A 70,629-nucleotide genomic window follows, 5' to 3' on the forward strand; every position below is an offset into this window, starting at 1 on the left:
TGATAATCTGTGTCTAATTAGTGGGGGCACGGGGTATGAAGAGGTCTGGAGTGAGGAGTACTACCCTGGCTAGGCCCTCTGTGTGGACTTCTCAGGTCCACAAAGACAGGTCCTGGGAGGCTTGGAGGCTGGGGATTGCCAAAAATGAGAATGGACTCTTCATTGATCCCTTAGGGTAGTATTTGGTGCTATAACAAAAACCAACCCATAAAACAAGTTATTTCTTGCTAACATAAAATCCAAAAAAGTGTCCCTGATTGACATGTGACCTTCTTTTTAGCAGTGATTCAATAACCCAGGCTCCTGCCATCTCATGTCTCTGTCCATCTTCACTGCATGGCTCCCAAAGTGGCCAAACTGTCAAACCACAGGAAGAAGAAAGGGCATGGGGAGGAGGATCTGATGGACAGAGTATGTCTTTCACATCCCATTGGCTAGAACTCTGTCACATGGCCACACCTAACAGCAAGGGAATTTGGGAAATGTAGTCTGGCTGCCTGCTCAGAAAGAGGAGGAAATAGACTCAGAAGGGACATTGCCCACAGCAATTAAAAAATAAAATAATGACCACTGATTGAACATCTGCTTTGTTCCAAACATGGTGCTGGCACCTCATTTAATTTACTTAATTAACTCAGTCCTCTGAAACACCTCTGCAAAGTAGGTATAATATATAGGGAGGGGATGACAGAGGAAAAAAAACCAAGGTTTGGAAAAGTTGGATAATTTGCCCAAAGTCACATAGCTAGTGCGTGGTGGAGTCAAGGTTTTGAACCTGTATTTGTCTGATTCAAGAGCCCAATCTATTTGTAAGAGTGAGATTCCTTTGTATCTGTGTTTCTTATTTATATTTATATCTAATCTCCTTTCTTTTTTTTTCTTTTTTTTAAGATTTTATTTATTTATTTGACAGAGAGAGACAGTGAGAGAGGGAACACAAGCAGGGGGAGTGGGAGAGGAGAAGCAGGTTTCCTGCTGAGCAGGGAGCCCGATGCGGGGCTTGATCCCAGGACCCCAGGATCATGACCTGAGCCGAAGGCAGACACTTAATGACTGAGCCACTCAAGTGCCCCTCATCTCCTTTCTATAAGGCGCTCTGTAGTGGCAACAAGTTATTTATGCCTCCTCCCAGTACCTCCAATATATGCCTTGCACATAATTGGTGATCAACAGTGTTTTTTGATTGAATAATAATACATGTACACAGTGCTTTAGAGGTACACAAAGCCCTTTTATGCCTTTAAAACAATCCTGAGAGGCTCCTGCGTGGCTCAGTTGGTTGAGCATCTGCCTTTGGCTCAGGTCATGATCCCAGGTTCCCGGAATCAAGCCCTGAGTCAGGCTCCCTGCTCAGCAGGGAAACTGCTTCTCTCTCTGCCCATCCCTCCCTGCTCTGCTCTCTCTTGCTATCTCTCAAATAAATAAATAAAATCTTAAAAAAATAAAATAAAAACAAAACTTGAACACAAGTCTTCCAATGCCAAGTCCAGCGCTGATACCAGCATTAGCACTTTCCAATAGGATGACCTTGAGTTGGTAATTTAACCTCACAAATAATTTAACCTCATACTCCTAAGTAAAATGAGTATAATCAAAGACTTCATTCCATAGGCAAGTAAGTAAAGGCACTAATACTTATAAAGCATTTGGTACAGTGGTTGGCGCTGGGTAAGCACTCAATAAAAATGAATTATTGATTAAGAGATTTAAGTTCTTTTTTTTAGACCATGCATGAAGCTTTATTAGTTGTTTATAAGACACATATCACTCTCAGAGATGTTTAAAAAACATGCATTTTTTAAAAAGCAAGATTTAAGTTCTTTAATAGATCATTTGATTTACGTTCTCTAACATTCCAGTTTGTCATATGTACATGGAAATACTCATATCTCCTTTGCTTTTTTTTTAAGATTTTATTTATTTATTTGACGCAGAGAGAGAGAGCACAAATAGGGGAAGCGGCAGACAGAGGGAGAGGGAGAAGCAGGCTCTCCGCTGAGCAAGGACCCCAATCCCAGGACCCTGAGATCATGACCTGAGTCGAAGGCAGATGCTTAACAACTGAGCCACCCAGGACCCCTCCTTTGCTGTTTTTTTTTAAATATTTTATTTTTAAGTAATCTCTATACCCAGTGTGGGGCTTGAACTTATAACCCTAAGATCAAGAGTCACATGCTCTACTGACTGAGCCAGCCAGGCGCCCCTGTTTTTTTTTTTTTTAATAATTAAATGAGCAAAAGCCTTTAAAGCCCCTAGTAAAGTGCTTAGCATGTGGTAAATGGGAAGAAGGAACAAAGAGATTGCTTTTTAAGAAACACCAAACTAAAATCATAATTTTTTCCTTCAAAAAAGTAGATGCTGGGTAGATGCAACAGGAAATGTTTGTTGACTGACAAATGAGCAGATGCCAACATCACTGCAATGTACAGCATAATAAATAAATTTCATTTTTCTAAAACATGCTTTATAGGCACTTAGAACACTTGCCTGTCCCTACTCAGGCTTTCTAGTTTCTAGGTTGGAGATCAGTAAATCATTTTCTTTTTGCCATAGTGTCCCTATAAAGGCCCTAGGGATTACTCAAGACTCTCCTTTGAGATACTGAAGGAAGTAAGGTGGCTCTATAGGGCTATGGTCATAGGAATAGTCAGCCACTTCTGGATCTCCTTACCCCTTTCATTCCTAGCACACATGTTTCGGGCACAACTGGGCTCTGAAAACCACACACACAATTCTTTTTACTTAGGAATTTGTGGCTTTTCTTTTTTCTTTTCTAGAATCATAGCTTCATTTTAGAAAGTTTGTCAAGTATTCAAAAAATACAAAGCAGGCTCCCTGCTCAGTAGGCTGGCTGCTTGTCCCTCTCCCTCTTCTTCTGCCCCCGCTTGGGCTCTCTCAGTCTGTCTCTCAAATAAATAAATAAAACCTTTAAAAAAATTTAAAATATACAAAGAAGAATCATTGTTAATATTTTGTTTATCATTTGGGTTTGTTTCTATACATGTAAAATTTTTTTAAAAATTGATCTTATTTACACTTGATTCCTAAGACATTATATCATAAATATTTCCCTATGTTCTCAATAGTTTTCCCAAAAAGATTTTATTCATGTCTGTATAAAATATCATCATATAGCTATACCATAATGCATTTTTTGCCTCACTGGTGTATATTTAAGTTTGACCAATGTCCCACCAATAAAATAACACTGTGGGATACACTTGTACATAATATCTTATATTTATTCCTAATTTTTTCTTTAATGTAAATTCAGTGGTATTCTGGAGCCTATTTGTACTGGCTCCTGAGAGCCAACTGTGGACATCTCTTCCCAGCTACACATGTATGTTAGTAGCTTGAAAATGGCCATTGTGGGAACATTTATATCACAAAATTAGTAAAGGCTACAAATCAAGAGCTGTTCTCCCCGCCCCTGTCAGTTGTTAAATATTTTTCAGTATACCACTATATAAGTTCCTCAAAGTAGTATTTAAGAAGCAAAGAGTATGTGCATTTTATACACATTTTAAACATTTTGTTATTGCCTTGTCTTCAGAAAGGTCAGGCACTTTTACTAGCAACTTATGAGAATGAGGCAGTGTTGGCATTTTAGTCAGCTTCCAGTGGAGGAAGCAGGATAAACCTTGCAGATTTTAAAAGCAAAAATCAATGAAATAAACAACAGAAAAACAATACAAAAAGTTGATTAAGCCAAAAACTACTTCTTTGAGAGTATCAGTAAAGCTGATAAAATCTCTAGCCGATTGATCAGGAAAAAAAGAGAAAAGACATAAATTACTAACATCTGGAATGAGAGACATTCCAGGGACATTACTATACATACCACAGACATTAAAATAATAAGGGAATATTAGGAAAAACTTTATGCCAGTAAATTAGATGCCAACAACCTAGATGAAATGGACAAATTCCTTGAAAGACACAAATGACCAAAGTTCATTCGAGAAGAAATAGATAACCTGAATAGCTGTGTATCTCAATAATGCAAAGTTAAACATCTGAAATCAATCTATATAATCACTGCATCAACAGACTAAAACAACAACAAAAATGATCATCTCAATAGGTACAGAAAAAGCATTTGACAAACTCCAAAATTCATTCATGATAAAAACTCTCAGCAAACTAGAAAGAGAAGGGACTTCTTTAGCTTGATAAAGGACATCCAGGAAAAACTCACAGATAATATCATACATTGTGGTGAAAGACTGAGTGCTTTCCTGCTAAGACTGAGAACAAGACAAAATATTTTTAAATTTAATATTGTACCAAAGATTCTAGTCAATGCAATAAGCAAGAAAAAGAAATGAAACACATACAAATCAGAAAGGAATAGAAAAAACTATCTTTATTTGCAGAGGACAAGTTGTCTATGTGGAAAATCCTAAGGAATCAACAAAAACAGCTATCAGAACAGATAAGTAAGTTAAGCAAAATAGCAGAGTATACGGTCAATATATAAAAACCAATTGGGGGTGCCTGGGTGGTTCAGTCAGTTAAGTGTCTGCCTTTTGGCTCAGGTCATAATCCTGGGGTCCTGGGATCAAACCCCATGTCTGGCTCCCTGCTCAGCGGGGAGCCTGCTTCTCCCTCACCCTCTGCCACTCCCCTGCTTGTACTCTTTCTCTCAATCTCTCTCTCTCAAATAAGTAATAAAAATCTTTTAAAAAAATCAATTGTATTCGGGGCACCTGGGTGGCTCAGTCGTTAAGCGTCTGCCTTCGCCTCAGGTCGTGATCCCAGGGTCCTGGGATCGAGCCCCGCATCGGGCTCCCTGCTCAGCGGGAAGCCTGCTTCTCCCTCTCCTACTCCCCCTGCTTGTGTTCCCTCTCTCGCTGTGTCTCTCTCTGTCAAATAAATAAATAAAATCTTAAAAAAAAAATCAATTGTATTCTTATATACGAGCAACACATGACTGGAAATTGAAATTTAAGAAGCAATGCCATTGACATTATTCAAAATATTAAATTCTTAAGAATAAAGTCAACAAGAGATATGCAAGACCTGAACACTGACGTCTACAAAATTAAATAAAACCTCAACAGATGGGAGTGCCTGGCTGGCTCAGTCGGTGGAGCGTGTGACTCTTGATCTCGGGGTTGTGAGTTCCAGTTCCACATTGAGTGTAGAGTACTTAAAAATAAAATCTTAAAATAAGCAAATAAAAATAAAACCTCAAGAGATGAAGATACACTGTCTTCATGAATTGGAAGACTCAATATTGTTAAAATGTTAATTCTCCTCAAATTAAGTTACAGACCTAATGCAATTCCAATAAAAACCTTACAGATCTTTATAATTCCCAGATTAACCATCACCTGGGTTTGAAATATGGAGGTAGGAAAGCAGTAAAGATTAGGAGCAAGGAATTCCAGCTTAGACAGTCCTGAATTCAATCCCAAATTCTGTTCCTTCCTAGCTCTGGGCCCTTGAGTAAATTATTTAATTTCCCATTGCTTAGGTTTCCTCATCTTTTGAGTGGAGATGATAATTTACCTCATAGTGGTCACTCTGATGATTTGGCATAGTGCTTGGTGCCAAGGGCTCAGTGGTTGTTAGTATAATTTTCATTACAATTATGGGTTTTCCTTAAAAGAAAATATTTGTGGGGCGCCTGGGTGGCTCAATTGATTAAGCGACTGCCTTCGGCTCAGGTCATGATCCCGGGGTCCTGGGATCGAGCCCCACATCGGGCTCCCTGCTCGGCGGGAAGCCTGCTTCTCCCTCTCCCACTCCCCCTGCTTGTGTTCCCTCTCTCGCTGTCTCTTTCTCTCTCTCTGTCAATTAAATAAATAAAATTAAAAAAAAAAAAGAAAATATTTGTGACAATCAGATAGGAAAAACAAAACAAAACCTCCTTGGATAGGAAAATATCAAACAAAATTAGAATTTGAGAAATAAATTATATTTTACCAAAATTTAGAACTTCTGCTCTTCAAATAAAGTGTCAAGTCTCAGATTGGAATATTCACAATACATGTATCTGACAAAGATATTGTACCAGAATATACAAATCCTTTACAATCTATAACTTAAATTTTAAAATAGGGCAAAAGGTGGGGCGCCTAGGTGGCTCAGTCAGTTAAGCATCTGCCTTCAGGTTGGGTCATGATCCCAGGGTCCTGGGATCGAGCCCCATGGTCGGGCTCCTGGCTCGGCGGGAAGTCTGCTTCTCCCTCTCCTGCTGCCTCTCCCCCTGCTCGTGCTCTCTCTCTCCCTCTCTCTCTGCATCTCAAATGAATAAATAAAATCTTAAAAAAATAAAAAATAAAAAAATAAAATAGGGCAAAAGTTTTGAACAGACGAAAGAATACATTGGAATAACTAGGAAGCACATGAAAAGATATTCAGCATCATTAGTCATTAGAGAAATGCAAATTAAAACCACAAAAGGAAACCTCTTCCCACCCACTAGAATGACTAAAGCTAAAAAGACTAATAATACCAAAGATTGTCAAGGGTATGAAGCAACTGGAACTTTCTTTTTTTTTAAATATTTTATTTATTTATTTGACAGAGAGAGAGAGAGAGTACAAGCAGGCAGAGCGGCAGGCAGAGGGAGAGGGAGAAGCAGGCTGCCTGCTGAGCAGAGAGCCCGATGTGGGGCTCTTGGAGCTCATGGGGCTTGTGGAGCTCGTGGGGCTCGATCCCAGGACCCTGGGACAATGACCTGAACAGAAGGCAGACACTTAACTGACTCAGCCACCCAGGCGTCACAAACTTTCAAACATTGCTGGTCAGAGTGTAAAATGTATTTTGGAAAATAGTAATTTTTATACAGTTAAATGTACACCTAACCTGTGATGTAGCAATGCCACTTCTATATATTTACCCAAGACAAATAAAAACATATGTCCAGACAAAGATCCTACATGAATATTACTTTTAGCCAAAAGCTGGGGGGAAAAGAAATGGCCATCAACAGATGAATGGATTCAACAAATTGTGATATATTCACTCAGTGGAATATGACTCAGCAGCAAAAGGGCATGAACCCCTGATACATGCAACCACACGGATGAATCTTCAGACATTATGTTGAACAAAAGAAGTCAGACACAGAAGAGCACGCACTGTTTCGATTCCATTTATACCAGTCCTAGAACAGGCAACACTAATCTGTGGTGACAAAAATTAGAATTGTGGGGGCGCCTGGGTGGCTCAGTTGGTTAAGCAACTGCCTTCGGCTCAGGTCATGATCCTGGAGTCCTGGGATCAAGTCCCGCATCAGGCTCCCTGCTCAGCGGGAGTCTGCTTCTCCCTCTGACCCTCTTCCCTCTCGTGCTCTCTATCTCTCATTCTCTCTCTCTCAAATAAATAAATAAAATCTTTAAGAAAAAAATCAGAACTGTGGCTGTCTAATATTGGGGGAGATTGAGAAAGGAACACAAGGGAATTCTCTGGGTTATGAAACAGTTCTGTATCTTGAGAGTGTTATGAGTTTCACCAGTGTATGCATTTGTCAAAAGTCATTCAACTGTACAAAGTGTATGCATTTTTATTGTGTGTAAATCAAACCTCAATATGGTTGATAGAAATACATGTGGAATTCCCTCTTGGTCTGTCAGCGTAAGTTGGAGTTTAGGAAGGGAAACCGTCCTTGCCCTCTCTGAGTCACCTCACGAAAGGGCTATTCACAGTCAATGACCTGCCACCCACAGGCAGCTCATCAGCACCACTGGGGAGGATGTGTGCCCATTGCCTAAATCTGGCTCCTTCATGATGACTCCAGGGCCTTCTTATGGAAGCTGATCCTGCTGGTCTTGGGACCAGAGGGAACTTTGGCAAGCCGCAGACCTGAGAGGGTCCCTGAACTGAGACACAGTGGCTGGCTTCGCAGTCAGAGATTTGGGGTTCCAATCCTAACAGTAGGCTTCCTTTAGAAGTATGTGACATTAGGGTGCCTGGGTGGCTCAGTTGGTTAAGCGACTGCCTTCGGCTCAGGTCATGATCCTGGAGTCCTAGGATCGAGTCCCACATCGGGCTCCTTGCTCAGCAGGGAATCTGCTTCTCCCTGACCCTCTTCCCTCTCGTGCTCTCTATCTCTCATTTTCTCTCTCTCTCAAATAAATAAATAAAATCTTAAAAAATAAAAAGAAGTATGTGACCTTGGCTAAATGACTTAACCTCTCTGATGCACAGTGCTCCAGAAAAGCGAGGAGGCTTTTATCTTTGTATCTTCAGTGCCTGAACATACATGTCTTCTGAATGAACTAATGCCCAGAGCTGGGACAGAAAGTCTGTCCTATACACTTTGAAAGGAAAAGTGCTGGTTATCCGCTCTCCTGGAGACAATAGTTCTTAACATTTTAGGGGATCACAAACCCCTTTCAAAATCTGATGACAACCTTGTACCCTCTCCTCCAGAAAAATACACATATATACACTATTTTACATATACATATAATTTCCATATTCTTGGGAAGCCTATGGACCTCGAGTTAAGCTCCTGTGGTTCTGGAGGGTCTCACCTAGCTCTGAAGGTTCTATCAAGCATTCTTGCAATTTAGCTACCCTTTTTCTCTGCACCTAATCTCTGCCAGAGCCTTTGTTCTTATAACCCCGTGAAGATGGTTTGCAGATGAGGAAAATGAGGCTCAGAGGCCAATCGACTTGCCCAAGATCACATAGCTAGTCATGGCTGGGGTTGAGTTTTGACTCCAATCTCGTGCCTTCTGATTCCAACCCCTACTCATTCCTCCAAGCGAGAATTTAGCCCCTTCAGGCGCTCTCTGAAGTCCATGCAAAGGGTCTGATAACTCTAAAGTTCTGTCATGACGGCAGGAATGACTTTGACCAAATCCAGCCCTGGTCAGAAGATTTTGAGGTGGGTGAGTGACTCCAGGCTCATCGCGTACAACCCTCACATCCCATTCAAAGATGTGTCACATGTCTCTCAATTTCAATTTGGCCCACAGTCTGGGCAGTGGGTGTGGAACAAAAGAAGGGAAGAGAAACAGGAAATTATTTATAATAAGAAGTTTCAGACTGAGTCATAAACATGAAGTGTAACTCAGAGAGAGGTTCTGGGGTAGGAGGGGCAAAGAAAGAGTGGTCCTTAAGAGAGGGCTCTCCCTGTGGGGCAAAGATGCTCAGATGCATGGACCTCTCTCCAGGCCTTGGATGTGACTCCCTCTACTTAAAAGGGGGTTGGGGAGAGGGAGAGTGAGGGAATTGAGAGGTTGGAGTCTGTGCTCTGGGAGGAGGGAATGGGTAGTCAAAACGGGCTAAGTGGGTTAAGTACTTCATATGTGTCAGGCCCTGGGCTATATGTCTCTGACGCATTACCTTGTTTCACCTTCACCAAGGAGTAGACACCACTATTAACCCCCATCTTAAAAAAGAGAAAATCAAGGCAGAGAGGTTAAATGACATGTACAACTTTGTGCTGGGCCTGGAGACTGCTTAGGATTCTCTCTCTCCCCTCCCCCACCACTCCACCAACCCCTCCCCCCTCTGCTTACGTGTGCATGTACACGCGCGCTCTCTCTCTCTAGCAATAAAAAAAAAAGTTTTAAATGACTTGCCCAAAGTCACACAGACAAGTGGTCAAAACTGGATTCTAACCCAGGACTGCTCGTATGTCAAGAAAACAGTTAAACAAAACCAGGATAGCCTAACCTCAGAGTCTGCACTTAACCCCAACTCTAGACAGCTTCCTACATCCTGGGTGCTGTTAGCTTGTAACTGAAAAGCTCTGTAGACACTTCACACACACACACCCTCTCTTTTAATGTTCACAATAGCCCTGTTTGACGGTTGAGGGAACCTCAGAGCAGTGCAATGACTTGCCCAATGTCACATAACAGGTCGGTGTTGGGGCTGGAGTGTGATCCCAGGTCTGACTCCACGTCCAGTGCTATTCCCACTACGAACCCACTGCTGCCTTCACAGATGAGCTGGGCAGGAGTCAAGGCAGGAGGGAACAGGTAGGGGGCCCCCTGCATGGGCCTGGGGGCGGAGGTGGTGGCAGGGGAGGGCCACGAGGCAGCACAACCTTAGCACCAAACCTTTGCCTGCCGTGGCAGCTACCTTCCCTGCGGGGGAGGGGAGGGCTCCTTTAGATTTCTCCCTACTACTGTTGTGTGATTTCCCCCTTGAGTCCCTTGGAGTTAGTGGGAACCCCCCAAGAAATACAAGCTGCTCAGAAGACCTCAAAGTGGAGGAACTTTCCAGCTGCGCGGGGACTGCCTTGTGATGTGGTGGAGTCTCCGTCATTGGCGGTATTTGAGCAGAACTCGATAACCATATATGGGCGATTCCTGTAGTGGGTGGAGATTGGCTCTGAGTCTTTTAGAGCCCTTTTGACTGTGAGATTTTTGTGTGTCACTGTGGCATGAAGCCCAGCCTGTGCATACTATGAGCTTTGGGTCCAAATAGACCTGGGTTCAAAATATGACTCACGTCACCAACTTGCTGGGGGACTGTGGGCAGGTTTTCTCTCTAAGCCTCATAAGATGGAAATTATAATACCTACACCATGAGGTTGCTTTGAGTACAGGTTTCCTCCAATGTCTAAAAGCACAGCGTTCCTACGAAAATTTCTATAAGCTGAAATGACATAAAACGAAGAAGCAATTAACATTAATTTATATGGAAATTTTTTTAGCTTTCCTAAGACCCCAAAAATTACCTCTCAGGCTTTTCTGATACCTTAGAACCCATCTTGCTAATGGATGCACAGAATAAACGGAGATAAAGCACAGATGCTCCCAGACACAGTTCAAAGGTCGAGTAGCTGGCTCAGTTGGTAGAGCATGTGACTCTTGAGCTTGGGGTCCTGAGTTCAAGCCCTGGTTGGGTGTAGAGCTTACTTAAAAAAAAAAAAAAAAGGAAAGAAAGAAAAGCTGTGGTGGCTTGATGCTGAATGGGTCTCCCCAGGGAGGAGCTTGGAGGGGCTGCCTGGGGCGAGTGCTGCCTCTATAAGAGCTCACCGCAAAACAGACGCTGAATGCTCTTTATTTTCCCTTTTTGCCTTTTTCGCATAAGTGAAAATCCTCTTTAGATTTCTTTCAGTTAGCAGAAACAGATGCTAGTGTAGGTCTTTCGTAAAAGCGAAATGGCCTATTGCAAACTTTTGAAAAACGGAGGATAACTGCATTAGGGATGATGTGTATATTGCGCTCAGTGTAAAGAAGGAACTCGCCAAATCAGGCCTGCTATTATGGCCATTAAATGAATGGCCAAGACACAGATTGGCAGGTCCTTTGGTGGCCTTTTATTATAGGGTTGGGTGAGAGAAATCCAAGTGTTAACCAAAGTACCAAATGTTTGGATATCTAACATATGTAGGAAACCAGCCTTTTTTCTGAGGTTGCCTGTCTTAGAAACGATCATGGAGAACATGGTACGTAGTAGGTAAAATGCAAGAAATGCTCAGGGACTTTGATGCCTGTGCCAACAATTGAGAATCTGAGTCTCTGACTCAGAGGAGACGTGTAAGACCATTTAAACAGTCCCGGACTGGGGACTTAGAATCTCTTCTAAGATCCGGACAAGGCTCATTAGTTCTGTGTGAGTGCAGCCCAGGCAATGGGGAACTCACTACCTTATGAGACTGTGCATAGGAAACTCCCCACATTTCCCAGCATATTCTCTGTTGTTTGCCAGCTGGGAAATGTAACTGCCTAACAACTACATCCTCTAATGGAGACCAGACCCCAATAGTATAGAAACGTTGATGACCACACGAGACAGATCTGTGGAACATTTAAGTAGATTTGGGGCATTCTCGGAAGCAGAGAGATGGGACAGCACATTCGTTGAGTGAGTTTCAGAATCACACAGACTTCGTTTTGAGTTCTGCTCTGCCACTCACCCATGTCCTTGCGTAAATCAACCTCCAAGCCTCAGTTTTCTCATGTATGAAGTGGAATTAATAATTTCTCCTTCAGGGGCGCCTGGGTGGCTCAGCTGGTTGAGCGACTGCCTTCGGCTCGGGTCATGATCCTGGAGTCCTGGGATAGAGTCCCACATCGGGCTCCCTGCTCAGTGGGGAGTCTGCTTCTCCCTCTGACCCTCCTCCCTCTCGTGCTCTCTATCTCTCATTCTCTCTCTCTCAAATAAATAAATAAAATCTTTAAAAAAATAATTTCTCCTTCACATGAGGATCAAATGAAGTAAAGCAAGGAAAACATTTGGTGCCCAGCACTTCCACATAGTATTCCTTTATTTAGTTATTTTTTATTTTTTATTTTTTATTTTATTTTATTTTATTTTTAGATTTTATTTATTTATTTGAGAGAGAGAGAATGAGAGAGAGAGAGAGAGCATGAGAGTGGGGAGGGTCAGAGGGAGAAGCAGACTCCCTGCCGAACAGGGAGTCTGATGTGGGACTCGATCCCGGGACTCCAGGATCATGACCTGAGCTGAAGGCAGTGGCTTAACCGACTGAGCCACCCAGGCGCCCTATTTAGTTATTTTTTAGAGAGCGAGAGAGGGGAGGAGGGGCAGAGAGAGAGAGAATCTGAGCTCAGAGCCCAACGTGGGGCTCCATCCCACGACCCATGAGATCAAGACCTGAGTTGAAACCAAGGGTCGGATGCCCAACCAACTCAGCCACACAGGCACCCCGGGAGAGAGAGGATCTTAAGCAGGCTGCACACTCAAACAACCCTGAGATCATGACCTGAGCCGATATCCAAGAGTCGGATGCTTAACTGACTAAGCCACCCAGGCACCCCTAGTATTTGTTTAATAGATGGGAGCCAATATCTCATGGGAAGGGGTGTCCTACAGGGTAGGAGCTCAGGGATTTTTATTGAGCATTAAAGGGAAAAGTGACTCTAGAATTTAGGGACACATGGATTGACAATTTGTTTCCCCAAGCCAGGTTATTTCTATTTGTGGGTTTTACTCAGGGAGTCAGCACTCTGAGAAGGAAGTTCCAAGCTGAGATGCTGGCAGCTGGGAACTCTTTCTGGAGACCATTGAGTTCTTGGGGAGTTGTCTTGACTCTGTGAAAATTAGAACAAGCTTAATGGTACAAGCTGCTCTTTTAACTTCCTAAGCATGTTCATATTCACTTGCTCATTGATCTTCAGGTATGCTGTGAGATGGATGTGAAATAATGATCCCATTTAGCAAGTAGGGAAACCAAGCCTCAGAGAGGTGAAGTATTTTATGCTTTAGAGTTTAGCTGCTGAGAAAACCCCTATCGCTCCCACCCTACCCATCACCAATTCCTGGTTCTTGAATCTTCCCTTTGGTGCCTGGGACAAGACATTAACTGCTCTGGGCCTCAGAGTACCAGCTTCTCTTCCTCCTCCCCAGATGCCTTTCCAGGCTCCTGCAACTCTGAGGATGTAGTTTCTATGCTTCCTCCAGTACCACCCACCATCAAGTCCACAGTTCCTGCTTTCTCTTGTGCTGACCCATTCAACAAATGCTAGCTAAGGACCAAAATATTGTGTGCCAGGCCTGGTGCTAGGTGCTTGGGGTACAAAATGAACAAAGCATAGTCCATAACCTCAAGTTCAGTCTGGTGTTGGGGAGGGGAGGAAGACATCATCAGCTGTTTCCAAACAGTGTGATGTACAAAGAAATGGAACATGAGGGTATCTGGGGATCCCAAAGGAGGACTGCCAAAGTCTGTGTGGGGTGTGCTAGTTGGTTTCTTGGAAGTGTCATTCAAATTTTCCTAAAGTGAGTAAAAGTCAACCAGAACACACATTGCAGCAGAATCCAAGGAAGGCAGAAGCATGGCAGTTCAGGTTTTGTGAGCAGTATGAGGATAAGTTATGAGAGCTGATGCTCAGCAAGGGCCAGATCACACAGGATACTGTCAGCCTGAGCTCTGTCTTGTGGACTATGAGGAGCCACTCCAGGGCAGATGCTGGGTCAGATTTGTAATTCTAAATGGAGGATGTTGGGGACCCAAAAGACTGGAGGGAATTAGTAGGCTGTGGCAAAGAACAAAAATATGAGGATAGGGAGGGTGGAGAGGAGGGGATAAATCCCCCAAATATTCTAGGAGACAGAATTGATGGGGCCAGGATGCAGATGGGATGTGGGAAGTGGGGGAAGGGGTCAGGAATGATGCTCAGGATTCCAGCTGTGGTGAAGAGGTCCAGGATGGACAACCCTGGGCAGTGGGCAGGGCAAGACATGTTGGTTTCACTGCACAGATGGAGAAACTGAATCTCAGGGGAGTGGAACATACCCAGGTCAGGGGCTCAGCACTATGTCTCAGTAGGTGTTCAGTGCCACCTTGAAGTGCTAGCATGCTCCAAGGTTCAATGGCAGTCCCTTTTCTTCTCTGCTCTCAGTCCCTACAACAGCACTTCTCAAAGCCCAGTGTGCACACAAACCGTAGGCCAATCTTGTTCAAATGTAGAATCTGACTGAGTAGGTCTGGGGATGGGGCTGAGATTCTGTATTTCTACCAAGTTCCCAGGTGCTGCTGCTGCTGGTCTGTGGGCCACACTTGGAAAAGCTCAGCCTCTTGGCTGTATAAACTTCCTCCCAGCTCGTGACTCCCAGATTTATACTTCCAATCCAGACCTCTCTCCAGAACTCCAACTTCTTGTTACAACTCTTAGTTGACATCTCTACTTGGGTATTTAAAAGGTATCTCCCACAGAATTCTCAAACCTGTTCCTCCACATTTCGCTCCGTGTTCAACTGCTCAAGTCAAAAATCTGGAAGATATCGTAAGAATCTTTCTCTCTTAGTCTCTCTATCCAAACTGCCAATAAATGCTGTCTACTTTACTTATAAAGCATATCCTGCCTGTTCACTCCCTCCCCATGCGCCCTCCCGCTTTCCTAGTCCAGGCCACCCCATCTCTCATCTGAGCCACTGCAGTAGCCACAGATCTGTCACTCTGCTTCCTGCCTCCCCCGTCCCCCCATTAACTCTCTACACATGAGTCAGAGCCATCTTTTAAAAATGTAAATCAAATCATGTCACTCTTCTGCTTAAATTCTTCTAGGAGCTTACATTTTACTTGGAATTAAACCCTAATCCCTTACCCTGGGCCACAAAGCCCAGCATGACCAGCCCCACCTTCCTTTCCAACCTCATCTCCTGCAAACCCCCTAGCCCTGATATCACAACCACATCGGCTTCTCTTTAGTCCCTCCCTGAGCATGCCCAGGCTGTTTCCTCCTTGGAAACAGTGTTTCCATGCCCACCTCCTTTGCAGTCGACTCTGCCCGGCCTCCCAGTCTTGGAGAGCCCCTTATTCATTCAATCTCAGCTTCTGGGTCACCTCCCCAAAGAGGCCTTCCTGATCATGCCATCTCCCATCCCAATTTAATTCTGCATATGTCTTATCCATAGCTGACCTCAGTTTGTTAATTGTCCATTTCCCCTGTTAGGAGGAAAGACCCATGAAAACAGTGACCTTGTTTTCTACTTGCTTCCCCAGTATCTGGAGTAGGGCCAAGGTGGGTGCTCAGAAAATACTTAGTGTGGACAAAATGTCCTGTTTCCCCATCTATAAACAGAGTTGATAATAGACTAGCATTAAATGAGATATACATGTAAGGCCTAGGCACAGTGCCTGGCACTTGGTCATTGGTGGCTAATAATACCATGACTCTTATTAATACCATAATGGAATCCTCTGGCAGGAATGTGCAGGAAGGGCCGGTGGGACTCCCACATGCTCCCCAAATGACCTGAGCTCCAGGCAGCTGGGCTCATTGGCCCTAGTCCATTTCTTGTTGCTGCCAAAGTCCTCAACACCCAGTAGCAGAGAGGGGAAATTCAGGGATGAAAAGCGGAGGCGAGCGTGCTTCAACTCAACTGCAAATTTATTAGAAAGGCCATGGACAGATGAACCCTGAGTAACCAGCTGAGGAAGAAATGAAAAAGAGCCCCTGCCTCTCTTGGCCCGCCCCACAGGCCTCTTGTGAACTCTGTCCTGGAGCAGACTCCAACACAAGTCAGCCCAAAAGTGCTTCCGGGATCCTCCTCCTGGGGCTGCCCAATCTCCCTGCAGGGAACCCACTGGCGGAGCCGGTGTAGATGCTGGTGCCTGAGCTGGGGGCCACGGGGTCCTGGTCCTCTCTTCCAGCAGGAAGAGGTTTAGACCAACCCCGCCACCCTCCAGCAGAACAGAACGGAAAAGGAGCTGACTGCGAATAGAGCAAGTTCTGCTAAACAGCCGAGGGCTCTGGAAGGTGGTGCCGGACTGCCTTGGAGGTATGTGCAGATGGCTACAGATGGCCCGTCGTGGGGTGCCCCGGGGTAGGATACCAAAGCTCAAAGGATTCTCAGCCGCAGAGAGCCTTGGTGTGACTCAGTGCCCCTCCTGGGGCTGCAGTGGCTATTTCTGCTCCCAGAAAGGCAAATGGATCTTGTAAAAAAATCCATGGCGGTTTTTGCCATTTTTTTTCCTTAAAAAAAGATGAGTTTGTACAGTGAATTGATTTCAACCAGCAGAGCATGAGCCGAGAAGAGTCCATCCTGGGGAAGGAGAAGGCACTTCTCACACCCTCAGTGGGGGTGATCTGGGCTGGCTGCTTCCTGGGCCCCTCGGGGCTCTGCTCCCGCTGGCCCCGTGACTCAGGCCTGCTCCCTCTGGGAAGTATGCTGCCTCTATCAAGCCAGCACCGCCCTGTGGCCTGGACGCTCTGGCTTCTCATAGGGTGGTGGACGGCAGCTTCCTCACCCGCCGCTGGGCCAGGATCGATGACTCGATGGGCTTCAGCTGAGGGGTGGGCTTGGAGCTGTTGAGTGCAGAGTAGGTGGCTGCCATGGCCCCCTGGGAGAGAAGAGGGGAGGTCAGACCACAACGGCAGGCGGTGCAGGCGGGAGCGGGGACATGCGCACCCCTGCCGCTCTCAGTGTTCCACACCCGCCCGGCCCCCTGTTAATCCAGCCTCGGCGGTCCTTCATGGTCAGTAGTCCCGCCTCCTCCATCAGACTGGAGGCTTCACAGGTCAGAGCCTCAGTCCCCCAGAGGACCATGGACACCCTTGCATATTAGACAGGAGCTCCCTGAGGACAGACAGATACGGCATCTGCAGGCTATGCCGCCCAAGTTCTTGCCCTTGGAACCCTGGCCTGGGCCACCAGAACCCCAGCAGCCGGGAGTGGCCGTACCTTCACAAGCTGCAGGTCCTGGTGGGACAGCTGGCTCTGAGGGAGCTTGTCCTTCTGGGTGATCCATGGGTGCTGCAGGACCTGCTTGGCTGTGAGGCGCTGGTGGGGGTCCACATGCAGCATCTTGGACACCAGGTCCTGGGAGCGTGGCAGACAAGACGGTTGGTGGAGTTGGCAGTGGAGCACAAAGCTGCACCCACTGATGAGAAATGGGCAAGCGGCCGTCTCCCGCTGTCTCCCTCCTGAACCCTCCCAGTCGCCCCTGTAATCCATTCTCCACATTGCTCCAAGGCCTCCCCAAGCACATGCCCTTCTTTGGGACTTCTTCCTGGAATGTCCTTTCCTTTCTCGTTCACCTTCTAGAAGCCAGGCAGGAAGGTGGGGAGAACCTAAGATTGAGATCAGGCAGACTCAAGTTCAAAACTTGACTCTTCTGCTGATCAAGTGAGTATCCTGGGCAAATTACTTCAACACTCCGAGCCTCAGTTTCCCCTCTGAGAAAGAGGGAGAACAACAATATCTGCCTCGTAAGGCTGATATGAGGTACTATTTATTAAGGGCTCGACCTGTTGTCTGGCACAGAGGCTCCCATAACTGGAAGCTTGCTAATACTGAGAGCTCAAATGTTCCCTCTCCTGAGAAGGCCTCTCTGCTTGACGTGATCAGTAGCTCTACTCCATGCCTCCAGTGCCTGCACCCCTGGAGGAGGACTTGCCTTTCTCTGCTGCCTGGCATCTCTGTTCCTTGTATGCAAGCCTCTATCTCTCCCCACACCCATTTCCCTCAAGGCAAGGGCTGTGATTATGCAGCCTTCTGTCCCCCTGCAGAGCTCAGAACATGGGAAGGGCTGTGAATGATCACCAAGTTGTCCAAACAAGGTAGGACAGCAGTCTGCCTGGGAACCTTCCGCTTGGAGAAATATAGCAACAGCGATTTGTGGAACATTCCACTTGCAGAAAGGAGGTTGCAGGTTACCTCTTCATGAACTGCTAAAGAGCCCTGGGATGGGACCCTGCCTCCCCACCCCAAATGAGCTGGGCCTCACAGACTCACCTTGGCTGTCTCTGAAACTGTGTTCCAATTTCCCCCACTCAGGGTGAACTTCCCACTGCCGATCCGGGTCAGGATTTCCTCCGGTGTGTCACTGGGTCCATTGGCAAATGGAGTGTATCTGGAGAAAAGTCCACCCAGTTGGGGTATAGCCTCTGGCCTCCATCCTGGGGTTAGGGGTGGGGGTCGGGAGCTGTGTTTCTCCCTTCAGACTGAGTCCTCCCCAGGGCAGTGTCTTGCCCTTCCATGTGGGGCTCCCCAAAGCAGGGCTGAGTCTCTCGCCTTGGCCAAGCACCGGCCCCGCCTGTGCACTAGGGCTGGAGGGAGGGACCGGGGAGGAGGGGCCGCTCACCCCGCCAGCATGGTGTACAGGAGAATGCCCAGGCTCCAGATGTCGCAGCCTTCATCGTAGCCCTGGCGTTTCAGCACCTGGCAGGAAGGAAGGCAGGGGAGGGTGGTTAGTCTGAGGGGCAGCGGCAAGTGGCCCCATATGCTTGCGTGCTGCTCCCCAAAGGGCAGGACAAGGATCCCAACCATGGCTGGATCCTCCCTTGGTACCGAAGCCAAGACCATACAGACTGGAATCCTGGACCACCTGGGGCCTCTGTAAAAGGGCACAAGGCCTCCTATGCCAGGCTCCCTTACTCTCGCAGGTGAGGAGGCCAGAGCACTCACCTCGGGGGCCACAAAGTTGGCAGTGTAGCAAGGTGTCATGAGGAGCCCATTCTCAGCCCGCAGCTGCTTGGCAAAGCCAAAGTCGCAGATTCGCAGGCACTCGGGGTTCCCAGACTCGTCCACGTACAGGATGTTGCTGGGCTTGAGGTCCCTATGAACAACCTAGGGGCAGGGGGTCCGGTCAGTTCTCAATGTGGGCAGGCTGCTAGTGGCCCAGGTCAATTGCCAGGGATGAGACAGTTAGGAAGACGGGCCCAGAGAGGGACAGAAGGACCCAGAATCTGAAAGGAAGGGAAGGGGCTGAAATGGGGCCCTTAGTGCTGCTGCTCCTGCCGACTTGAATTTCGTGTGGATGTCTGCGAGGCAGCCCTAATTTCACCTGTCCACACCAAACTCTACTTATTTCTCCCCTCAAATCTGCTCATCACAGTTTTTCCTAAAGACAACTCCACCGATGCTTCCCATTGCTTGGGTCAAAATCCTGAGTCCTCCTCAATTCCTCTTTTTTTCTTATATTCCTCAATCAAGGCATCAGTAAGCTCTGCCGTCTCTACCACTGAAATATATCCAGAGCCCAACCACTTTTCAACCCCTCTACTGGCAGCACTGATTCCAACCAGGGACGCGATCATCCCTCACCTGTATTACAGCAACCACCTCCTAACTGGTCTCCCTGCTTCCGCCCTGCCTCCTACAGTCCTAAATACAGCAGCCAGGGTGCCTGGGTGGCTCAGTCGTTAAGCATCTGCCTTCAGCTCAGGTCATGATCCCGGGGTCCTGGGATCGAACCCTGTGTCCGGCTCCCTGCTTGGAGGGGAGCCTACTTCTCCCTCTCCCTCTGCAGCTCCTCTTGCTTGTGTGCACGCTCTCTCTCTCTTTCAAATAATCTTTTTTAAAAATATATACATACATACACACAGCAGCCAGAGGGATCCTGTTAAATTAAGTTAGATCATGTCATCCTGGCTGGAACCCCTCCAAGGTTTCCCCTTTTAAGAGGCAGAGTCCTTCCAAAGGCCTACATGGCCCCACCTGATCTTTCCCCTGCCCCTCACCCACATCTCTTGTACTCTGTTGTCCTCTAGCACCCTCCTCCTTGCTCAATCAGCTTCAACCACACCAGCCTCTTTGCACTTTCCTTCAACATGCCAAGCACACTCCTGCCTCAGGGCCTTTGCACTCACTGGTCCCACTTTTAGGAACATTCTTCCCTCAAGCATCTGCCTGGCTCATTCTCTTGTTTCTTTCAGGTCTCAGCTCAAATGTTACCTTATCAGTGAGGACTTCCCTAGACCACTCCATATAAAATAGCAAATACCAACCAGTACTCCTCAGGCTCCTCACCCTGCTTTATTTTTATCCATAGCATTTACCTCCATTTGACATAATATTTACTTAATTGTTTTTCTGAATCCACCCACTGGAATGTAAGTTCCATGAGTGTTTTGTTCACTGCTGTATCTCAACAGTTAAAATAGTTCCTCGCACAGAGCAGGTATTCAAGGAGCATCTGTCCAATGCCTGAATGACACTCACTACTGAAGCCTGAAGCAAATGACTTCTCTGGCCCCCCTCGGCTCCTCTATAATCTGAGGGCTGAACCACTCCACTTTCCATCCTCCCCCCGTCCCTCTGTAGGGTTCTATGTAGAGCCAATCCTCCATGACCTCATTATCAACAACTCTCAGATTGCCAACCCTAGCCCAGAACTTTCCTGAGTCCAGAATCATATAGCTGCTTGCCAGAGATCAACCACTGAATGTTCCACAGACCCTCGAACCCAACGCATCCCAGACTAAACTCCGTCTCACCCTCTTGCTCTTCCTCCCATAAGCTAATAGGGTGTTGTCAAAAACCTTCCATGGATCCCTACTACCTGCAAGATAAAGCCCAAAGTCCCCATCCTGGTTGTGGGAGGCTCAGTTACCCATTCCAGCCTCACTGTGCACCACAACCCCTCAAGTGTCCTGAGCTCAGGCCAATGGAGGCTCCTTCGACCATAACCATATCTGTCTGTGAAATGGCTGCTCGCCTCCAGCACCCCAGCACAGAGCAAATGCTAAGTGAACTCTGTGCAATGAATGAACAAATCCACCTCTGAAACACACAGAGATCTTACAGGTGAGGCTAGTTGACTCTCACAGGTTAGCTGGCTTTATGAGATGATCCTTTCATAGCCCCAGTTGAGCCCCAAGCCCTCTAGCAGGTGCCACCGGTGGGGCAGGTAGGTTGGAGGGTAGACATGGCCCTGACAGTCCACCTCCACAGAGGGAACAGTGCCCAATGAGGGCTACATCGGCAGGGTGGTCTGGGTGACACCTGCGAATTGTATCCATACTCTTGGAAGCCCCTTCCTGGGCTGTGCCTGACCAGCTCCTAGGGCTCTGTCTTTCCTAATACAATCATATGGCCCCAAAGACAAGGCCAGACCCCAAGAATGTGGGCCCAGCCAAGCTTTCCAGAGGTCAGGGATGCTCAGCCTGGCTGAGTGTATGAGTGATCTTCCTGGTTTCCAAAGTACTCTCCATGGTCTCATGGGGGCTGCCGTGACACCTAGGTCAGTGGGCAGGGCAGGGACTGCCGGCTCTATTCTCCAGAGAAGGAAACCAGGGCTATGAGAAGAGAATGGACTTGTTCATGTAAATAAGAAGCAGAGGTGGGGCTTGAACCCAGCTCTGACCTTAATTCCACAGTCTGCAGTTTGGTGTGACACAGATGACACTTTTGGGATATGGAAGTTTTCGATCTTGATCCTGCCCTCACACAACCCAGAGAAATGACAAACTCCTCCAGGTACTGTGGCTCACTACAGCAGGAAGCACCCTCTCCGCCCCGGTGATTCTAATACCTGCCCCCCCCCAACCCTGGTTCTGTGTGTGGGGGGGGAGGCTCCCATCCCCCTGCACTAAAGACCACAACAGGCGGGGCAAGCGAGGAGGGACACCAGGCGGAGAGGGAGCCAGGCCAACCAGTCTAAGGGGCAGCTGCGACCTACCCTACTCCAGCGGACAGTCCCCGCACAGCAACTCAGGCCCAGGTTTCAAAAGGAGCCTAATTACCCAACTCAACCAAACCCAAAGCAAAGAAACCACCCCACAGCCTGCAGGCCAAACAAAATATGCACGCAGGTCAAATGCAGCCAGTGAGTGGTAGGCTGCGGCCTCTGGCAGAGCTGTGATTTCGGTCGGGCCAGAGTGTGAATCCTGACTTTAGCAGCTTGTGTGATCTTGGGCGTGTCACTTCCCCTCTCTAGCCCTCGGTTTTCTCACCTGGGAAATGGGACTGGTGACAGTGTTGAGGCCAGAAGGAACAGATGAGTATATGAGTTATGTACCAGGACCATTTAGCCCCGGGCTTGGGAAATGGCAGCTGTGGTCACAGTGACTCCAGCACTACCCGGGCTGACCCCACCGCCGTGCTGGATCTTAAGCTACAGAGCGCGCTTGTTAAGAAGCACTCAAAGGGGCGCCTGGCTGGCGTGGTCGTTTGGGTAGCTGCCTTTGGCTCACGTCATGATCCCAGGGTCCTGGGGTCAAACCCCGCATTGGGCTCCCTGCTTGGTGGGGAGCCTGCTTCTCCCTCTCCCTCTGCTGCTCCCCCTGCTCATGTACTCGTGCGCGCTCTCTCTCCGTCAAATAAATAAAATCTTTTTTTTTTTTTAGATTTTATTTATTTGAGGGAGAGAGAGAGTGAGAGAGCATGAGCAGGCGGGAGGAGCAGAGGGAGAGGGAGAAATGGACTCTCCGATGAGCAAGGAGCCCGATGTAGGGCTCGACCCCAGGACCCTGGGATCATGACCTGAGCCGAAGGCAGGCGATTAACCAACTAAGCCACCCAGGCGCCCCAAATAAATAAAATCTTTAAAAAAAGAAGCACTTAAAGATTAGAAGACAACAAAGATGGGCAAACTAGAGGACTGGGAAGGCAGATTAGCGAGGAGACTTTTACTTACCCCCAGAGCCTCAGCTCCCTCACCTCTACAATGGGCATAACGACTTCCACTGTCTGTTGGAACCATTAGGTGAGTTGATATGTAAAGTGCTTAGAAATCTGTCTGGCCTGTGGGAACTGCTGTATAGCGCCAGCTACCATTAGCAGCCACACCTCTGTTGTCCTCCCAATCACTGGAGGAGTGTATTTAGGCGCCTGGGACCAGACACACACACACACACACACACACACACACACACACACACACACACACTGCAACCCGAAGGGTCCACTGCTAGGTGTGCACACAGCATCACAATACACACACACACACACACACACACACACACACACACACACACTGCAACCCGAAGGGTCCACTGCTAGGTGTGCACACAGCATCACAATACCCAGGGGTGGTCACCAAAAGACAAGCGCTAGAATGTCACGGCAGCATTATTTACTTGTCATCGTCGAAAACTGGTAACAACCCAAAGTCCCTTAACAGCAGAAGGGACCACAGAAGCATTGTCTGTTCATACAGCAGAAGTTACACTGCAATGAGGATGAGGGAGCGACAGCCGCACTATGACATGGAGGATTCACAGAGCCAGAGGCAACAGAGAAGGTGTTTGTAAAATTCAAAGATGAGCAAAACCAATCGAAGCTGTTAGCAGTTAGCTTAGAATGGTCATCCTTGGGAAGGGGGCAGGGACTGGTAGGGACATGACAGAATTTGGGGAAACTGGAAAAGCCTTGATTTTTTTTTTTTTTAAGATTTTATTTATTCGTTTGACAGAGACACAGCGAGAGAGGGAACACAAGCAGGGGGAGTGGGGGAGGCAGAAGGTGGCTTCCTGCTGAGCAGGGAGCCCGACGCGGGGCTCCATCCCACACCCTGGGATCATGACCTGAGCCAAAGGCAGACGCCTAACGACTGAGCCACCCAGGCGCCCCAAAATCTTTGATTCTTGATCTGGGTGCTGGTTACGTGGGTGTATTCACTTTCTGAAAATTTACTGACTTGTACGTTAGGATTCGTGTTTATGTCATACTTCAGTAAAAAGATAACATTAAAACAAATAGAAAGTCCCAGTGGACCCTCTTGCTGGTCATCCCCTTCCCATCCCTCTTAGGAGAGTCTCAGCTTCTAAACCAGAGATACTGCCAATTCATAATCAGCTCAAAGAATCTCCCTCCAAATACCTCAATGAGAGTTTCCCATTTCCTCATCATCTCCCTTGGTATTTGGGAAGGGCCAGAAACTTCAGAGACCCACAGACTCGCAACATTGGGAAAGAGACCGCTTTCTCCCATAACACTCCCCCCCACGTGGTTGTCTGTACTTGGGAGTTTATATGTCCCTAGGGGGGACATATAGAGGAGGCAGCTCTCACTCTACAAAGCCCTTCCTTGCTTTGAGCTTGACCCATTGGAAACTCACTGCTTTGGCTCTGTCTTCTAAACCTTCTTGGGGGTAACTCTAACTAGGACTCACTTGAGAACAAAACAGGAAAAGGAAACATTTACTACCTGACCTGACATATTTAAATATTAGTCTATTTGCACTGGCCATTTCAAAAGCCAAAACCACTTCGAACATGACCATTAAAACGGTACATGTGGTAACCAAACTGAAGTTCTGATTTTTTTTCTTTTTTAAGATTTTATTTATTTATTTTTTGTCAGATAGAGAGAGAGAGCACAAGCAGGGGGAGCAGCAGGCAGAGGGAGAGGGAGAAGCAGGCTCTCTGCCAAGCAAGGAGCCCGATGCGGGGCTCGATCCCAGGACCCTGGGATCATGACCTGAGCCGAAGGCAGACACTTAATGACTGAGCCACCCAGGCATCCCACTCTGATTCTTTTTTACAAAAGAATCCCCCTCATAAATTAGACAGAATGAGACACTGCCATTTTTGCAAACCCTAATGAAATGATTGATGCAGGCAAAGATCCTGAAAGGATGAAACCATTGCATGAGAGGTTGGTGACAGTCTTTACAGTACACTGTCGGGCTCACCCACTGCCTGCCACCCATTCACCCATCCCTAGACTGTTACCACCTGAGGGGACCAATGACTAATGGGGGCAAAGTGATGCTGTGCTTGGGGATGTGACGCCGTATGAAGTACACCACACCTCCCATGAAGTGTTTTCTAACTCCTTGCTTCTGAAAAGAAGTTGAAGCAGAATATAATGAAGATTTTAGAAACACAGGCAATAGAGAAACAATTAAAATGATGCCATAGGGCACCTGGGTGGTTCAGTCGGTTAAGCGTCTGCCTTCGGCCCAGGTCATGATCCCAGGGTCCTGGGATCGAGTCCCCAGTTGGGCTCCCTGCTCAGTAGGGTCTGCTTCTCCCTCTGCCCCTCCCCCCGCTCATGCTCTCTCTCTCTCTCTCTCTCTCAAAAATAAATAAAATCTTAAAAACAAAAGGTAATACTTTTTAAAAAATGATGCCATAAGGAAGCAAACAGACACATTCAGAATGTGGGACATTCCACAGAACTGATCTCTTCAACTAGTCAGCGGCATAAAAAAGGGAGGTTTTACTATGGAGGTTATGTGGATGTATACATTTAACAAAACTCTTCAGGTTATACACTTAAGCTCTACCGTATGCAAATTTTATCTCCGTTTTTGAAAAGAGACTTAAGGGATTTAACAAGTGAAGGAAAGGTGTAAATCTTACAGAGATTGTGATTCCAATATACTAATGGCAAAAAGATTTTTTGAAAGGACAACAGGGAAATGTATCTATTGACTAGGTACTACGTGAACACAAGTAATTGTTAATTTTGAGAGTTGTTATGAAAGACAATGTCTTTTTTAGGGTTACAGATATACAACTAAGATTGTGTGAGGTCTGAGATATGCTTTAAAATACTTTAATTATAGGGGCGCCTGGGTGGCTCAGTCGTTAAGCGTCTGCCTTCGGCTCAGGTCCTGATCCCGGGGTCCTGGGATCGAGCCCCGCATCGGGCTCCCTGCTCAGCGGGAAGCCTGCTTCTCCCTCTCCCACTCCCCCTGCTTGTGTTCCCTCTCTCGCTGTGTCTCTCTCTGTCAAATAAATAAATAAAATCTTTAAAAAAAAACTTTAATTATAGGTATTTATGGGTCAAGTGTCATAATGTCTGTAACTTCCTTTCAAATGCACCTGTAAAAATATATGTTTATGTGCAGAGATAAGGATATAGAGGTAGAGACAAAGACAAACAGAGATAAAGAAAATGTGGCAGACTGTTAAGATTTGGTGAATCTAGAAGAGCAATGGTTTTCATAAGATTCTTTTAACTTTTCTATAGATTTGAATGTTTTCCTCAATAAAAGGTTGGGAGAAATACCCTAGCAACAACAAAAAAAGAAAGAGACGGAAGGAGAGAGGGTAGAAGGGAGATAAAAATCTCAACAATTCTTGAATCTGGGTGATGGGTATCTGGAGGTTCATCATACTCTTCTCATAGTTTTGTATAGATTTAAAAATTTTGACAATAGAAAGTTAATTAAAAAAAAAAAAGGCACAGCAATGATCTGGCCCTATTCCTCCCTATGCAGCATTTTCCACGGGGCTGCCATGGCCCGTGGAGCCTTCCAAGGGCAGCAATGTGTCAGCTCCTGCTATCCTGAGTTTGCAGATGAGGAAACGGCTCAGAGGCGAGAGGCCTTCCCAGCAGTACACACAGGACTTGGACATGGCCAATCATTGGATTCCAGAACCTGCATTCTTAACCCCCACGTTGTCTGACTGCGAGCACCCGAAAACATCGTCTCGTCCAGAGAGAAACTCATGCTAACTCTATTTTCAGCTTCTATACACACCACAGGAAATTTTCCACCTCCATCCCATGCAATGATAAAGGCCAAGTCGTATGGTTTGGACAAGCACCTCTTCTCTAGCACCTGCTGTCTTTCCAGCAGCATTTCCTCCTGCATCCACTTCCTCTGTCCTAGCAGCCAAACCCACAACCAGATTCAACTCCCTGCAGCCCCTGCAGCTTCCTAACTCAGAGACCCACCCCCGATCTGCAGCCCCTGCAGCTTCCTAACTCAGAGACCCACACCTGATCTGCAGCCCCTGCAAGCTTCCTAACTCACAGACCCACACTCGATCTGCAGCCCCTCAACCACGTTCCTCAGTCAGACATTCTGGCTCTATTCTTCTCTGGCTGTGTGACCTTGGGCAAGTCACCTCACATCTCTGAGCCTTGGTCTTCTTACCTGTAAAGTGGGGCCAATAACAGTACCTACCTCATAGGTCTGTTGTGAAAATCAGTTGAGATGACGTAAGGAAAGAACTTAGCATGGTGCCTGGCACACAGCAAGCACTGTGTAAACATTCCTTTTCACCATCTGGCCTCATGTCTCCCTCCTTCGCTTCCTTCCATCCCTCTCCTTACCCACCCACCACCCATCATCTCCCCTCTGGCTGGCTGCCTGAAGACAGCTCCCGCCTGGGCCAGTCCTGGCTCACGCACTCTGCTGATGGTAAGACCCTCAGTAGCTGGCCATCCCCACTGGGTGCCCCCTACCCCAGACTTACCCCCTGGGAGTGCAGGTACTCCACGGTTTTGCTGATGGTGTGCAGGACAAAGCTGGCCTCCCGCTCTGAGAAGAATTTCTGCCGCAAGATCTTGTCTAGCAGCTCCCCACCCCTCATCAGCTCTGTCACCAGGTACACGTGTTTGCCATCATCGTACACCTGTCAGAGATCTCACAGTCAGGGCGCTCCCCTCCATGCCAGGCCTGGGCCCCTCGGTTACCCGTTCACCAGGCCAGGAAAGAAGGACATGAGCCTCGGATATGTGTTCTGCTCCGTGCTTCAGTGGCCCTCGTGGGGCCTTCACTTCTCTGGGCCTCTGTCCTCCCTAGACAGGAGGATATTGGCCTTGGTCCCCAAAAGGGGCAGGAAAGTAGTCAGAGAAGGCCCGAGTCTGAAGTGGAGAGCCTTGGGGCGCCAGCCAGACTGGAGGCACAAAGATCCTTCCCTCCCATGAGCAGAGGAAAATCAGAAGTCAAAGGAATGGCAGTCCTGAGACAAATCCCAGAGTTGAGTGCCCCAGGCCCCATCCTGGTCTCAAGGACCCTCCCACTCACATCTTTCAGAGTGATGATGTTGGGGTGCTGCCCATACCGCAGAAGAATCTCAATCTCTTCTGAGGGATCCCGCTTGCTCTTGTCGATGACCTAAGGAAAGGGGGTACATGGTCGATATCGGGGGACATTCTCCAGAGTCCCTCCCTGCCACGGAGCCCACACTGCAGGGCTTGGGGGGGGTCTCCAGCCGCATTCCTTTCACCCACCCACAGAGCCTAAGGCACCCACCCTCCTCTGCCAAAGGGCCAGGGCTACACAGCCTTGGCTGAGACATGGTCAAGAGGCCCACCTTGACAGCATACTCCATATTGGTGGCCTTATGGACACAGCGCTTGCACACGGAGTAGGAGCCCACACCAATCGTCTCCTTCACGACGTAGCCATCGCTAAAAACCAGGTTTTTCCCGTGGAGTTGCTGCAGGAGACCAACAGGTGGGGCTGACCCTCTGCTCTAAAATGCAGGGGTCGTCCCCCAGTGCCCAAGGCCTTAGCTCAGTGAAGGTGGCACCAGGCAGGAGCTGGAGGCCTGGGGCAGAATCTTGGTCCTGTAACCTCGAGCAAACATCTGCTCCCTCTGGGCCTCGGTTTTCTACTCTATGTGGGCACACATAATGGCTCCAGGCTGTGGTCAGATGGGAGTGACAAGGGCAGGCAACAGAGCCACCACACACACATCAAGAGGTCTGTGGCTCTGAGAAAGCTGGGCAGGCCTGAGGGACGTAGGAGCCCTGAGCTGGGTCCTGGCGCTGCCACTTCCTGTGAATGTGGGTGAGTTGCCTCCCCCTTCTGGGGTGTCAGAGCCCATGTCATGAGGTGTCTTAAGGTTCTGAGCCATTAACAATAGCAAATGCTTCTGTGGTACTTAGTGTGCGGCAGGAACTATTCTCAGCACTTTTCAGCAGTGACCACATGCCCTGTGACAGCCCTGGTTCATGCCTGTTGTCCTTATACCCAGTCTGGTTTACTGTTTGTCCTGGACAAAGGTGTCTCAGCTGTATAATAAATTACATAGTCACCTTAACTTTCACACACAACCACCTATGGAGAAAGATTCTATCATCATCCCCATTTACAGCTGAGGGAACCGAGGCCCTGGGAAGACATTTGTCTCACTCAAAGTCCTTTACCTTAGAAGCTCTGAACACGGGCAATGAGCTCCAGAGTCTACACTCAGGCCTCTCACTTCTAAATTTCCCACGGAGCTGGGAAAGCGCACTCATGGGGGACAAATGTGAGGAAACATGAGCCCTCTGCACCCCCATCCCCGTCAGGGATCTGTCAGCCACCCCACAGCACTACCACCCTGGACACCCCCTCACATTTATTTATCTAGGCTTTACAACGTCCCCGGCTCTGTGCTCGGAAATTTCTATCCATGTTGCCATCCAAGCAGAGAAACTGGGGCCCAAGGAGGTTGGGAGGTCCAATGGACTACACGGTGACAGTCAGGGTTTGAACTCCAGAGCCTGTGCCCTCAGCTGCTCTGCCTTGGTGGCTCCCGGGTAGGAAAGACAACGGAGTAGCAGTCTCCTGCCCCCCTCACCTGTACCACTGAGTGCAGTGGTGCTTGTGTGGCCCGAGGCTTGCCGTCATCCTCCATCAGGCCAGTGGCCACAAAGCTGAAGCCACGGAACAGCTGATGGGCGCCAGCGCTGGGGGGGATGCCTGGGGAGTCTGTGGGGGCGGGAGGGAGATGTCACCCTGAGAAGGCGCCCTTGACCGTGGGGCTTCCAGGCCTGCCTCAGCGGCTGGCTGTGGAGGTGGCTTGGGTAGGCCCCTCATGCCAGGCCTCAGTCAGCCCATCTGTTCATGTGTCTTTAGACCAGCCCAGCCCTGACACATAAGAAACATAGAAGACCCCCCATACTGGGCGTCTGGCCCAAGCCAAGACACTTCATCTCTCTCTGGAGGCTTCCTGCCTCAGGTCGGCCCCTTCGGGCCCATCCTCTGTGCAGCACCAGGAGGGATGGTCCCAACTACAAATCTACCCCCTGCCCGAACACTTCAAGTGCTCCCCTCTGCCCTCAGAAGAAAGCCCAACTCCTCAGCTGGGCAACTGAGGTCCCTGCAATCTTAGCTCCCTCTGTCCCCATTCTGCAGCTCAGCCTCACTGGACTCCCCAGGTCCTTAAAGGAGCCCCTGAGCCCCCGCACATGCTATTCCCTGTACCCGGTACTCCACAGCTCTTCTGTCCTTCAAGGCTCGGCTGTCACGCTCCCCTCTGAGAAACTCTGCCTGAGGCTGCTCCTCCAGCTCCTCACCCCTGTGCAGCTGCACTCGTCACACTGCCCAGTTTTCATGTCTCTCCCCCAACTAGAGTCTGAGCCATATGAAGGCAGGGCCAGCCCCCTGTGGCTGATCACTGGCACACAGCAGGAACCTGGTACATACGGGTCAGATAAGTGAATCAAGATAAGACAAACTGTTGGACAAGTGCTGAGCTCCCTGTCATCAGAGATGTGCAAGCCCAGTGAGAAGAGCACCCCCTCTGCTAAAACCCATCCATCTGGGAATCCTTCCAGAATTAACACTACCCCCCAATATCTGGCCAAAATATTGGGATTTATCAAACTCCCTCCCGGAAGCCCCCTCCTTGGCTTCTCGCAGTAACCCCAGGAACTGAGAGGGTCTGTGGCTGAGCCCATGTTCTAGATGAGTACACTGAGGTCCAGTGATCAGAGCAGCCAAAGGCGATTCCCACACTTGCCCCTGACCTGTGGGCGCTGCCACCTCTGCTCTGCCAGACTGTCTCCACCTCATGTTTCTGCTGGGTCGGATTCTTTAGTCCTGACGTGAATGTGAGCCTCATGTGTTCGGTCTTCCCAGTGGGCTGGAAGATGCCCCGGGGAAGGGGGCCTGACTTTTCTGCTGTGGCCTTAACCACCCACTCCCCCACCCCCTCACCCAGACACAAAGAGGCCCGTAGAGCCCTGGAGTGGGAGAGTCAGGCTGAATGAGATGGGGACAAAGAGTCGGAGACCTATCCTGCAGTCTGCCCACACCCCTGGGCCTGACCACCCCTACATCCCAAGGGGCCCCCGACTCCCTGCTTCCTTCCTGTACCCGCCCAAGATAAGCCAGACCACAGACGCACCCTTGGGTGTGCGGGACGTGAACTCGGTGTCAAAGTAGAAGGTGTCGTCAGGTTGAGCCACGGCCGGCTTGAAGGGTGGCTTGATCTCACGACGGTACAGCTTCTGCAAGGTGGGGTGGGCACTCCAGTTACCATGGCGCCCCCACAGCCCATCAGGAGCCTCGGGCAGGAGAAGGTAATTGGCCTGGAGTGCAGGCCATGCAGACAGGGCATAACTGCTGGCACCCTGGGAGGCCAACCTCGCCTCCAAGGCCATGCCGTCACCCTCTGCTCCACATCTGGGGCCCTTGTTGGTAGAAGCCCCCTTCCGCCACAGGTGAAGCCCTGATGGGGGCTCTGGGGTGGACAGACACACTCACATTCCAGTCAATGGTAGAGTAGAAGGCATGCCGCTTGATTTCCTCTGCCCCATCAGGGCCGGAGCCTGAAAGAGCCCAGATGAGGGGTCTGTCCCTGGACGGTCCAAGCCCCCAGACACCCACCCTGTCTGCTGTGTGACCGCACTATGGTCTGGGACCAGCGGCTGCAGCAGTCTACTGGGAGCATGGGGGACAATGGGCTCCCCCTGTCCCCAATCCACCCAGCCATCACCCCAAGGGCCTACTGCCCACTCAGCATTTTCTACTTTCTGGAGACCCTTACGATCAAGCTCCAATGTACTGATGGAAGAAGAAAGTCCCAGAGAGGTCAGGCAATTTGCCCAAGGCCACACAGAACAGAAACTGGTCTCGTTCTGAGATCTGCAGAGGCCCCCATCAGCCCAGCCCAGGCCTCCCCTCTATTGCTCTTATCCCATGTCCTTGTCAGCCACCAGGCAGACTCTCACTCCATTCAACCCCAGGGACCCGGACTGGACCTTACAAAGCTGGTCATGGTCCAGAGGAACCCAGGGGCCAAGGAGCCAAGACAGAGTGAACATCTTCTACACAGCAGGCATGTTCATGCAACTTCATTTGGTCAACGGGGTTCGAGAGCATCATCTCCCATGGAGACGGGGACCCAGGGCTCGGGGAGGTGAAGTCAACTGCCTTGGGTCACTTAGCTCATAAATGGCCCTCATTCAACAAACATTTACGGAGGGACCACTGTGTGGGGGCAGTGAGGACCTGACACAGTGCCAGGATTGGGACCTGTGCCTCCTGATTCTTGAGCTCATGCTCTTTCTGTTGTGCCAGCAGCCTTGGCGAAGGAGCTGTGTGGGGGCCTCTGTCCTTGTCCCCAGGGGGAGTGGGGATGACTCAGTTCCTGCCTTCCCCCTACACACAGGTCACCCCCCCCCCAAACACCACACATGGAGCCAGAAAGCAGGGTGGCCCGCGGCATTGTCTGCCCACACAAAGGACAACAACGGCCCCTTTCAGCCCCAGATGTGGCTCTGTGGCCTAGGCTGCAGCTGTACCCCGCTCCCCTCCCGAGCTGGGGCTGCTTACCGAGCCGGTTGGCAGGATTCCGCTTGAACAGGGCCCGCAGGAGGCTCTGGGCTTCCGTGCTCAGAAACTGGGGCATGCCTAGCTTCGCCCTAAAATAGCCCCCAGGTCTCATCAGGGCTGAGCCCGCCCCAGAGGCCCTGTCTCCCCTCCCCACTCTGTCCAGGTCGAATTTCCAGCTCAATCCAGACAAACCATCCACGAACTCACCTCCCAAAGACTTCAGGGATTCCCCGCCCAAGCCCGGGAAAGCATAATGCTTAATCCAGAGGAGGGTCTCATTAATGGAGAAATCTGAGGCAGGAACAGGGTATTATTCTGGCCCCCAAGCTGGGGCCAGCATCGGCGGAAACCCTAAAGTATCAGGGCAGGGCTGGTGCTTACTTCAGAATCAGCGTCATGGTCTCTTTCCGGTCCTTCCCCTGGAAGGGCAGGGAGCCCGTCAGCATCTCAAACTGCAAAGGACAAGGGTCTATGAGGCTCTGGTCTCCATCTCCCATGTCCCCCACCTCGTCCCACCCAGGCCACTCAGCTCCATTCCCAGGACTCTTGCTGGACTGTGGCAGGTCCACCCGGATCAAGAATTGTGACTGTCTCTCTTTCCTCTGCCAGTCAGAACACCCAAAGCAGTACTAGGGGCTGAGGCTGAGGAGAGGCCCAATCCCGGGCTGGGGGCAGCCCACGTGGGGCCAAGCCTGGAATCCTCCCAAGGAAGGAACCTGCAGCTGGGTAGAGGGTGAGGCAGCTTGGCTGGGAAAATACAGGAGGAAGTCTTAGAGATTATCAACCCCCTCACTGTACAGAGGAGAAAACTGAGGCCCAAAGCATGGGCTGAATGCTTTACCGCTGCCTGGGCACTCACCATCAACACCCCGTAGGACCACCAGTCGGCACTGTGGGTGTGGCCCTGGCGGTTGACGACCTCGGGGGCCATGTACTCCACCGTCCCACAGAAGGAATAGGCTTTTTTCTCATGGTCAATGGCCTCCTTGCTCAGGCCAAAGTCTGTGGCAAGGAGGGCAAGAGGACACGTGAGTGAAGTGTCCTTTAGGAACCCCCCTGCCTTCCTTGCTGCCAACCCCTGCACACCCAAGCCCCCTGCACACCCAACGCCCCTGCCCACAGGCCTGAGGGAATCACCCCCATGACACTCAGGAGGAGGCTAAGGCCCAGAGAGGTTAGGTGACTGGCTCAAGGTTACCTAGTGGAGAAGCTAGGGTTCACACCCAGGCCATCCCAAGGCTAGGGCCTGGACTTTTCACGACTTCCAAGTGCCTGGCACAGCCTCTCAGGTAGAATGGATCTCCTGGCACTCGGCCCAGGCCTATCAAGAGCCCATCCTGCCCTCCCCTGGGACTTGATGGGTGGGAACAGGGGCGCTCTACTCACCAGTGAGTTTGATGTGGCCCTCCTCATCCAGAAGGATGCTGTAATGGAGAGATGGGTTCTGGTGACACCGTGGGGATTGTGGGGGGTTGGGCCTAGCCCAGAGAAGGTGATCCACCCAGATCCATCTAATGAGAGGCAGGTAGAGTAGACTGGTGCTGCCATGCAGATGTGTTGCCTGCCTTCTTTGCTAATCCTTGAAACAACGGGCTGAGGTAGGGACTATAATGGCCCCATTTTAACAATGGGGAATCTAGGGGCACCTGGGTGGCTCAGTCGTTAGGCGTCTGCCTTCGGCTCAGGTCATGATCTCAGGGTCCTGGGATTGAGCCCCGCATCGGGCTCCCTGCTCAGTGGGAAGCCCGCTTCTCCCTCTCCCAATCCCCTTGCTTGTGTTCCCTCTCTCATTGTGTCTCTCTCTCTGTCAAATAAATAAATAAAATAAAACAACCAATGGGGAAACTAAAGCTCAGGGAAGTTAAGTAACTCCACACGGTCACAGAGCTAATAGGTGGTGGAGATAAGATTTGAATTCAGGTCTGCCTAACTCTAAAGCCAGATCTCTTTCCAGCCCAGCACCTACTCCCCTGGGCTCCCCCGAGTTACCATTTGAGGATATTTAGCTATTAAGGAAAATTCTAGAGAGGACCATATCAAGGAACAACCTTTAGTGATGGCATCTCAGACATCACACTGGATTAGCAAAAAATGTAGGCAATCACCTGCACGGAGGAGCCTCAGCCTTGTCAACGGCAGCAATGGTGATTAGGCAGCCCCCCAAGGTAGGCCTGCTGCCACCACCACCCCACTCCACCCACCTATTCGGGGGGCAGCCATAGAGAGGGAGACTTTGTTGGGGAGTCACAGCCACCCGTCAGGAGAGACCCCAGGGCCTGCCTCTGCACTCCCTAGGGAGGCTGGTATGGAGCTCGGGCTTCACTCACTTTTCAGGCTTGAGGTCTCTGTAAATGATGCCCAGGCTGTGCAGGTGGTCCAGGCCCAAAGCCAGCTCAGCCAGGTAAAACTTCACGTCCTCCTCTGTGAACATCACCTACAAGAGGCGGGAGAGGGCGTCAGCTGGGAGCGCCTCTTCGTCAGGAGCTAGGGCACTAGGCAATCAGCAGCTTCCTGGTCCTCAGGGCCCACCCTGGGGAGGACCCTTAGACACCCCCAGGCCATACTCTCTTCTCTTTATAAAGGGGGTTGAGTATGAAATGACCAACACACAAGTCACTCATTGTGGCATTGTTTGGAAGTAACAAAAGGGTTGCAAAGAGCCCGAGGGTTGAGCAGAAGACTGAAATGAACTGTCTCTCCCATGCATGATGGAGAGCTATGTAGCCATAAAGGCACAAGGAATCTCTCCATGTTCTGACACGGATCGATCTCTAAGATACACTGTCTTGAGCAAGGCAAGATACAGAACGGTATAGACAGGGTAGTGCTTTTTCTGTAAGAAAATGGGGGTTGGAATTCAGAACGTGTACGAGAATGGTTTGTATTACTAAAGAAACATGGGGTGCTTAAACAAGAAATCAATAAAAATGTTTACCTATGGGGGGTAGAGGGACTGGGGTGGGAGGAAGACTTCTCAATGAGATTTTTCTTTTCAATCATGTAAACGTATTACCTATTCAAACATTAAAATAACATTTAAAAAATTGTTTTAAAGTTTGTTTCTCTTCGGAAGGTTGACTTGTATTAATGGTCCCATCTTTATATCTGGCTCAAATTCTTTTACGTCAGTTAAAATCTTTTTGGTTAGGGGCGCCTGGGTGGCTCAATCAGTTGGGCGTCTTGCCTTCGGCTCAGCTCGTGGTCTCGGGGTCCTGCGACTGAGCCCCACGTCAGGCTCCCTGCTCAGTGGGGAGTCTGCTTCTCCCTCTCCCTCGGCCTCTGTCCCTCCCACTCATGCTTGCTCTCTCTCTCTCTCTCAAATAAATAAATAAAATCTTAAAAAAGAAAATCCTTTTGGTTAACACATAGGACATAATGTTAAAATACCCAGATTTCTGGGAGGATTTGCGCTTCTTCCCATCCTCAAAGCCTTGCCCGGGGCAGCCTTGGAACAATGGAGGTGGAGAGGTGAAAGACCCCTTAGCTCCTGGGAATCAGGGTGGCGTCAGACGCAGGCCCTGATCCTCCTCACCCATTCTGGGAGAAACTCTGAGGCTTGGCCAGGGGGTACCCTCTGTCCCAGGGTGGGTTCCTAGGTCAGGGTCTGCTAGGCAGGCCTGGGTGGTCCCAGGTCCAAGCCACACTGGTCACGTTCTTCACAGAGCTCTGGGATGAGACGCCTCGTTGTCTCTCCAGCTCCATCCCGGGGCCCTATGGCAGTGGGGTGTCAGCTCACCTCTTTGGAGAGCCGTGTGAAGAGGTCCCCGCCACGCAGGAAGTCCAGAATAAGATAGAGCTTTCCCTCAGTCTGGAAGGCTGGGGAGAGGGGAAAAGGCAATGGTGGAGCCAGCTGGGCCCTGGGCCCTGCCCCTCTACCCTAAGCTCCCTTGGCCTGCTGGGGGTGGGGGCAACACCGGGGGAAGGCAGCAGCCCACAGGTAGGGCAAAGCCTGGCAGGCAGGGTGGGAATTCAAGTAGGGTCTGTGGTCTCACCATAGTGCAGCTTCACCACAAACGGGTGGTTTACATCAGCTAGGATGTCTCTCTCCATCTTGGTCCGAACGCGGTCACGCACTGGCCAGAAGAGAAAGGCAGTCACGGAGAATCTAGCCCCCGCAAAACGGTCATTCCCCAAGCCCTGGCTAAGAAGGGCTGCTCTCTTTTCCAAGTGTTCTTCACACCTCATGGCAGTGCCCAGGGCTGAGCCCTGGGCGCCCTGCCCATCCCTCGAGCCCCATCTCCTGCTGTGCCCCATCAGAGGCCATTCAACCCAGTCTGTCCAAGCAACCTGCCCTGTCCTCTGCGTGCCCTTAGCCTTTGCCCCCGAGGCTCCCCCGGAACGCTTTTACCAGCCTCCGCCCCACCTGGCACAAAAATCCCTAATGCCGGTCTGGGGGATGGAGAGTATAGTCACCTGGGAGCTAGTTAGGCAGATTCTTTCCTTGGGCCTAAAATTCAGACTCATGGGTCTTAGCGGCCACCCTCACATCCTTTTTTTTTTTTTTTTTTTTTTAAGAATAAAAGTCCCTAGGCATTCTGATCACCAGCAGGTTCTTCTTTGACTCAGCTCAGGCCTCACCTCCTCCAGGAAGTCTTCCTTAAACTGCTAAGCTGAATTAGGGCCCTCTCTCCTACAGTGCTCGTGCTTGCCCCTTCAGAGTACTTTTCACCTTCTCTTTTAATTTTTTCGTTTCCCTCACCAGATGCGGCATGGACCATGCTGGAGTTGGACTATTCCAGCCACTGTTTCCCAAATATACCTTACATTTTTACACTTCTGCTCAGGCAAACAGCTTCTCCTTCCTGGGGTACTCTGCCTCTACTATTTTTAGTCTGGAGAACTCCTAACTCCTCCTTCAAGGCACAGGTCAAGCGGCCCCTCCTTATGTGAGCCCAGCCTCTGTGAGGCTGCAACCCGCCATCCCCCGGGCTCCCCGCTCACAGCCCCAGCTGCTCCAGACTGCAGCCGTGGCTTGGCCACTCCTGCCCTGGCCTGGGAGACCTTCACAGCAGTGCCCAAGTCCTCCATCCTCCCCCTCCACGGCTCCCATCATCCCTCCTGGGGAATGACTTCTACCCCTACCAGGTTGGCCTGAGAGCATCAAAGCTACAGCACCCCACAAACAACCCTTCACGGGCCACAGGACCCCTAAAGTCGGCAAGGCCGACACTTCTTTTTTTTTTTTTTTTTAAGATTTTATTTATTTATTTGAGAGAGAGAGAGAGCACACGAGAGGGGGGAGGGTCAGAGGGAGAAGCAGACTCCCCGCTGAGCAGGGAGCCCGATGCGGGACTCGATCCCGGGACCCCAGGATCATGACCTGAGCCGAAGGCAGTCACTTAACCGACTGAGCCACCCAGGCGCCCAAGGCCGACACTTCTGATCCTCCCCGCCTCACCCCAGCCAGGGCCCACTCCCCCTGGTCAGTGCCTACACTGGTTCCCAGACTGCTCCAAGGGTCACTGCCCAGCCCAAAGTCCACTACCAACCACTGTCATGCCCTTTGTGAGCCTGGGAATTCTAGACCTGGCCTTGGGCTCCCTTCTGAACCTCCCTGCGATCCATCTCTGGGGCCCTGCCTCCAGTCCCCCTCTCCTACCTTCCCTAGCTGCCTCCCTGGACTCCCTGCCCCTTCCCTCACACCTTTCTCCACCCCGAGAGGGTCTCCCTCAGACTCTCCAAGCATCGTGAAGCAACTCTGCCCAACTAACCTCAATATCAGGCATGTGAAGGCCTCTGCCACAAGCACACTGCACTCACCCCTTGCCTTCCTTCCAGACATTCACCTTCAGCTATGGTAATTGGTGCTTGGCTTGGGGGGGGGGGGAGGGAAGGGTGAGATTAATCCCCAGAAGTCTTTTCTTCGAAACGGACCCTGTCTCTGCCATGCGGTAGGAGGGGCGAAGGAGGAGGCTAAGGACAGGCCTGTTTCTCTACCTTCAGACCAGGTGCTCCTCCATCAGACACAACACTCCGGAGAACCAGGCTGTCTCCCTCAATCCTGTGCCTAGCCTGGGCTCTGCACGGGGAGGTGACCTTCACTCACCTTTCAGCGTTGCCTTCTTTAGTACCTTCATGGCATACAGGTGCCCACTATCAGGCCGGGTGACCTTCCGCACGAGGAAGACCTGAGAAGGCAATGGGGAAATGGCAGAGGAGAAGCTGGGGAGGGGGCCAAGCCTGTTAGCTCCCATCCTCCAGGTCCCAGGCTGACCTCTAACTTCTCTGAGCCCCAGGTTGACCTTTTGCCCTCCCTGGGTACCAAGGTGACCTCCTGTCCTCCCCTCAGACCCATCAACCCTTGCCCTCGGATCCTGAACCCCAAGGTGACCCTTCACCCCCACCTCTGACACGACCAGTGCTGCCCTCCCAGCTGTGGGCTCAGGACTCACTTTGCCAAAGGACCCCTGGCCCAGAACCTTGAGCAGCTCAAAATGGGATGGGTCAGCCTTCTCAGAGCCAGCCTTGACGTGGTGCGTGATGGAGATCTCCTTGAGGATGCCCTCATCCTGATGGAGGGATAGAGCTGATGAGCACGGTGGGGCCCATCCAGGCCAGCAGGGGACATGGTCCCCATCCAAGCCCACTCCCCCTAGAGACAGGGCCCTGCTGGCCACACCAGACAGCTATACTGATGGGGCCAGCCTCCTGGTTCATCAATCCCAAGAGGGGTTTAAGGGCCAGGGAGGGTCAAACTACCAAGGTGCCGAGTCAGGTGAGGCTCGGCTCCCACTGCTCCTACTCTTCTGGCCCGATGAGGCCCAGAGGGATGCCCAGGCCCGGTGCAGGTCCTGCCTGTGGGACTCCCCTCCCCCTGCTGCAAAGGTTTTGGTTTTGCCACAATAGGAAGTAGAGTTTGTTCTCATACCGGGGAGGCAGAGCCAGGCTTTTGTTCCTGGTCAGAGTGGATGATAGGATCCTTCTGGCCAAAAGGGCAGGGCTCAGATGCACATGGACCCAAGAGTCAGCAGAGACTACCCCCACCAACCCACTAAGTGCCAGTCTGGGGTGGACGGGAGCTAAGGCCAGAGACTCCATGATCCACCCTTTGAAACTTCCTTCATAGGAGTCTACTAAAAACCCCTTGCCAGGCCCTAGCTGTTCTGGGACCCTCCTGCCCTCCCTCCAATTGGCTGCTATTGCCCTGGAGCCCTGAAGCGCCTCCTCACTTCCCCAGGAAGCAAGTCTGGGCAGGGTCCAATTGTCCGGCAGGGTCAGGCTGGGGCCAGGAGAGCTGAGAGCCATCTGAGGCCAAGTTCGCTGCCCGGGCACCTGCTCCAAGGGCCACAGCCAGGCCAGGACCAGACATCTGGGCACACTCACCGAGTCCCGCCTGGGGCCAGAGCCAGGGCCAGGGGCAGGCAGAGAGGTCTGGCTGGTCCTGGGCCGCTGCTTCCTGGGCAGCCAGGGGAGCAGGGCCCAGAGCCGCAGGCGGGGCGGCTTGGGATCCTGCTCCATTCGCCCGGCAGGGCCGAGGCACCATGGCAGGAGCAGGCAGCGTCCGGGGCTGCCTCGGAGGTGGCCGGGCCCAAGGCGGATGTGCAGGGTGAGGGCGGGGGCTGGGCCCAGCTCAGGGCCGCCAATCACTCGGGGCCTGTGGTTTCCCAGCTCCAGGCCTACAATCTTACCACGTTCCCTTCCTCTCTTCCCCCACCCCCCCATTGCCTGCGGGCTGCCCTCTGGCCCTTTCCCCCTTCATCCTCCCCGTGGGCCTGCAAAGGGAAAGCCCCATGCCAATGCAGCTGCTGAGGGGCAACAGGTACCCAACGGGCACAGACAGGTGTCTAATGTGTACAGGTGGAAAAAGAGGGACACCCAACAGGCAGAGGCAGGCATCCACAGGTAAAGACAGATGAAGGTGGGCATCTATCAGGCAGAGGTGGGAGGGCACACAGGCCCACCAGGCAGGGATGGAGAGGGACACATATCCAGCAAGGGGAGCTAGGAAGAACACACACCCAACAAGCAGAGACAGATGGGGACATGTACCCAACAAAGCAGAGGCAGGAGGGGACCCATACCTAACAGGCAGAAGTGCACGGGACATATATCCAACAGGCAGCGACAGAAGGGGACATGAACTCAACAGGCAGAGACAGATGGGGACCCAACAGGCAGAAGCAGATGGGGGCTGGCATCCAACAGGTGGAGACAGATGGGGACACACACTCAACAGGGAGAGACAGAAGGGGACACAACCCAACAGGCACCCAACATGTGACATGTACCCAACAAGTGAGGACTGGCACTCATCAGGTGGAGACAGAGACAAGAAGCCGAAAGAGAGGCAGGTGGGCCGCAGAAAGGGAAAGCCAGTCCGTGAGGCCCAAGGAAACTGACAGAGACCCGGATCTGACACACAGAAAGCCAGACCCAGGACTCAAGGGCAGAACTTCGGGTTCTTGCTGGCCTGCCAGGGGCTGGGGGAAGAGTTGAGGGGACATCACCTGCAAACACCCCGCATCTGGGGGAAGAGTCCGGTATTTGTGGCAGACACACCTCTGAGGTTTCATCCCTGCCAGGGCCTGCAGAGGGCCCATGACCAAGACAGTGGGCTGAGAGGAACATCGCCTGAATGCAATCTGATGGCTTTGACTCTGATCCAAATTTCCCAAATCTGTTATCCCCATTGCAGATACAGGAAACCAAGGCCCAGAGGCCAGTGACTCACCCAGGCTGAAAGTGGACCAGCGGCAGAGCCGGCTTACACTCAAATCCTTCCCCTAGTTACTGCCTGGCTTGGGGTCAGCAGGCCTCCAGTGCCAGGAAAGGGTGAGCAGGTAAGTCAGCCAGAGCCCTGCCCCGCCCCACCACCTCCCTCAATACTGGGGTCAGCACAGGGACTTCCCATTCTAGGTCTAGGACCTGACAGACACAGCCCTATCTTCAGGGGACCTGGAACAGCCACAAAAGCTGCAACCATCAGAAGCTGCAGGCTCTGCAGGCCCCTGAGTATAACCCTGGGCGGGACAGGCAGAAATCCTGGCTCAGAGAGGGGCTGAGGTGAGCCAAGGCCACACAGCAACCCTTGCCCACCCCCGCCCTGAGGTTTGAGACTCCGCTCTCTGAGAACACTCCCTGGGGACAGAAGCAGTCACCCGGAAACCCCAGGGGACAGAGCCACTCCCCAAACCCATTCCTTGCCCAGGGCCATGGTGACAGATATTGCTGGAGGCAGACCAACCCTCTGCTCACCTTTCTGGGACAGGGGAGTGAGTCTCTCTCACCCCTGGGGAAATCTGCCGGGGTCTGCATGGTGGGACTCAAGCTGGTGGCCAAAGGGCCCCGTTACTCCTCTACTTCTGCTTTTTCAGCCTTCCCGGCCCAGAAGGCAGGGTCCCTGACCCCCTCCTTCTCACTTCCCCCTCTGCAGGGAGGAGGGACAGAAGATGGGTCAGTCTCCCCTGCCGAAGAGGGGACACTGTAGACCCCACACCCATCACTCCGCAGGGGGGCCCAGGGATACGCCCTCCTCATCTCCTCTGATCCTAAGGAGGGGAGACTAGAAGACAGACAAAAGTCACAAGATGACAAGGCGATGACACACTGGGCATCCCAGCACCTGCCAACATCCCCTTGAGGGAATATGGGGCAGAAGTCAGCGAGGCCACGGTCTCTGAGTGCCCCAGGACAGAGTGCAGAAGCTCCTTCCCTGGAAAGTGACCTTCCTATGGCTGGGCCCACCCAAAATGGCAACCCACCGAGCCGGCCCCGCCTGGGATGGGCAAGGGAGCCAAAGGGCCTAGCAAGGACCTCACAGAAGTCTGAGAGGAGGAGAAGGTAGCGGTGGGGCAGGGGCTGACCAGGCCCAGCCCCCTTCCACGTGGCCTGGCCGCATCAGTCCTACCAGTACCCCCACAGGAACTGGCACGCCCACAAATACACACAGGCCGATGATCGGAAACCATTTCCACAGACATGTGGAAACACACGCCCCCACGTACACACGGACTTCCCCTTCCAGTCCTCAGAGGGCCTCCAACGACAGTCTGGTGAGGGCCTGCTGGCAGTTGTGAAAGGGACCTCCTTAGACTGCTCACTGCACCCAGCTCCTGCAAGCAGGGCTGTGGAGGCCGGGACAGCCCGGGGAGCCCCAAAGCTCTCCGTTCCGGACCCAGTGGGGCCCCCCACCAATCCTCAAATCCCAAAGCAAAGGAAGACTCTGGCTAGCAGGGTGCAGGAAGGGGCAACAGGAAGGAACCAGTCTCAGACCTGGCCTTTGCTGGGGGTCTATGCTGGGGCTGTGAGGCCTCTGGTGGCCAGAGTAGGGGAGGACAGACACCAGACCACACCCCTTGGTCCCTGCCCCATTCCCCACCATAGATACTTCCTCTTACTTACTTCCCCCCACAGGGCAGCTGGGAGAGAACCCCAGAGCCCCCCAGCCTGATCCCTGGTCCCTAGGGTCCTTCCACCAGCTGCAGCCCAAACCCAGCTGCCAATCCCCACGGTAACGGACACCAACAGCCCCTTCCCCAGTTGGCAGTATTTGCAGGGCCTCCCGGGCCTGCCCCTTCCGGTGGGACAGATCGCTCCTGATGGGGCAGGTGAGGAGAGGTCCCAGGCGTCCCTGCTGCACTAGGCCAGGACTGGGCTGTGAGTGACAACCAGAACTGTGCCCCTTATAAACGGAGCATGTATTGCACAAGGCCGCTCTTTCCTTCAACCTCCACTGGTGTGGCTTCTGCCAGGCCCTGTGTCTTAGCTTCACGAGAGATCCTGTCATCCCATTCCAGAGACACGAAAACCAGACTCGGACAGAAAGTGACTTGCCCAAGGCCACATGGCTAGAAAGGGGGACAGCGAAGAGCAAAATCAAACAGTGTTTGCTTCCAAAGCCTACACTCAAGTGTTTCATTATCGCCCTCCACGCAAGCCCGTTTCCCCTTTGGACATCCGTCACAGCTACCGGCCCCCTGCTCTACCCCCAAGGCCCGAGCCTGACACTAGGAGGCGCACATGTTAAGACTCAGGCCTTGTTCTCAGGCAGCTCCTGAAAATACATGATAACAAAACACAAGTGGCTACAAATCTACAATCGTGTATTAGAAGTGCCCAGAGGCGGGAACTATCTGTCCGGGGTAAGGTCCCAAAAGACCTTCCAGAGAGGTTGCAGTCCAGCTAGAGCCTGAGGATGAACAGGAGTTGGCCAGGCAGAAAGGAGGAAGAGAAAGACGCTCTATGCAGAGACCTGCATGAAGAAGGGGCTGAGGCCAGGACGCAGGGTAGGAAGGTAAGAACCGTCCACTCACTAGCTGAGCGCTCCCAAGCAAATTTCCCTCCCTGTCTGAGCCTCAGTTTCCCCCTCTGTAAAACAGAGCTTACAACTAAATACTCCACCCTCGGAAGGCTGTTGCTACAACAGGCCACAGAGACAACGGGATGTTGTAAGCAGGACTCCTCCCTGGACTGGGTGGGCAGTCTTACTGCTGCAGTCTCCTCTGGGCAGGCTGAGGGGACACAGCCCAGCCGCATGGTCCCGGGGCCTGGGAGGGCAGGCTAGCCTACCCCGGCCAGTCCAAGGGAAGTTCCCCCCAACACCTGAGGCTTCCAAGGCTCCCCGAAGTCCGCAGTCACATCCTGCTTGTGCTCCAGCCAGAGGAGCATGAGGGATCCGGGATGGATCAGGGTTTCATAAACAGGAAGAGAGGAGGAGAGGGGGGAGACGCCCAGCTCTCAAAATAGACCTGCAGGCACTTCAACGGGGTCCAGCTCCGGAGATAGCCAGGGGAGGGGGCCGGGGGTGCGCGGTCCACCCTCATGGAGGGAGGGAGGGTGAGCAGAGCCCCAGTCCGCCTGAGGACCCCAGGCGTGCCGGGGATGCCAAAGGGATTCGGGAAGCTCTTGCCCTGGACTGCTGTCTGTGCCACGGCTGCTAAAACCCAAATCCCCCTTTCGGCCTAAAATGAATAAAGTAAGCAAACATTAAGCACCACACTTTGGGGGCACCCGGCGGGCTCAGTCGGTGGAGCAGGCGACTCTTGGTCTCGGGGGTAGTGAGTTCGAGCTCCCCACTGGGTGTACAGATGACTTAAAAATAAAATCTTTAAAAAAACCAACAAGAAAACAAAACACAGCAAACTTTGTGGGACTGTTTGATTTATACATATCACACTCCTCCTCCGGGTGGCCCTGAGGGGTGGACCCTGTTCTTCTATAGCAAAAGCCTCTAAACCTCAGAGCAGTACAGTACCCGCCCAAGTCCTACAGCAAATGAGAAAGGGGCAGGATCCTGAACTCAGAACGCCTGACTCCCAAGGGCCCCTCCCTGCCTCTTCTCCACCTGGAAGGCCCACTTCTCTCTGGAGCTGCCAAATCCTGCCTTCGGAGGCCCAGCCAAATGCCAGTTCTGCGGGGAAGGTGGCCTGCAGCCCTACTCCCCTGCCACACAGAGCCGTAACCATCCATCTGGCCCCTGCTCAGCCCCGAGCGCAGGTGCCCCTGGCTGGTTCCCCAGGACATTCTCCTCTTACCATCTCACCAGGAGAAATGTGGGCACCAGGAAAGGGGTACGTTTCTCTGCCCGATATGGGGCCTGGTGCAGAATGGAGATTCTCTGTGCCCACAGTCATGCTCCCCGCCATCACAGCACCCACCACCACACAGCTTGCCTGTCTCCACCCGCTCCTCAAGCCTGAGAGCAACCTGAGGCTGGGGGTACTGACTTCATTTTAGGGCCCCCCAGCACTCCAGCATGGTGCACCGAACGTCTGTCTGATGAAGCAAAGGAGAAACTGGCCTGCTCCCAGCTCCTTCCACCACACAAAGTGATGAGGGCCTGACCACAGGCTGAGCGCCCCCTGGTGTGCCAAGCCCAGAAGTAGGCCCTGGAGATACTGTGAGGTTCTGGGGGCAACAGATAAGATAGATGAGCAGGTGTCTAGAAATGGTGGAACCTAGGGTCACAGGGACTCAATACTCCCCCTCTTCAGCATGCAGTGTTCTCTGGGCTGGGAGAAGTATGGGCTCTGTGGTCAAGCAAGACCTGACTCCATTGCTCACCAGCTATGTGACTTTGGGCCTCCGTTTTCTCATCTATAAAATGGGGATAGTAACAATCTCTACATCAGGGGTGTTGTGAAAACTAAATGCAAAGCTCCTGGGGTGGTGCCAGGTATGGGTTAAGCTCTTTCTCTTCCTTAACGTGGCATTCAAGGCTCTCCTTGCCCATCCAGCTCCAGCCTTGTCTCCCTTCCCATCCCAGGGTCGTCTGCTCGAGAGCAGGGGTCATAGGCTTGAGATCAGATGTAGGTTACCCACCCGAGTAAGCACCTGCCCTCTCCCTACAAGCCCGTCTAGCTCCTGAGGTAGCTTACCACCTGCCCCCGCAAAGCTGCAAGCTCCTCTGCAACCCCCAGAACTTGAGCCCCAAGATCTGAACATCCTGGTTGTTCCTTGATTCGTTTTGTTACGAGGCACCTAGAGGCAGCTAGTTTATGGAAGGAGATTCTCCAGACCAGGGGCCCAGTCTCTGCCACTTGGTCTGGCCGCTGTTGCCCCGGTGGCCCCAGTAACGTCAGAGGAGGGGTAGCAGCCTACTTATCTCACCTTGCCCTACCCCAGGCAACTCAGCTCCCTTATCTTAGGAGGCTGAGACAAGGCAAATATCAGGACCAGCCCCAGGTCTATTTTAAAGGTCAAGCTTATGGCAAGTCTGGTGCCCAGGCCGACCCAGGTCTAGAGGGTGTGGCCCCTGGAGGGCACGGAAGTAGAGCAATACACTGGGGTACCCGCGCAGCTGGTACTGAAGTCACCATGCGCCAGGCAGTTACTACCTCATCTGTCCTTGCCACCACTCCTGTGACTCAGGTACCATCAACCCCAGTTTACAGATGAGGAAACTAAGCCTCAAAAGTGAGAACACCTCTGGCCAAATAGTGAGGGTGGAGCCAGGACGTGAACACAGGTCCACCACCTACTGTCAGAACCCACGCTCCATCGTTCCTTGGCAGCTTCCGGAGCCCCCCACGGCCAGCAGCTCTGGGGCCTGACAGCTCCTGAAAACTGGGTGTGCTCTTTCCCAACAGAGAGATGAAAAAGCCCAGGCCCAGAAGGAACAAGGGACCCACCCCAGGTCACACAACTGCCACCCAGCCCCTGGTGCTTTTGTCGACACACAAAACCAGCAACGGGGACTGATGGGCTAAAGGAAGGTGCCCAGGGGAAGCAAAGACAGCAGTGGGGAGGGAAGCACCCAGGGCTGGGAGGTGGGAACCCAGAGAAACGGCCCGGGTGCCACATGCCGAGCACTGGGCCATGGATAGACCTGGGGGACCACCAGGTACCCTCCCTTCATGTACCAGCACCACATACCCAGAAGATTCTAGGCCCTCATCATGCCCAGCTGACCTGAGCCTCTCCCATCACCCCTTCAGCCCTTTCCTTACAGCCAGCCCAGCTGCCATTAGGAAATAAACCAAGGAAGTGGCCTGGGTGAGGAGGAGCCCGAGTTCTAGCCTGGATTCTGCTCCTGACCCTCTCTGGGCCTCAGTCCCCTCGCCTGAGAAATAGGAAGGTTGAGGGGCACTTGGCTGGCTCAGTGGGTAGAGTGTGAGACTCCTGATCTCAGGGATGTAAGTTCAAGCCCCACGCTGGGTGTGAGATTACTTAATAAGAGCTTTAGGGGCGCCTGGGTAGCTCAGTCAGTTAAGTGGCTGACTTTGGCTCCAGCTGTGATCTCAGGGTCCCGTGATTGAGCCCCACATCGGCGCGCACATCTCTCTCTCTCAAATAAATAAATGAAATCTTTTAAAAATAAATAAATAAAACAAAATCTTAAAAAAGAAAGAAAGGAAGAAATAGGAAAGTTGGAGCAAGTGATCTCTGTGCACAGGGTCACCTCGAGGTTTCAGTGGGACCAGAGAGGGGGTGGGCCTCCCTCCTCCTCCACAACCATGCAAACGGTCCCCCGCTCAGGGTGCTTGCCTTGGTCCTCACCTTGGACGGCTGCAGTCCAGCTTCTTCCCCTGAGGCCTGTCCATTCTGGAAAAGAGAAGGGAGACTGGGGAATTTTACCAGAACTTACCAGGGTGGGAGAGTGCAAAAACAGACCCTACCAGAACCCCCCCCGCCCCCACCCCATGGGGCTGCCCCTGGATAGCTAGGGAGGCCATGTAGGCGAGGGCCCCCTACCTCCGCTTTCACTGGGGGGCGCAGGTGTCAGGCCTCCCACAGCAGCCCCTTGCCAGCATGTCCCACTCCTCCCTCGCTCGCGCTCTCTGCCTAGCAAATCCCTCGTCTTTGAAGACTGAGCTCAAATGTCACCTCCTCCCAGGGAGAAGGAAAGGGCATGTGTGGCTCCCAGCTCTGCTGGAGACAAACTGTGACTCTGTGCCAAAGAACCAACTGCAAAGAGGCCTCAGTCTCCTGATCTGTAACATGGGACTAGTTACCCCACCTCCCAGAATTGCTTCAGGGATATAAGGAGACCCCAGTCTGCGCAAGTGTCCAGCCTGGAACTGGTGGCTGCCCTGTCCTTGCCCCATTCTGGGGCTCCTCCCCTGCCCCTGCCGGGCAGAACCACGGCCACCACCCTGCGCCCCTGGCTTCCTTCCCTGTGCCCCTGGCCGCACGGCAGGGACTACGTACACAGAGGGCTGCCCTTCCTAGTAGAGGACGGGACAGAGATTAGGCCTTGGTGCTAACAGCTGCTCTCTTCCGAGCCCCTGCCACATGCCAGGCACGGGGCTCGGTGCCTCGCACCTGTAGCACCATTAGATCCTCCTGACCTGGGAGGTAGGCCCTGTCCCCATTTGGCAGACGAAGAAACTGAGGTTCAGAGGAGCATAGTGATGGCGCACCTAAGGTCACACGACTGGTAAGTGGGGATTCAAAATCCGGTCTCTGACACCCAGGAGGTGCCCAAAAAAAGGTCTGCTCAAGAGCAGCCCACACCGCAGCACAGGAACAACCTGCAGAGAGGCGGCCACTGGGGCCCATTTCTAGGCAGTCCAGCTTCTTCCAGCCCCTGGACTTCGCCCTCAGGGGTATACCAACCCCAGCCCATCCCTTTCCTGCGTGATAGGAGGTGAGTAACCAGGCCTGGGGAAGCAAGGAAGGAGCTGTCCCCACCCCTCCTGGCACAGCAAGAGTGTGGTGAGGCAGCCGGAGGCTCCCACCGGTACCGAGACCCAGCCTAGGGCAGGTCAGGACTTTGGAGCCAGGGGCTGGGTCCACAGGGCAGCTGTGGCTTTGCCTGGCAGAAGCAGGCACAGCTGTGCTCTGCCCATTACATAATCTCCCTGCCCCTGGAGCAGCTCCTCCCTGCTGCTCGTAGAACATCCTGCCCCCTGAGCCCCTTTAATGCCCCTAATCCTCCCCAGGGGCCGCTTTGTGCAGGCCCCTCCACACACACATGCACATACATTCTGTCATCTCTCAGCAACCTGGGGGAGGGCTGGATTGATCAGGGCCGGGGAGTCAGGAGTAGGGGCCATGATGCATTTATGTATTGAGTTCACCCAGCATTCTAAACTCTTGCTATAATTCCCGCAGATGGTCATAACGGCCTTCTTGCCTACCAGCCCCCCTCCCTGCCCTCCTCATTCCAAACCCCCATCCTTCCTCAAACTCAACTGTGATCCTTGCATTGAGCAATCAACTCTCTCACTCACGCACTACTGATTGAGAACCTTCAATGGACCAGGCCCCAAACCCTGCCATGGCTTCCAGTGCCTGCAGAATAAAGTCCCAGCTCAGTCCCCAACTGCCCAACAGAGGTGAGTAAGTATGTGGGTTCTAGAACCTGACCTTCTGGGTTCAGATTCTGGCTTCTACTACTGCATGACCCTGAGGTTACTTCATTTCTCAGGGCTTCAGTTTCCTCATCTGTGAAATGGGAGATGAAAGTAATGTATCTCATTGGGTGGCTACGAGAAGCAAACAAAATAGCGCCTATAAATACCTAGCCCTAGCACATAACCAGTCCACAAACAATAGCCATTATTATTACTGGGTCTTATTCTTGAGCTTTAACCGAATGGCCTGGGACCCTGGGCAGACCAGCTTGTTCCATATCCCCAAGCATCTGTATGGTGGCTCCTTCTACCAAGAAAACCCTTCCTGCCTTGTCACTTTGGCAAAAGCCTGGCCTTCTTTCAGCACCCAGTGTCCTCTCCTCTGTTCACAAAGTCTCAAGTCCTTTCCTCCTTCCTCTGGGCCCCAGTGGCACCGAGCAAACCACAGGTTAACTTAGGAAGAAGCCATGGCTTGTCCATCATCATTTCCCTAGCAGCCAGCTCAGGGTCGGGCACACAGCTGGTCACATGAAAGCTCAGCTCAGCAGAGACAGCAAGAAGACCAGAGCAGTACTCCTATTTTTCAGACGAGGCTCAGAGTTAAGGGACTTACCTGAGGTCCCTCAGCCAGCAGGTGATGGACATGGGGCCATAACCCAAAATCACATGGCTGCAAGCCTAAATCCCCAGTGAGGGAGGGTAAGAGGCCTCAGATGCACCCAGAGGTGTGGGCTTACTGAGCAATATCTGGATGATTCAGGGGACCCCACAGGTCTTGTTTGGCTGCCTCCAGTCCCAGGGTCTCTGGCCTGGGTACCATCCTCATGAAACCCTTTGCCTGTAAGAGCTGATGCACGATGTTTCTAGAAGGGGATGGGCAGCCCTGGAGAAAGGACTGGGAGTGCAGAGACCACAGGTGAGCATCCCCCTTAGAGCCAAGGTCCTGGGAAGACAGGGTCCATGTGCCCCTCTGGCCTGACTACTGCACAGGCAGGTGGAAAGAACACAGTTCTGCAGCCACAAAGACAGAGCTGCTAATCCCAGCTCTGCCGGCCACTTGCTCTGCCCTTGGGTCTGTCACATCACTCCTCTGACCCTCGGTTTGCTCATCCGTGTCATGAGGCCAGGTCTGTCTTGTTCACAGCTGCACTGTTGCTTGGCATAGTACTTGTCGTATGATAAGTACTCAATAAATATTTGCTGAATGGATGAATAAATAAATAAATGAAAGGGGACAATGATGCTGACCTTGCAGAATCCCAAGTCAAAGACCTTGTCTAAAAAGTCTGGTACAGGAAGGGCCTTCTGGCCTCTCCCACTCTCCCCACTCTTCTTCAGAGAGCTAGGACAGCTGCGTAGGTCCCCCAGACCACTGTGCCCCCTCCCCAGAGGTGAGAGATGGATTCCAAAAGGCATTCTTCCTTCCTGCCCAAGCAGCTCTGTCTTGAGAAGCAGGGCTCAGGGCAGAGTCTGGAGAAGCCAGGCAGCAGATGGACAAAGACAGCACATGCCCCACGAGCAGGAAGCAGCCCCAGGAGCTGGGGTCAGAGCCCAGCACTGGCAGCCCTGCACGCTGCTGGAGGCTGGGGGCCAGGTGCCAGGGCTGGCTCGCAACACCGGCCCTCTGAAAAGGCTGGACAGAGGCCCTGTGGGACAAGCAGACTCGGCCAACATCCGGAGCCTCTCCTGGAGTACCTTCCACCTGGGCCAGTTTGATCCCAGCCCTTCCCCATCCTTGAGCCCTACCCTCCCCCCAACTTGTTGGAAGACAGTGGAAGATCTGGACTCCCATCCTGACTCTGACAGTAATTCATATGCCAGTTCTCCTCTCTGAGTTCAGCTGTTTCATCCGAAAATGGGGGTAATAATCCCTTTTTTTTTTTAAAAGAGGCTCCTCACCTAACATGGGGCTTGAACTCACAACCCTGAGATCAAGAGTCGCATGCTCTACTGGACTGAGCCAGCCAGGCACCCCAATAATCCCTACTTTGGGAAGCTGTTTCGAGAATTATTTTATTTTAAGGAGGTAACAGTGGTGAAGCAGGGCCGGGGGCACACAGTGAAGCTCTGTACATGGCAGGACTGGGCCCCTTGAGAAGGTTCCTGCTTCCAGCAGGGCCAGGGAAGGCCCAGGCAGAATCCTCACCCACACCAACACCTGGGCCAGGCCCTGCCTCCCAGCAGCCCATTTTCGGCAGCGTCATGAGGAGGGCAGAGCTGTCCAGGTCCCAGGCCTCTGCCAAATGCCCCCAGCAGCCCCTTGCCTGCCTCCTTCCCGGCCAGGAGCCTGTGACAGTGCCTGTACCTGCAGGTCAGGCCACTATATCGCTTACATATCACCTGGACTAAGAACAGCAAGGCCCTGTTCTCCAGTGAGAACGGCCCAACCGGCGCCCTGGCTGCCCCATGGCTCCTATTACCCAAACAATAACACCCAGTCGCCTGGCACATCCATGGAGTGGGGGAGGGGGAGAACAGGCAGCAGTGCCCAGGGCCCTGCACCTCTCAGGCCCAGGAAGCATTAAGCTAGGACCCAGCACTGGCCACTGGAGGAACAGAGGTGCAGAGAGGCTAAGGACCAGCTGAGGGTCACACACAGTTTCCAAGCTGAAGCTCTGAGAAATCACGATGTCCCCAGTCCTAGGAAATACACTAATCTTCTCCTTTCACGGAACTCAGATGCAGTTGTACTCAAAACTGAGTTGAGTTTCCTGTTCAAACCTGGTCCCCTGCCCCAGGATTCCCCAAAGGGAAGCAGGAAGTAGTACCCTGCACTGGGAATCAAGCTCCTGGGTGTCTGCCCTTCCTACGAGTATAACCCAAGGTAAGTCCCTGGGTTAAGTCCTTCCCAGCCTACCTTCCTCTAGGGAGGCCTAAGTCACAGGGGCATGCCAGGGCAAAGGAATCCACCTCTGAGCGCCCCCCCAACCAGGCCCTTATGCCCCAGGCCTCCCGGAGGGGGGGTACTGCAGAGGGCAGTGTTCCTCACCTCAGAGAGTGAGTCAGCGAGAGAGAACCTCCGAGAGTCGTGCAGGGCTTGTAAAAACCCCATGGCAGGGATCCCAGAACAATTTACTCCAAATTGCACCTTAAGGTTGGTTACCTAATCCTGCCGCGCCCACCCTCCAATAGCCAGTGTCAGCTATGACCATCCCTTTAAAGGGGTAGCACACCCTGGATGCTGGGGACCTAGGGTCCTCACTCTAATCACAACCTGTGGCCCTGAGAGGCAGGGTACTTGGTGGGTACTTGGTGGCTGCCCCAGGTAAGAGAACGCAGAGGAGGGGAGCTAGGCAGGGGCTAGGGACCAAAGCCAGGAGAAAATCACCTTGGCTCCCGGGCTCACTGAGGTCTTCACATCCTCCCAGTATACCCCCCACATCCCCTCTGGAAATGGAGTTTCATCTGCCTCCTTCCCAGCATGAGGCCAAGGGGAAAGTTTTCTTAATCTGCTGGTTCAGGGCCTTGACCTTGACCCTGGGGGTCAAAGGACACAGGAAGAGCTGGCCGTTCTGCATCCTAGGGCTTGGCACCACAGAATCTTCAGAGGAGGACCGGAGCTGCTTCTGGGAGAGGCTGGGTGACAGAGACCAAATGCCCCAGGGGCCCAGCCCTTCCTCTGGGAGGGCTCACAAGAAAGAAGGCAGGCACCAAGGTCCTCCCTGTCTCCGGGAATAATCTTCACAAGGTCTAAGGGCTTTTCCCCACTGTCTTCTCCACAGCCTGGGGTGGGGGACACGGGTATCCTCTGGCCCTAGCCTTGGGGCAAAGAAAACCAAGAGTTTCAGCCCTAGACAGGTGGTATCACCCCATATTCCACAACTGCCAAGGGTCAAGAGGGGTAACCCTGCTAGGGTCAGCAGCGGAGAAGCGGGCAGCTCTCGGGGTAGGGTGCTGGGAGGCATCAAGGAGACGTGGGGTTCCCATGACCCTTGTCTCTTGTAGAATCCCAGACATCTGGCACCTCAGCCCTGCCCATCTGCGCTGATAAAGGAAGCTCCGACAGCTCCCGGTACAGGTCCTAGGTGTGTGGGGTGAGGGGGGCCAGATCTCAGGGCCCCGCGGGATCCCCTCTCCGGGCTAAGGGGGTTCTGGGCGCTTGGCGGAACTGTCCCTCGCGCGCACACACACACACCCGGGGCATGGGGGGTGGAGCCGAAGAAGGGCAAGAGATCGGAGTGCACTCGCGCCCTCGAGGGCGCCCGCCAGGCTGCAGCGCCGCCGCGAGCCGCCCCGCCCCCGTGGGGACCCAGGCTCGCCGGCCGCTGGCCCCCGTCCCCCGCCCCGCTCACTCACCTCCGGGTCCAGCGGCACCAGCTCCATGAGCGGCCAGGGCTCCTTGAGCTGGGCGAGCGGCATCGCGCCGCCGCCGGGCCGCCCGCGCTCCTCCGGCGGCCCGTGCCGCGCCGCCTCCCGGGTCCCGGGGTCGCCGGCTCTGCGCCCCCGCGCCCCCCCTCCCACGCGAGACCCCCCCCGCTCGGGCTGGGCCGTCCGCCGCCGCCGCCGCCGCCGCGGCACTCGCACTTCGGCTCCCTCCGTCACCCGGCGCCGCCGCGCCCATTGGCTACCTGCGCGAGGGGCGGGACCGCCGAAGCCCCGCCCCAGCCCCCGCGGCGCGGCTTTCCCGGAGCGGACCCCCGCCCCCGGCGCGCGGGAGGGCTGGCCCCGCCTCCGCCGCGAGCCCCTGGCGGGTGCTCTGCTCCGCTTGGAAGAGGCCTTCCCGGCTCCTCCCTCCCAAACCTGGTCCTCCCTGTGCGGACCACGCCGGGGTCGTCAATTTCTCCTCATCGGCTAGTGTGGAGTCACGCCCCAGATACTCCTTCTTCCTCCTGCGGGAGGGAAGCCCCTGTTCCCCTAGCCCGCCTCCCCCCGCCCCCAGGCAAGCACTCACACCGAATATTCCGGGCCTGACCCAGGCAGAAGCTTGAAAGGAACCTGGGCCCCACGCCCCTCGGGCCCTCACCTCCCGAGGCCGTAGAGATCCCCGGGGATCTTAGCGCCCCAGCTCCAGGTAGGTTCCTAGTCTTCTGTTGCCACCATCAGTACCTACAGCGCCCCCAGAGTGATTTCTTAATACACATTTTTTGGTAATCTGTCCTTGAGGGGGCCCCATTCAAGCCATGCCTCCCCAGAATCTCTCCAACTTCAGGCTCAGCCCTGGGTTGATTTATGTTTGTGCCCCCTCTGAGGAGAGCAGGGTCCAGACTCCCAGGGTTGAGGGACACAGGCTGCCCGCGGAGTAAAAGGCCAGGGAAAAGGGTTCCTCTTGGAGAGATTCAACTTCCATCTAAAGAGGAGTGAGGGGTCCAGGTGTGGTGAGATTTATTCACGGGTGGAGGAGTGGAGGGATGGGCTTGCAGTTTTCATGGGTGGGGAAGAATGGCCAGTTATTTGCAAAGCTGTTCTAAGGCAGGGGTATGGTTGGGGTGCCCGGGTGGCGCAGGGGGTTAAGCATGGGACTCGGTTTTGGCTCAGGTTGTGATCTCAGAGTTGTGACATTGAGCCCTGCCTAGGGTAAGACTCCCCCACCCCTCCTTATACCCCTCCCCACTCTCTATAATAAATAAATAAATAAGTCTTAAGGCAGGGGGGATGGAGAGGATTGTTTATCCAAAACCTTCTGTGAACCAGCTCCATCAACCTGTGATTTCTTTGAATTCCCACCACCACCTAGTTTACAAATCATAAAACAGCCTCACAAGGATGAGATGATTTATCCAAGGTCACATAGCTGGTCAAGAACAGATTAGGATTTTTAAGAAATCAAAGTGTATGAGGATTTCTCCTAAATCTAGATGTTCCCCTTATTCCACGACTTTCCTAGGGTAGCAAGTGAATTGAATTTTCAGTGGAAAAGACTGGAATCCAACAAAAAATTTTTTAAAGATTTATTTATTTATTTACTTATTTATTTATGGGGGGTAGGCAGAGGGAGAGAGACTCAAGCAGACTCACTGCTTTAGCTCAGAGCCCTACTCAGGGCTTGATCCCACAACCCTGAGATCATGACCTGAGCCAAACCAAGAGTATGATGCTTAACCCACTGAGCCACCCAGGCGCCCCCCAACAAATTTTTTTTGAAGCAGGCTCTGTGCACAGCATGGGGCTCAAACTCACAACCCCAAAATCAAGACCTGTATGCTCTATGGACTGAGCCAGCCAGGTGCTCCAGAACCCAAAAAATCTTAGCTCTATTACCTCCTTAACATTGGAAAATTAACTCACTTTATATCTCTAAACCACAGTTTCTTTATCTGTGAAGAATTATAATCCAAATCTTTTAGGTGTATACTGAGCTCAATATTTATTTTATTTATTTTAATTTATTTATTTGAGAGAGAGTGTGAGCAGGGGGAGGGGCACAGGGAGAAGGAGAGAATCCCCAAGCAGACTCCCTGCTGAGCACAGAGCCCAATGCAGGGCTTGATCCCAGGACCCAGAGGACCATGACCAGAGCCGAAATCAAGAATCGGCCGAGCAACCGACTGAGCCACCTGGGTGCCCCTACATTCATTTTAATTCAATAAACATTTATGCCCGTATATTACATGACAGGCCCTCTTTCTGAGCATATATTGTATACCAGGACTGCGTCTAGATCCTGAGGATAGAGCAATGAACAAAACCAAGCCCCTGCTCTCACGGAGTTTACGTTCAGTCTGGTGCGAATACATAGATAATTACAGCCAACGCACACCCAGTCCCTACTGTGGACCAGCACTGTTCTAAGCACTTTGCCTGTATAAACCCATTTAATCCTCACAACATTATGAGGTAGGTGCTCTTATTATCTCCAGTGAACAGATGAGGAAACTGAGGACAGAGAAAGTAAGCATCCCATTTTCTGGGTCTTTCTGAGTTACACAGCTTGGAAAATGGTCAAGCTGAGAGACCACCCTGGCAATGTGGTCAGACTCTGTTCTCTTGTTCACTCACTCTCCACGACCCTGATGAGAAAGGGTGAGGTCTACACCAGAAGCAGCACAGACCAGAGGGGGCAGCCATTCTTAACATCCGTGTTAGTATCGGCCAGTTCAGTTGCCTGGAACCAGTTTGCAGTGTCCTGGCCCCTGTTTCTCAGGGCTAGCATTGTAATATGTGGACTTACTTGCACTAAAAAACTGTTGCTGTCTATCTGAAATTCAAATTTAACTGGGCATCCTGTATTTTGATTTGCTAAATCTAGTGATCCTACTTCGGATATAGAAGACATCGCACACAGGTGCCAAATATCTGATTGCAAGCTGCACTGAAATGAGACCGGAAGAGACCCCAGAGCATTAGGGCAAAGGACTGGGTGAGGGAGATGGGGTAGATGGGCAGGAGTAGAGGAAGTGCGGGAAAGCAGAAGTAATTTTGTCTTCAGTCTGTCCCTTTCCTGGGGCCCCTGGCCCTCTTCCTTTCCCTTATAGGAAAAGGTTCCCTATCAAGTACATCATCTCCACTTAAGGACTGAGTAGTGATTGTGCTTTCCTATGAATAAGTTTCCCGTCCTATGTCCCCTCTCCCAAAGGTATTGGAAAGACAGTGGTGGGTCATGCTGGAAAAAGGAAGCCCAGAGGACACCCGGGCCCAGCCTGGGCAGCTTGGGCTGGTCAGCTTGCCTATCTATGTTGTAGTGACAGCCATCACTCAGCAGAGAGCTGTGGAGACCAAACCATCGCCTACACGGCAGTGACCCTGCTATAGGATCAGCTCACAATTTTCCCCATTTCCCTCTAGACTCCAGCCACACTGACTTTCCTTTGGTTCTCCTGCCACAGGGCCTTTGAACATGCTGTTCCTCGTACTTGAAACTGTCTTCCCTCTTCCTCAAACCAGCTTATCTCCACAATCACTTCCTCCAGGACATCTTCCTTTACCTCCCTGTTATACAAACTCATAGCAATGGATACTTCTCACGGTTGTACCTTTCCGTGTGTTTATGGGATTATTTGATTAACACCTGGCTCTTCAATTAGTAAGCTCTGAGAGGGTAGGGGTCACATCTTGGTTCTTCATTGTCTTCCTGACACCTGACATACTGCCTGGCACATAGTAGGTGCTCAAAGACGCTAAGTGATATTCCAGCATCATCTAGGTATGAAATGGTAAATCCAGGACTCAGACCCGAGCAGTCTAACCCCATGCTCTGAAATGCTATACTCTGAGTAGTGGATAAATGTTAGCTAATAATAATAATAATAATAATGGAGTTAGAACAGGCTGTTCTGGGCGGTCACTTGAAGTGTTTGTTAAATGAATGACTCATGAAAGGGCTTTGCTGGACACAAGTGAGGTTATTATTTTGTATTCTGTTGAAGAGATTTTTCTGGCATGGAGCAGGGGGGCTGAACTGACAGGGGCTGAGGGCTGGGTTTTGGGTCTCTCTAATGCAGCCTGGGCACATGCTTGCTGTAATGTTCAAGAGCACAGGGCATTGCCTCAGGGAGAGGGTCTGTCATTACTCTTTCTTAGCCTTTCAGTAGAGGAGGGTCTCCTGGCAGCAGGTGGAACACAATGAGAGGGATCATCATAATGGCAGTCCAGTTGTATTTCACAAGTGATTACAAAAGGACAGAGCTTGGTAAGTATTTAAATAATAATCACCAACTATGGAGGCTTATTGAGAGAGTACAATATGGCCTGCTTGGAGCTGTTTACAAACAAGAGCTCATCAAATCTTCCCAACACCACCACGAGATAGAAATCATTGTCCTCATTTTTCAGATGAGAAAACCGAGGCTCATAAAGGGCCAAGACTACCCGTGGTCAGACAGCTGGTAAGGAGTGCAGCTGGGCTGAGAACCCAGTTCTCTCAGACTCAAAGCCAGTACTCTTAATCACTTCACTACACTGCAAGCCCAGAAGGGGAGCGCAGGGGTACACAAGGTCCAGACAGTGGGTAGTGGTAAACAGGCGAGAGGGTGGAGTCTCTCCTCTGCTCCATCCAGGTCTGGGGATTGGGGTGGCATCACTCCCCTGCTTGAAACCCTCCTGTGGCTCCTCCATCACATTTCAAACAAAACCCACAGATTTTGCTGGGCCTGCAAAGCCCCACAGGACCCGACTGCCCGCTGCCCGGGACATCTCCTCTCCTATCATTCACTCACTGCCTTCCTGCCACCAGGCATCCTCCCTGCTCACTGACACTCCAGGTGGCTCCCACCTCAGGCTTTCACTCTTGCTGTCCCCTCCACGTGGAACATTCTCTTTCCGGCTCTCTGAGTTCACTCCCTCACTTCATTCACACCTCTGCTCAAATGTTACCTCTTCAGAGAGAACTGGCCCTATCTAAAATAGCTCCCCGGCAGCGGCATCACCTACGTGTTATCTTGTTTTCACGGCACGCCTCTCCACCCGCAATCATACTGCCTATTTACCTGTTTGCTATTGTTTGTTTCTCCCAGTAGAATAAAGTTCCACGAGGCAGGACTTGTCTGTTTTGTTTACCCTTGTATCCCTGGATACATCTGGCATATGGCAAACCCTCAAACATACTGATGAATGGAGCCACACCAACCTGGGCCCTAATCCAGGCTCTGCCACCTCCTAGCTTTGTGACTTGGAGCATTTAGTTAACCTCAGTTTCTGCATCTCTAAACTAGGGGTGTCTGCATTAAGTTAGATCGGGCAATAAAACATCTGTGTGGTGCCTGGCACATGGTAGGTGCTCAGGAGAAATGGCAAGTAACAACCATAGCCCTTCTCCCCTAAGTCTTCCCCCTGCAAAGGAGGGGAGGGCAGGAGGCTGGGACTTGGAGAGTTCACTGGATGGGTTCTCCATTGGTGTGAGATGAAGATGTGAGAAGAGGCTTCGGTTTAACGGCACTGCCATGACTGTGATCACGAGGCTGGTAAAGAATGAGGCCAGAGATGGAGTCATCAGAAAAGAAGAGGAGGAACAGGAACGTGCAGGTAGGATGGTCGCAGGACTGGTGGAGAACTGGCCAGGGGGCTCCCCCACTGCCCTGGAGCCTGGGGGTGAGGCAGAAGCTTGCTGCTATTAGTTGGGGAGGATGGAAAAGGAATTGGAGTTTGAGGGACAAAAGAGGAAGCATTTGGTCATCGGTAGATACTTATCGGGCACCTGCTATGTGCCAGGCACTGTTGTGGCCACTGGGGATACAGCAGAGGAGTAGAAAGTGAGGGTCTCTGCCCTCTAGGATAGGGGTGGGCGAATTATGGCCCATGAGCCAAATCTGACCTACTATTTTTGTACACCTGTGAGCTAAGAATGGTCTTTACATCTTTCACTGATTGAAAAAATCAAAAGAAGAATATTTCCTGACACGTGAAAATTATATGAAATTCAAATTTCAGTATCCACAAATAAAGTTTTATTGGCACACAGCCATGCTCCGTTTACGTGTGGTCTAGAGCTGCTTAGCACTACAACAACAGAGTCGGAGTAGTTGCAACACAAACCATATGGCCTGGAAAGCCTGAAATGTTTTTTTTTCTTAGGAAGAAAAAAAGGTTTGTCAACCTTTTGGTTGCTCTAGGAACTTCCATTCTCTTTGGAGAGACAGTTAAAGAAGCAGGTAAGCGAGTTTCAGGATGCATCTGAAGACACATCAGCATTTCCTCATACCCAGCTTCTGCCTCCACCACCTACCCCTGGAAGGGAAGTGCTCCATCCATCTGGGCTACATTACAGCCCAGAGGACTGGGGTCATTGTCATCAGCTCCCCGCCTCTGGGCCAAGAGGAGCTAGCCTTTTCCTGAAAGGAAAGAGTCACACTCAGTGATTTGCAAAGTCTAGCACCCACTGGATCCCCTGTCCCCTCTCCCAGATCCTCAATGTAAGAACAACTTCTAGGTAACCTCAGAGGAACATCCCCTTTGTCACCAAGGCCTGCCACCTACATGCAGTGTCTCCCTTTTTATAAAAAGTCTTCTCCCACCCTACCTCATGGAGCCCTGACAGGGATAGGTCATGGGTTGGGGTTATTGTTCCCATTTCACAGACAAGGAAACTGAGACTTAGAGAAATTACCTGAATTACCCAGGGTTACGCAGCTTGAAACAGCTTGCAGATCCAGAATTAGAAAGTAGCGGAGTGTCAACTTTGAAAGGGCCTTTGGGATTGTCAGCGAGTCATCGAAAACTGGTGGCCTGGGGCTGAGGTGAATCAGGTGAGGGTGGTGGCAAATCCTCCCTGTGCAAGACATAAGGCGTGCATTGTCTATGGAGAATTTAAAAACATGAATGCAACTGGGTAGGTCTGCTTTTTATTATCACCATGCCCTGGCACTTCCAAACAATGTCAGTGATAAAATCCTCCCTCCTGAAGAGATCTTTTTGTTGGTCTAAGTTCTAAATAATTGCTGTGATTATTAAGAGTTTTAAGAATGTAATATATCTGTAGGCTTCAAATTAGTACATTTATGTTACCTAACCTTGAATAAATAATATATGCTACGTGGAAGCTAATTTGGAGAGCTCCCCGGGTACACAATTGGCCCCCAACATATGGCTTCAACTTGAGAGTTCATAGCAGGTCAGAATCACTGGAGCTCACTTCGGGAGTGTTCAGGTCCCCATATCCCTGTATTTAAACAAATTTGAAATCAACAATGATGGTACAGTGACTGTAAAAAATGAAGGAACAAAACTTGAGTTACTGCAATTCTCTCATTCTCTGTGCAGATCATTCTCTGAACCCTGCCCTGTTGCCTCTTTTGGAGGCAATTTTTCTTGCATATGTGTGTGCATGTTCCTTTTTGTTAAAAAAAAAACACAAAAAACCCACAAAAACACTTTAATGTAACTAAAAAATATTGGTCCATTACTTTTTTCCCTTTTGTGTTGTAATTTTTATTTTTTTAAATTTTGGTTGGTCTGAGTGTGTATATGAAGTCAATAAAAGGAAATTTTTACTGTTTTCTGGCCATTATTTGTTTTATATCACAATTATTATTAATGCTAATTCTGTCATGTTGTGGTTAAAAAATGATCCATGCTGGGTGTTAAATACACACTAGATTCATTGACCTGAAGACAGAAGAAGACCCACAGACAACGGCATTATTTTCTCAATCATGATCATCATTATTATATTTTTGAACACCTACTTGGTGCCAGGCCCTGTTCTAAGGTTTGACATGTATCATCTCTCTTTCTTTTTTTTTTTTGACATTCAACAAATATTTATTAATATCCTACCCTGGGGGGGAGGGGGTGGGGGGATGGGTTAGCCTGGTGATGGGTATTAAAGAGGGCACGTTCTGCGTGGAGCACTGGGTGTTATGCACAAACAATGAATCATGGAACACTACATCAAAAACTAATGATGTAATGTATGGTGGTTAACATAACAATAAAAAATTTAATAAAAAATAAAAAAATCCAAAAAAAAAAATCCTACCCTGGGTGAGCACCATTGTAGGTGCTGGGAATATGGCAGTGAACAAAGTCAAATGTTTTTTCTCTATTACCCTTGAACCACTGGGCCTGGAGGTGTTTCCTTGTGTGTCATCTCACTTTAAAAATGAAGACAGGCTCCTACAGGGCTGGAATTAGGGTAAAGTGAGTGAGGCCAAGTCATGCAGTGCAAGTTCAGATCCTGTCTATACTTAACATAGTAGTTTGTTCATCATAAATATTTATTGCATTACTTTTGACTTCTTTTTAAGGATTTAATTATTTGAGGGGTGCCTGGGTGGCTCAGTTGGTTAAGCAACTGCCTTCAGCTCAGGTCATGATCCTGGAGTCCCAGGATCGAATCCCGCATCGGGCTCTCTGCTCAGCAGGGAGTCTGCTTCTCCCTCTGACCTCCCCTCTCATGCTCTCTCTCTACCATATTCTCTCTCTCAATAAATAAAAATCTTAAAAAAAAAAGGATTTATTTATTTGAGAAAGAGAGTGGGGGGAGAGGCAAAGGGAGAGAATCCCCAAGCAGACTCCCCATTAAGTACAGAGCCTGACTTAGGGCTCTATCTTATGACCCATGAGATCATGCCCTGAGCCAAAACCAAGGGTTGGACGCCAAATCGACTGAGCCACCCAGGGACCCCTACTTTTGGCTTTTTATTTATTTTTAAATTTTTTATTTTTTAAAGATTTTATTTGTTGGGGGGGGAGGGAGAAGCAGACTCCCCTCTGAGCGTGGGGCCCAACACGGGGCTTGATCCCAGGACCCTGCGATCATGACCTGAGCCAAAGTCAGATGCTTAACTGACTGACCCACCCAGGTATCCCTACTTGATTGTTGAGTTTTTTGGTGCCCCCTTAAATCTTACACCCAAGATGATTCCTCATTAACCTCACCATAGTCCTATCTTCGCTCATCTAACCCTCATAGCAATCTTGTGAAGCAAGTGCAATAATTATCCCCATTTTACAGATAAGAAAAGTGAGGCACAGAGAGGCTAAATGATTTATTCAAGGACACACAGTTATTAAGTAGTAGAGCTGACACACAAACATCTCTTACTTTAGAGCCCATGCTCTTAACACTACTTTACATTTGTTTGGTCCACACAGGTTGCTAAATAACCCAAATAACTTGCCATTGCTTTAATTTAAATAAAAAATACAGCTAGCTAGCTAGCTTGCTTGCTTCCTTCCTTCCTCTCTTCCTTTCTTTCTTTCACAGGCTCCATGTCCAGCTCATGACCCTAAAATCAAGACTCCGAGATCAAGACCTGAGCGGAGATCAAGAGTTGGACACCTAACCAACTTACCACCCAGCTTCTTTAAAAGTCTGGCAACCTGGGCTCACATTCCTGTTTTGTAAGCATCAGCAGGATGAGTGGCACTCCTTCTTAAATCAGGCAAGCTCGTTAGGTAGCCACAGCCCCCACCACCCTCTATTGTCTCAACTCGTCCCCCGCTTTACTCTCTTGTTGCCTGCCTGCTCCTGGGGGCATCTGGATTCGGATCCCTAATCTGTCCATTTCACAAATGGCGGAATCCAGGCTCCAGAAAGGAAGAGGCTTATCCAGTGCTCCTAGCACTCCTATGACAAAGCTGGGCTCCAAGCCAGGCCCCACAGAGCCCCTCAGTCACAGGAGACAACTGTGAGTACTTTACTTTTAAGGGAAGCTCAGAGAGGGAGCTCCTAGACTCAGATCCAGCTAACACTCATTCCCTGAGCTCCCAAAGGCTGGCACTGAGATGGGCACGCCCATGTCCACACGAACAACTCCCAGCAACTCTGACAGGTCGCCCTTGACAACCTCCATCTTACAGGTGAGAAACTGGCTCAGGAGGTCAAGTGACTTTCCCAGGATCTCACTACAAGTTTGTGGCAAAGCTGCCTAACTTTAGTTTACTAGCTCTTGACATAAGACCAGAGGAATCTACCTCCTGCTCCCTCCCTGCAACCCCCTCTCTCACTCTTGCTGGGGTTTTCTGGGGCTGAGGCTGTAGTCACCCCTGACTAAAGTTACTCTCTTCCAGGAGGATATTGACACAGAGCAGCCTGAGAAGCAAGACTGAGTTGTCAAAAATACCTGCTAGGGGCGCCTGGATGGCACAGTTGGCTAAGTGTCTGACTCTTGGTTTCGGCTCAGGTCCTGATCGCAGGGTCATGAGATGGAACCCATGTTGGGCTCCATGCTCAGCAGGGAGTCTCTTGAGATTCTCTCCCTCTCCCTGCGCTCCTGCCAGTTGGGCTCATTCTCTCTCTCTCTCATTCTCTCTAAAAAATAAATAAATCTTGCGGTGCCTGGGTGGCTCAGTCGGTTAAGCATCTGACTTCAGCTCAGGTCGTGATCTCAGGATTCTGGGGTTGGGCCCCTGGTTGGGCTCTGTGCTTAGCCAGAGTCAGCTTGTCCCTCTCCTTCCCCCACTACTCCTCCCCTTCCCTCTCACTCTCTCAAATAAATAAAATCTTTTAAAAATAATCAATCAATCAATCTTTAAACAATATGGGGGTGCCTGTCTGGCTTAGCAGATAGAGCATGCAATTCTTGATCTTGGGGTCATGGGTTTAAGCCTCACCTTGGGCATAGAGTTTACTTTAAAAAAAAATTTAAAAAGGGGCGCCTGGGTGGCTCAGTCATTAAGCATCTGCCTTCGGCTCAGGCCCTGATCCCAGGATCCTGGGATCGAGCCCGGTATCGGACTCCCTGCTCCTTGGGAAGCCTGCTTCTCCCTCTCCCCCTCCCCCTGCTTGTGGTCCCTCTCTTGCTGTGTCTCTCTGTGTCAAATAAATAAACAAAATCTTTTTTAAAAAATTACATAATAAAATCTTAAAAAAAAATACCCGCTTTATGCCAGGCATGTGTTAGATGCTTTTCACAAGGCTTACATTCCCTTCTTTGTGTTTATCTGCATCTTCTAAATTTTCCACAATGAATACATTTTACTTCTGGTACAAGGAATTGCTTGATCATGGCCTTGAAATGAGTCTACTAAAGATTTGGGGAAGTTGGGAATCAGTATGCCCAATCGGCAATTAAGGAAACTGAGGCTGAGGGATTGCCCAAGGTCACACAGGCAGTAAGTGATGGGAGTCAGGATGTTTTCTGAGTCTAAGGCCAGTGCTCCTTCCACTCCATTGCTCTGCCTGCCTTCTCTTCAGATCTTTTTCCACAAAGGAGTTCATGCAAATTCTAAACCTACATAAGAGAAATCAAGCATTTATCCTACTATATTTCAGGAAGATCAAATAATGAATGAGGAAAAGTTCTTTATGTAAGAATTTCAGGTAATGAATGCAAAAAAGGATGACAGAATGAGAAAATTACCTTTCGGGACGCCTGACTGAGTCAGTTGATAGAGCGTGTGACTCTAGATCACTGGGTCATGAGTTTGAGCCCCATGTTGGGTGTAGAGATTACTTAAAAATAAATAAAAACTTGGGGTTCCTGGGTGGTACAGGCAGTTGGGTGTCTGATTCTTTGTTTGGGCTCAGGTTATGGTCTCCAGGAATGAGATCCACCCCGTGTCATGCTCAGTGGGGAGTTTGCTTAAGACTCCCTCTCCCTGGGTGCCTGGGTGGCTCAGTTGGTTAAGCGACTGCCTTTGGCTCAGGTCATGATCCTGGAGTCCCGGGATCGAGTTCTGCATCGGGCTCCCTGCTCGGCGGGGAGTCTGCTTCTCCCTCTGACCCTCCCCTCTCTCATGTGCTCTCTCTCTCTCAAATAAATAAATAAAAGCTTAAAAAAAAAAGACTCTCTCTCCCTCTCCTTCTGCCCTTCCACCCCCTTCTCTAAGGTGAATAAATAAATCTTTTAAAATAAATAAATAAAATATTTTAAAAAGAGAAAAAATTTTTGTAACATCTAAGGAAATGATGGATCATAGGTGGATGTTAAAACTAATAGACAAGGGCGCCTCGGTGGCTCAGTTGGTTGAGCGACTGCCTTCGTTCAGCTCAGGTCATGATCCTGGAGTCCCGGGATCGAGTCCCGCATCGGGCTCCCTGCTCAGTAGGGAGTCTGCTTCTCCCTCTGACCTTCCCCCCTCTCATGTACACACTCTCTCTCTCTCTCTCTCTCATTCTCTCTCTCAAATAAATAAATAAAATCTTAAAAAAAAAACTAATAGACAAAAACATTGATGGGGAGCTTCATAATGAAGAGAGCAGGCCAAGAGCCCTGACCAACAGATCAATCAATAAAAATGTTTCAACTAAATATTATGTGCCTCCAGATGTGACTTAATAATAAGCACACAAATAAGTTATTCTTGCCAAAATCATTAGACCTAATCTAATCAAGCCGCTAGATCTAACTTTCAGTTTACTGAAATACAAATGACAGAAAAACAAGTTAAACTACACCATTAGGAAGAAATCAGCCAAAACTTCTGCGACTTGGGAAACTTCTCAGGACAATGCTCTGGTTTCTTTTACAAATAAAGAGCATGAAAAAAAAAAGGAAAGAAAGGTGGAACTGTTACAGACTAAAAGTTACTTAGACATATCAACAAATGAAATGTGTGAACCTCATTTGAATCCTGATTGGAACAAACCAACTATTAAAGAAATTTGAACATGAAGTAGGCATTGAGTGATTTTAGGGAATTTTTATTAATTTTGTTAGGTATGATAGTTATGTTTGAAACAGACCTATCTGTTAAGATATATGCTGAAATAATTTGGATGAAAGGATATGATGTCTGGGATTTGCTTTATAATACTCCAGAGAGAGGGAAAAGTGGGGAGGTAATTAAAACAAGATTGGCAAAACATTGATAATTATTGAAGATATATGATAGGAACATGACAATTTATTTTATTTTTTATTTTTTTATTTGACAGAGAGAGAGAGACAGTGAGAGAGGGAACACAAGCAGGGGGAGTGGGAAAGGGTGAAGCAGGCTTCCCGCCAAGCAGGGGGCCCAATGCAGCGCTTGATCCCAGGACCCCAGGATCATGACCTGAGCCGAAGGCAGATGCTTAAAGACTGAGCCACCCAGGCGCCCCGGAACATGACAACTTATTATAGTCTCTACTTTTATGCATGTTTGAAGTATTCCATAATAGAGAGGTTTGGGTTTTTTTTTAAAGCTTTTATGTATGTATGTATGTATGTATGTATGTATGTATGTATTTGAGGGAGAGAGAGGGAGCATAACTGGGGGAGGGGGAAGAGCAGAAGGAGGGGGAGAAGCAGACTCCCTGATGAGCAGGACCCTGAGATCATAACCTGAGCCCAAGGCAGATGCTTAACTGACTGAGCCACCCAGGCGCCCCAATAGAGTGGTTTTTTTAAGGCTTAAAGTCCATAATTAAGAAAATTGGGACAAAGAGAAAATACAGATGAAGAAATAGAAAAGTTCTGAGCTTTTTAGCAGCCAAAGCAAAGAGGGAAATAAGAGGCATGCTAGCCAAGTGTTGAGAAAGGCAATCTCATGCTTATAGTCATTTGATTCCCACTCATAAGAATGCACCCCGGGCCTGGAACACTTCCTAACCAAGAGACAAAGAGCGCACACAGCTTGTGCTGGGTTTATCACCTTGTGTGGTATTATCTTTCCTTGTCTTAAGTGCAATGAGTATTCTTTTGTTTCTTCTTTGAGCACGTGCATCATATGGCATCTGGCTAACCCCACTGCTCTATCTGTTCTCTGGAAGGGGACGAGGTCTTTCCACCATGGAACAAGGAGAGTGAACATATAGGCAAATTGCCCTGTGTCCACCACTGGGAGAGATCCGCTGGCCATCAGGGACCAATGCCCAAGATTGAAGGTGATCTCACTCCGTCTCTTCTCTATGTGAGTAAAGCATCGTTCCATCCAATGCTTGACTGCATGTGTTTTCTTTGGCAACTCAAATACCAAGACGAGATGGGTTAGAAGGGTTTAGAGTTCTCCCCTGGGATTTGTAGCAGGTGCACAGTACTCTACTCTCTTGGGATTGATAACTGGTGCACGGTACTTCACTTGAACCAAGAGATATAGAAAACCACCAAACCCACACAGTCTCTTATTTATTTATTTAAATTTTGTTACTTAACATATAGCGCAATATTGGTTTCTGGAGTAGAATTCAGTGACTCATTACTTATGTACAAAACCCAGTGCTCATCATAACAAGTGCCCTCCTAAATATCCAACACCAATCTAGCGCATCCCCTACCCACCTCTCCCCATCAACCCTCAGTTTGTTCTCTATCGTTAAGAGTCTCTTATGGTGGGATACCTGGGTGGCTCAGTCTGTTAAGCATCTGCCTTGGGCTCGGGTCATGATCCCAGGGTCCTGGGATCGAGTCCCACATCGGGCTCCTTGCTCGGCGGGGAGCCTGCTTCTCCCTCTGCCTGCCACTCCCCCTGCCTGTGCTCTCTCTCTCTCTGACAAATAAATTTAAAAATCTTTTAAAAAAATAGTTTAAAAAAGTCTCTTATCGTTTGTTTCCCTATCTCTTTTTCCCTACTTCTCATATGTTCATCTGTTTTCCTTCTTAAATTTCACAAATGAGTGAGATCATACGGTATTTGACTTTCTCTGACTTATTTCACTCAGCATAATACACTCTAGTTCCATCCACATCACTGCAAATAGCAAGATTTCATTCTTTTTGATGGCTAATATTCCATTGTACATACATACCACCTCTTCTTTATCCATTTTCGTCAGTTAGTGGACATTTGGGCTCTTTCCATAGTTTGACTATTGCTGATAATGCTGCTATAAACTTCGGGGTGCATGTACCCCTTGAATCTGTTATTTTGTATCCTTTGGGTAAATACCTAGTAGTACAATTGCTGGACTGCACAGTTTCTTATAATCAAAGAGATTCCACTGGTGGCAAAATTGCCACTTAATATGAACTACCAGGTCGGGATGCCTGGGTGGTTCAGTCGGTTAAGTGTCTTACTTAGCTCTGGCTATGATCTCGGGGTCCTGGGATTGAGCCCCATGTCGGGCTCTGGAGTCGGCTTGTCCCTCTCCCTCTGCCCCTCCCCCTGCTCGTGCTCTCTCACTCTCTCAAATAAATGAATACAACTTAAAAAAACATACAAACTACCAGGTCACCAGTAGGGGGGCCGGTCACCTGTGCTTACCTGGGCTGTGAGGGACTTGCAAAGGGGTGGGCCTTAGAGATGAGGGAAATGGAGAAAGACGGGGGAGAGCCAGGACATTCCAAGTGGAGGGCACCCAGGGAGCAAGGGCAGGAAGGCTATCTCTCTTCCTCAAAGTTCCATGCTATCAGAGTAGCTCCCCAAACCTCTTCTTTTTCTTTTTTCCAAATTCCTGGCCACCCAAATTCTGCCAGCTCACTCCCCTCCCCATCTCTCAGTAGCAGCTTTTCCTGAGTGGGACTGGGAGGAAATTTCTCCAGGTCGCTCCACTCCTTTGCTTAGGTTTGTTCCTCTCTCTTTGCCTTCCTTACAAAGACTCCTTAGAACTGTCTGGGAAGGAGGAAAAGCCATGAATATTTACATGTGAGTATTTTTGTCCTGTTGCATAGAAAAAAAGATTAGAAGGAAATACACCTGAATGTTAACAGTAAGAGACCAGCAGAGCCTTGGAATCAGGTGAAGTTGGGCCCAGGTCCTGGCTCTGGCACTTTTTAGTTGTGTAACCTTGGGCAAGCCTCACAGGGGATATTTCTCTAACCCTCAGAATGCTATTCCATAAATTACTTAGCATGTATCTGGCATATAGTAATTTTTCTGTAAAGCATAGCTTACAAAATAAAGGCGTTACCACTACCTGGTAGGAATATGGTGAACTTCATTTTGTCTTTATCACTATGTTTTGCCTTTATCAGTATTTTATTTGAAAATTTTTACATTGAGGTGTGCCTGGGAGGCTCAATCCGTTAAGCCGGCAGACTCTTCGTTGCAGTGGCTCAACTGATGGAGCCACCCAGGCGCCCCTAAATAAAATCTTTTAAAAATTAAAAAATAAAATTTTTTACAATGAGCACACGTTGTAATTTAAAATAAAACACCATAAAGATTATTATAAACACAGGCATAAACTGTTTATCAATAGAGGGCTAAATGAATTATGGGGCACGCATATTCTGAAATACTACAAACTCGTTAAAAATGTCAGTATAATGACATGGAAAAAATGTCCACAGAATAGCAAATTGCAAAACGGTATGTGTAGCATGACCCCTTTATGTATATTTTTACACACGTTAAGGATGTAAATACACAGAGAAGGTGTAAGGATACTCAACACCATAGGTATCTCAGCGGTGAGGATGAGGGTTTTTCATTTTTTTAAATCCGTATTTTGTAAGGTTTATTTTTTAATAAGGCGAATGAATTACTTTTATATAAAAGAAAACATCAGGGCGCCTGGGTGGCTCACTTGTTGAGTGTCTGCCTTCGGCTCAGGTCATGATCCCGGGGTCCTGGAATCAAGCCCCGCATCGGGCTCCCTGCTCAGCCGGAAGCCTGCTTCTCCCTCTCCCACTCCCCCAGCTTGTGTTCCCTCTCTCGCTGTGTCTCTCTGTGTCAAATAAATAAATAAAATCTTAAAAAAAAAAAAAAAAGAAAACATTTAAGGGACATTTAAGGGGGGAAAATGGTCGGGGTTTCCCGGAGTGTTTCTCAGGCCCAACAACAGAGCATGGCAGAAAGCCAAGGACTCCAAGACTATCCGCTCCGCAATCCTATCGCTGTGCAGTCCGCTCCAGCAAGCTACTGGGTGGGGAGGGAGGGCTTAACAGTCGCACCCCGTCTTCAGCCCTCAAAGTCCATCCCAGGCAAAGTCGTCTTTTGCAAAGGCTGCAACATAAAGGAGCTAGTTGAGGTTGCTCCCTCCTCCCTCCCACCGCGGACCGCTAATACCTCCGCTACGGAGAGTAAGATTTGCGGGAGCCGTGAAGAAGGCAAGGGGGAAGAGAAGGCCCTGGGGCCTGGAGATCTTTCTAGATGTGGCTTGTGGCCCCTTAGTCTTCCGTCCTCCCCCAATCTTTGTTGAAATTGAAAAAGAGGAAGGATCCTGGAGGGACAGCATGGCCTCCCTGCGTTCTCAGGGTAGGGTCCGCCCCTCAGCGTGTGGAGGGAGGGAACCGCTAAGTCCTCAAATACTTGGGGGACAAGCCTGAGCAGTTCCTGGAATGCAGGGGAAATGAGTGCGATGACACACCGGAGGGCCCCTAGCAGCGGTCTCTATAAAACCATCGCCTCCAGATCGAGCCCCTAGAT

General features: G+C 50.6%; 1 protein-coding gene across 4 annotated transcripts; it reads right to left on the bottom strand.

Moving 5' to 3' along the window:
* Nucleotides 1-15,761: 15,761 nt before the first annotated feature.
* RPS6KA1 (ribosomal protein S6 kinase A1) lies at nucleotides 15,762-53,488 on the bottom strand. 4 transcript variants are annotated; one of them, XM_028113565.2, is made up of 22 exons: nucleotides 53,380-53,488; nucleotides 47,285-47,329; nucleotides 38,740-38,856; nucleotides 38,394-38,475; nucleotides 36,340-36,420; nucleotides 36,084-36,163; nucleotides 34,675-34,781; nucleotides 33,734-33,771; nucleotides 33,207-33,349; nucleotides 32,729-32,799; nucleotides 32,348-32,436; nucleotides 31,277-31,341; nucleotides 30,918-31,020; nucleotides 29,367-29,497; nucleotides 28,113-28,238; nucleotides 27,824-27,913; nucleotides 27,270-27,428; nucleotides 18,799-18,960; nucleotides 18,476-18,552; nucleotides 18,127-18,244; nucleotides 17,074-17,211; nucleotides 15,762-16,732 (listed from the first exon to the last, which is right to left on the bottom strand). In XM_028113565.2, the coding sequence occupies exons 1-22, from the start codon at nucleotides 53,440-53,442 to the stop codon at nucleotides 16,610-16,612; spliced, it is 2,208 nt and encodes a 735-aa protein (XP_027969366.1). In that variant the 5' UTR covers nucleotides 53,443-53,488; the 3' UTR covers nucleotides 15,762-16,609. The 4 variants fall into 4 exon arrangements, with proteins under 4 accessions (XP_027969366.1, XP_027969367.1, XP_027969368.1 ...); XM_028113566.2 differs by lacking the exons at nucleotides 47,285-47,329; nucleotides 53,380-53,488 and adding an exon at nucleotides 41,543-41,671; XM_028113567.2 differs by lacking the exons at nucleotides 47,285-47,329; nucleotides 53,380-53,488 and adding an exon at nucleotides 41,019-41,107.
* Between the last annotated feature and the right edge of the window lie 17,141 nt (nucleotides 53,489-70,629).

The sequence above is a fragment of the Eumetopias jubatus genome, unplaced genomic scaffold (assembly GCF_037043125.1).
Source record: "Eumetopias jubatus isolate StellerSeaLion01/CBP00866 unplaced genomic scaffold, mEumJub1_p1.0 scaffold_4, whole genome shotgun sequence".
NCBI classification, from domain to species: Eukaryota; Metazoa; Chordata; class Mammalia; order Carnivora; family Otariidae; genus Eumetopias; species Eumetopias jubatus.

What these genes read in the sequence shown, in the direction of transcription:
- RPS6KA1 (XM_028113564.2), bottom strand. Translation starts at nt 39,805, where the DNA reads ATGGAGCAGGATCCCAAGCCGCCCCGCCTGCGGCTCTGGGCCCTGCTC. An exon ending in CAGTTTCAGAGACAGCCAAG is followed by an intron (nt 17,212 to 18,126) that starts GTGAGTCTGTGA and finishes CCACGCTCCCAG; the next exon opens with GACCTGGTGTCCAAGATGCT. An exon ending in AGGACCTGCAGCTTGTGAAG is followed by an intron (nt 16,733 to 17,073) that starts GTACGGCCACTC and finishes CTTCTCTCCCAG; the next exon opens with GGGGCCATGGCAGCCACCTA.